Source organism: Ambystoma mexicanum, chromosome 9 (assembly GCF_040938575.1).
Source record: "Ambystoma mexicanum isolate Mex_15411 chromosome 9, UKY_AmexF1_1, whole genome shotgun sequence".
Classification (NCBI taxonomy): Eukaryota; Metazoa; Chordata; class Amphibia; order Caudata; family Ambystomatidae; genus Ambystoma; species Ambystoma mexicanum.
The window spans coordinates 998,903,916-998,976,004 of record NC_090931.1 but is presented as its reverse complement, the minus strand read 5'-3'; positions in this window follow the sequence as shown (position 1 = coordinate 998,976,004).

Sequence of the window (72,089 nt, the reverse complement as noted above, 5' to 3'; positions counted from 1 at the left end):
TTCAAGGAAATGCAATTATGGGAAAGAATGCAAGCCAGAAATAAACTTGATATGATTTCAACAAAAGACAATATGATCACTCTTTCCCCTGTGACTACTCACTCCCCCCAGTATGCAATATGAAGAGGTGGAAATGAGGGCACACAGGTTTCAGGAATATTAATCAACAATGCAATTCCATCCCAGTTCCCCCAGCAAGCTTAGAGAGACACAGGAATGATTTTAAAACAGGCAAAAATACTTTTGAATGTGATTGTCACGAAAAGGGAAATATGCTAAAATGATTTTAATTCACTAAAGGAGTTTCAGGATAAGTGGTAGTTACTTTGGATGGGTTCAGGTCAACCCCAGCAATGATTCATGAATGATTATCAAATTGAAAACGAAATTCAGCAGTTGCAAACAAGAAACAGCTATTCTGACATGTGTTAAAATTGAGCTAAATTGCAATTCGCGGAACTTTTTCCACGTGTGTAAATTGCGATTACGGAAAAACTATAATGAACTGGATCTTAGCTTTAACCCTTTAAGTGCCATGGGTATTTCTCCCCAGTGCCAGATCCTTTTTTGGTGATTTTGGTATGTGGCCATTCAATGGCTTGTAACTTTTTCGTTACATGAGATATCTCGGCCAAATTTGGCTCCTTTTTTTCCCACATGTAGGCGGTCGTAACGCCACCCAGGAATCCCAGGTTGCTGTAGGGGGGTGAGAGAAAATAAGGAAAATGTGCGAAAATGTTGGTTTTTTTCAAAAAATGCCAATAAAATGATGTACAAAGAAGCCTGTGGTTTTTTCCTTGTAAGAGCTAGGAACAAATGGTTTGCTGTGCTGAGTTCCCCAATGTGTTGGCTTTCAGGAACAGGTTGAGTGGAAATGGAAAAAAATTATTTTGATGGGGATATCAACCGTTTTGTGAGAGGTAGGCGATTTTTGCCATTTTTGCCAATTGGACATGCATGGACGGAATGGAAGAAAAGGGCAGGAAAGCCAAATTGGAGGACAGAAAGGCATATATTTCTGAAAAGTAGACAAAATTCCAAGTTTAGGAAGGGGTGATTTGTATAGGTCAGGCAACAACTAGGTACGGGAAACTGCCATCGAATGGGGGAAAAGCGGGAAAATGACTGAAAAAAAAGGTATGTGTTGGACATGGTTGGCTTGGTACGGCAATGGCTTCTATGAATTTTGAGAAAAGCAATGCTCCGCTACATTCCCCCGACTCTTGCAGTTAGGAGAGCATACCATTTTTGTAGTGTTTGTACAAAACAAGCAATACCACAAGCCAAACACTGAGCCATGGTACACAGGAGTTTTACGCTCACGGCCTGACCAGACGCACTTAGCATGTGTAAATTGGGAAAACCAATATGGTGAGGAACGGCAGCCATACATTTTTTGAAAGAGCACAGGCAGACCGTTTCAAGGGTAGGTGACTTGTGCAGGTTACAAAAGTGTATGGTGGCTAAAGCAGCGACTAAATGTAGGTCACATTTGGGAAAAGAAAGGGTTGTGAGACAAAGGGCTCCAGCAAATGGGTCAAAACGTTATGAAAACCACACAAACACAACACATGGCCTACCGTCCCGCGTTCCCACAGGTGTCCCGATGAAAACGGTACCTCACATGTGTGGGTGCACCTACCTGGCCGCCAAGGGGAAAGCCTAAAACACAAGTAACCCCAAGTCTGTTTTCAAACCGGAAATGTCACACTCTCACATCATACAGATATGGGCCTCGGGTGTCCAAGCCACCGAGGAAAACTGGGAACCCCATGCATTTCCGAAAAGAGGACACCCGTGGGAATCCGCAAAGGTATGATATGCCCAAATTGCCCCAGATTTTATTACCCAGACACCCCCGCAAAGTCCGAAATGTGGGAAAAAATACGCAATTTCCACACATTTCGCTCGGCTCACCCAACGAAACACGCCCCCAACAACACATGGCCTACCGTCACGCGTTCCCACAGGTGTCCCGATGAAAACGGTACCTCACATGTGTGGGTGCACCTACCTGGCCGCCAAGGGGAAAGCCTAAAACACAAGTAACCCCAAGTCTGTTTTCACACCGGAAATGTCACACTCTCACATCATACAGATATGGGCCTCGGTTGTCCAAGCCACCAAGGAAAACAGGGAACCCCAAGCATTTCCGGAAAGAGGACACCCGTGGGAATCCGCAGAGGTATGATATGCCCAAATCGCCCCAGAATTTATTACCCAGACACCCCCGCAAAGTCCGGAATGTGGGAAAAAATACGCATTTTCCTCACATTTCGCTCGAATCACCCATCGAAACATGCCCCCAACAACGCATGGCCTACCGTCCCGCGTTCCCACAGGTGTCCCGATGAAAACGGTACCTCACATGTGTGGGTGCACCTACCTGGCCGCCAAGGGGAAAGCCTAAAACACAAGTAACCCCAAGTCTGTTTTCAGAGCGAAAACTCAGACATTCTGCCGACCGGCACAATGTACAGATATGGGCCTCGGGTGTCCAAGCCACCGAGGAAAACAGGGAACCCCATGCATTTCCGAAAAGAGGACACCCGTGGGAATCCGCAGAGGTATGATATGCCCAAATTGCCCCAGAATTTATTACCCAGACACCCCTGCAAAGTCCAAAATGTGGGGAAAAAAACGCTTTTTCCGCACATTTCGCTCGACGCACCCATCGAAACACGCCCCCAACAACACATGGCCTACCGTCACACGTTCCCACAGGTGTCCCGATGAAAATGGTACCTCACATGTGTGGGTGCACCTACCTGGCCGCCAAGGGGAAAGCCTAAAACACAAGTAACCCCAAGTCTGTTTTCACACCGGAAATGTCACACTCTCACATCATACAGATATGGGCCTCGGGTGTCCAAGCCACCAAGGAAAACAGGGAACCCCATGCATTTCCGAAAAGAGGACACCCGTGGGAATCCGCAGAGGTATGATATGCCCAAATCGCCCCAGAATTTATTACCCAGACACCCCCGCAAAGTCCGAAATGTGGGAAAAAATACGCATTTTCCTCACATTTCGCTCGACTCACCCATCGAAACACGCCCCCAACAACACATGGCCTACTGTCCCGCGTTCCCACAGGTGTCCCGATGAAAACGGTACCTCACATGTGTGGGTGCACCTACCTGGCCGCCAAGGGGAAAGCCTAAAACACAAGTAACCCCAAGTCTGTTTTCACACCGGAAATGTCACACTCTCACATCATACAGATATGGGCCTCGGGTGTCCAGCCACCAAGGAAAAGAGGGAACCCCATGCATTTCCGAAAAGAGGACACCCGTGGGAATCCGCAGAGGTATGATATGCCCAAATCGCCCCAGAATTTATTACCCAGACACCCCCGCAAAGCCCGAAATGTGGGAAAAAATACGCATTTTCCTCACATTTCGCTCGACTCACCCATCGAAACACGCCCGCAACAACACATGGCCTACTGTCCCGCGTTCCCACAGGTGTCCCGATGAAAACGGTACCTCACATGTGTGGGTGCACCTACCTGGCCGCCAAGGGGAAAGCCTAAAACACAAGTAACCCCAAGTCTGTTTTCAGAGGGAAATCTCAGACATTCTGCCGACCGGCACAATGTACAGATATGGGCCTCGGGTGTCCAAGCCACCGAGGAAAACAGGGAACCCCATGCATTTCCGGAAAGAGGACACCCATGGGAATCCGCAGAGGTATGATATGCCCAAATCGCCCCAGAATTTATTACCCAGACACCCCCGCAAAGTCCGAAATGTGGGAAAAAATACGCATTTTCCTCACATTTCGCTCGACTCACCCATCGAAACACGCCCCCAACAACACATGGCCTACCGTCCCGCGTTCCCACAGGTGTCCCGATGAAAACGGTACCTCACATGTGTGGGTGCACCTACCTGGCCGCCAAGGGGAAAGCCTAAAACACAAGTAACCCCAAGTCTGTTTTCAGAGGGAAATCTCAGACATTCTGCCGACCGGCACAATGTACAGATATGGGCCTCGGGTGTCCAAGCCACCGAGGAAAACAGGGAACCCCATGCATTTCCGAAAAGAGGACACCCGTGGGAATCCGCAGAGGTATGATATGCCCAAATCGCCCCAGAATTTATTACCCAGACACCCCTGCAAAGTCCGAAATGTGGGGAAAAAAACACTTTTTCCGCACATTTCGCTCGACGCACCCATCGAAACACGCCCCCAACAACACATGGCCTATCGTCACGCGTTCCCACAGGTGTCCCGATGAAAACGGTACCTCACATGTGTGGGTGCACCTACCTGGCCGCAAAGGAGAAAGCCTAAAACACAAGTAACCCCAAGTCTGTTTTCACACCGGAAATGTCACACTCTCATATCATACAGATATGGGCCTCGGGTGTCCAAGCCACCAAGGAAAACAGGGAACCCCATGCATTTCCGGAAAGAGGACACCCATGGGAATCCGCAGAGGTATGACATGCCCAAATCGCCCCAGAATTTATTACCCAGACACCCCCGCAAAGTCCGAAATGTGGGAAAAAATACGCATTTTCCTCACATTTCGCTCGACTCACCCATCGAAACACGCCCCCAACAACACATGGCCTACCGTCCCGCGTTCCCACAGGTGTCCCGATGAAAACGGTACCTCACATGTGTGGGTGCACCTACCTGGCCGCCAAGGGGAAAGCCTAAAACACAAGTAACCCCAAGTCTGTTTTCAGAGGGAAATCTCAGACATTCTGCCGACCGGCACAATGTACAGATATGGGCCTCGGGTGTCCAAGCCACCGAGGAAAACAGGGAACCCCATGCATTTCAAAAAAGAGGACACCTGTGGGAATCCGCAGAGGTATGATATGCCCAAATCGCCCCAGAATTTATTACCCAGACACCCCTGCAAAGTCCGAAATGTGGGGAAAAAAACGCTTTTTCCGCACATTTCGCTCGACGCACCCATCGAAACACGCCCCCAACAACACATGGCCTACCGTCACGCGTTCCCACAGGTGTCCCGATGAAAACGGTACCTCACATGTGTGGGTGCACCTACCTGGCCGCCAAGGGGAAAGCCTAAAACACAAGTAACCCCAAGTCTGTTTTCAGAGGGAAATCTCAGACATTCTGCCGACCGGCACAATGTACAGATATGGGCCTCGGGTGTCCAAGCCACCGAGGAAAACAGGGAACCCCATGCATTTCCGAAAAGAGGACACCCGTGGGAATCCGCAGAGGTATGATATGCCCAAATTGCCCCAGAATTTATTACCCAGACACCCCTGCAAAGTCCGAAATGTGGGGAAAAAAACGCTTTTTCCGCACATTTCGCTCAACGCACCCATCGAAACACGCCCCCAACAACACATGGCCTACCGTCACGCGTTCCCACAGGTGTCCCGATGAAAACGGTACCTCACATGTGTGGGTGCACCTACCTGGCCGCCAAGGGGAAAGCCTAAAACACAAGTAACCCCAAGTCGGTTTTCACACCGGAAATGTCACACTCTCACATCATACAGATATGGGCCTCGGGTGTCCAAGCCACCAAGGAAAACAGGGAACCCCATGCATTTCCGAAAAGAGGACACCCGTGGGAATCCGCAGAGGTATGATATGCCCAAATCGCCCCAGAATTTATTACCCAGACACCCCCGCAAAGTCCGAAATGTGGGAAAAAATATGCATTTTCCTCACATTTCGCTCGACCCACCCATCGAAACACGCCCCCAACAACACATGGCCTACCGTCCCGCGTTCCCACAGGTGTCCCGATGAAAACGGTACCTCACATGCGTGGGTGCACCTACCTGGCCGGCAAGGGGCAAGCCGAAAACGCAAGCAACCCCCAGTCTGTTTGCAGAGGGGAATCTCAGCCATTCTGCCGACCGGCACAACATACAGATATGGGCCTTGGGTGTCCAAGCCACCGAGGAAAACAGGGAGCCCCATGCATTTCCGAAAAGAGGACACCCGTGGGAATCTGCAGAGGTGTGATTTGCGCACATCGCCCCAGGTTTTTTTACCCAGACAACCCTGCAAAGTCCGAAATGTGGGGGAAAAAATGCTTTTTCCGCACATTTCGCTCGACGCACCCATCGAAACACGCCCCCAACAACACATGGCCTACCGTCCCGCGTTCCCACAGGTGTCCCGATGAAAACGGTACCTCACATGCGTGGGTGCACCTACCTGGCCGGCAAGGGGCAACCCGAAAACGCAAGTAACCCCCAGTCTGTTTGCAGAGGGGAATCTCAGCCATTCTGCCGACCGGCACAACATACAGATATGGGCCTCGGGTGTCCAAGCCACCGAGGAAAACAGGGAGCCCCATGCATTTCCGAAAAGAGGACACCCGTGGGAATCTGCAGAGGTGTGATTTGCGCACATCGCCCCAGGTTTTTTTACCCAGACACCCCTGCAAAGTCCGAAATGTGGGGGGAAAAATGCTTTTTCCGCACATTTCGCTCGACGCACCCATCGAAACACGCCCCCAACAACACATGGCTTACCGTCCCGCGTTCCCACAGGTGTCCCGATGAAAACGGTACCTCACATGCGTGGGTGCACCTACCTGGCCGGCAAGGGGCAAGCCGAAAACGCAAGCAACCCCCAGTCTGTTTGCAGAGGGGAATCTCAGCCATTCTGCCGACCGGCACAACATACAGATATGGGCCTCGGGTGTCCAAGCCACCGAGGAAAACAGGGAGCCCCATGCATTTCCGAAAAGAGGACACCCATGGGAATCCGCAGAGGTGTGATTTGCGCACATCGCCCCAGGTTTTTTTACCCAGACACCCCTGCAAAGTCCGAAATGTGGGGGAAAAAACGCTTTTTCTGCACATTTCGCTCGACGCACCCATCGAAACACGCCCCCAACAACACATGGCCTACCGTCCCGCGTTCCCACAGGTGTCCCGATGAAAATGGTACCTCACATGCGTGGGTGCACCTACCTGGCCGGCAAGGGGCAAGCCGAAAACGCAAGCAACCCCCAGTCTGTTTGCAGAGGGGAATCTCAGCCATTCTGCCGACCGGCACAACATACAGATATGGGCCTCGGGTGTCCAAGCCACCGAGGAAAACAGGGAGCCCCATGCATTTCCGAAAAGAGGACACCCGTGGGAATCCGCAGAGGTGTGATTTGCGCACATCGCCCCAGGTTTTTTTACCCAGACACCCCTGCAAAGTCCGAAATGTGGGGGAAAAAACGCTTTTTCCGCACATTTCGCTCGACGCACCCATCGAAACACGCCCCCAACAACACATGGCCTACCGTCCCGCGTTCCCACAGGTGTCCCGATGAAAACGGTACCTCACATGCGTGGGTGCACCTACCTGGCCGGCACGGGGCAAGCCGAAAACGCAAGCAACCCCCAGTCTGTTTGCAGAGGGGAATCTCAGCCATTCTGCCGACCGGCACAACATACAGATATGGGCCTCGGGTGTCCAAGCCACCGAGGAAAACAGGGAGCCCCATGCATTTCCGAAAAGAGGACACCTGTGGGAATCTGCAGAGGTGTGATTTGCGCACATCGCCCCAGGTTTTTTTACCCAGACACCCCTGCAAAGTCCGAAATGTGGGGGGAAAAAACGCTTTTTCCGCACATTTTGCTCGACGCACCCATCGAAACACGCCCCCAACAACACATGGCCTACCGTCCCGCGTTCCCACAGGTGTCCCGATGAAATCGGTACCTCACATGCGTGGGTGCACCTACCTGGCCGGCAAGGGGCAAGCCGAAAACGCAAGCAACCCCCAGTCTGTTTGCAGAGGGGAATCTCAGCCATTCTGCCGACCGGCACAACATACAGATATGGGCCTCGGGTGTCCAAGCCACCGAGGAAAACAGGGAGCCCCATGCATTTCCGAAAAGAGGACACCCGTGGGAATCCGCAGAGGTGTGATTTGCGCACATCGCCCCAGGTTTTTTTACCCAGACACCCCTGCAAAGTCTGAAATGTGGCGGAAAAAAACGCTTTTTCCGCACATTTCGCTCGACGCACCCATCGAAACACGCCCCCAACAACACATGGCCTACCGTCCCGCGTTCCCACAGGTGTCCCGATGAAAACGGTACCTCACATGCGTGGGTGCACCTACCTGGCCGGCAAGGGGCAAGCCGAAAACGGAAGCAACCCCCAGTCTGTTTGCAGAGGGGAATCTCAGCCATTCTGCCGACCGGCACAACATACAGATATGGGCCTCGGGTGTCCAAGCCACCGAGGAAAACAGGGAGCCCCATGCATTTCCGAAAAGAGGACACCCGTGGGAATCCGCAGAGGTGTGATTTGCGCACATCGCCCCAGGTTTTTTTACCCAGACACCCCTGCAAAGTCCGAAATGTGGGGGAAAAAACGCTTTTTCCGCACATTTCGCTCGACGCACCCATCGAAACACGCCCCCAACAACACATGGCCTACCGTCCCGCGTTCCCACAGGTGTCCCGATGAAAACGGTACCTCACATGCGTGGGTGCACCAACCTGGCCGGCAAGGGGCAAGCCGAAAACGCAAGCAACCCCCAGTCTGTTTGCAGAGGGGAATCTCAGCCATTCTGCCGACCGGCACAACATACAGATATGGGCCTCGGGTGTCCAAGCCACCGAGGAAAACAGGGAGCCCCATGCATTTCCGAAAAGAGGACACCCGTGGGAATGCGCAGAGGTGTGATTTGCGCACATCGCCCCAGGTTTTTTTACCCAGACACCCCTGCAAAGTCCGAAATGTGGGGGGAAAAATGCTTTTTCCGCACATTTCGCTCGACGCACCCATCGAAACACGCCCCCAACAACACATGGCCTACCGTCCCGCATTCCCACAGGTGTCCCGATGAAAACGGTACCTCACATGCGTGGGTGCACCTACCTGGCCGGCAAGGGGCAAGCCGAAAACACAAGCAACCCCCAGTCTGTTTGCAGAGGGGAATCTCAGCCATTCTGCCGACCGGCACAACATACAGATATGGGCCTCGGGTGTCCAAGCCACCGAGGAAAACAGGGAGCCCCATGCATATCCAAAAAGAGGACACCCGTGGGAATCCGCAGAGGTGTGATTTGCGCACATCGCCCCAGGTTTTTTTACCCAGACACCCCTGCAAAGTCCGAAATGTGGGGGAAAAAACACTTTTTCCGCACATTTCGCTCGACGCACCCATCGAAACACGCCCCCAACAACACATGGCCTACCTTCCCGTGTCCCCACACGTGTCCCGATGAAAACCGTACCTCACATGTGTGGGTGCACCTACCGGGGGTGCAAAAGGGAAAAGGTAACCGACTGGGAACCCCAAGCCATTCGCCACTGCCCATTTTGTTCATGTGGGCAACCTACAGATTTGGGCCTAGGGTGTCGCAGCCAGCAAGGGGAACAGGGAACCCCATGCATTTCCCAAAAGAGGACACCCGTGGAAATCCACAGAGGTCTGCCTTGCGCAAATTGCCCCAGTTTTTATTAGCCACAATCCCCGACAAAGTGTGATATTTGGTGGGGAAAAAACACAATGTTCACTGTGTCTGGGGTTCTGGGTAATAAATTCTGGCCCGCTTCGCGCAAATCAGACCTCTGTGCTTTCCCACGGGTGTCCTCTTTTGGGAAATGCATGGGGTTCCCCGTTTTCCTTGCTGGCTTGGACACCCTAGGCCCAAATCTGTAGGTTGCCCACATGAACAAATTGTGCTGTGGCGAAAGGCTTGGGGTTACCAGCGGGTTACCCTTTTCCTTTTGCGCCCCCGGTAGGTGCACCCACACATGCAAGGTACCTTTTTCGTCGGGACACCTGTGGGAACACAAGAAGGTATGACATCTGCTGTTGGCGACGTGTTTCGGTGAGTGGACACAGGGAAATGTATCTGAAATTGGCTGGAAATGAAGACAATTCTCAGACATTTCGCTCTGGCCACCCACCGAAACACACCGCCAACAACACGTGGCCTACCTTCCCGTGTCCCCACACGTGTCCCGATGAAAACGGTACCTCACATGTGTGGGTGCACCTACCGGGGGCGCAAAAGGAAAAGGGTAACCGACTGGGAACCCCAAGCCATTCGCCACTGCCCATTTTGTTCATGTGGGCAACCTACAGATTTGGGCCTAGGGTGTCGCAGCCAGCAAGGGAAACAGGGAACCCCATGCATTTCCCAAAAGAGGACACCCGTGGGAATCCACAGAGGTCTGCCTTGCGCAAATTGCCCCAGTTTTTATTAGCCACAATCCCCGACAAAGTGTGATATTTGGTGGGGAAAAAACACAATGTTCACTTTGTCTGGGGTTCTGGGTAATAAATTCTGGCCCGCTCTGCACAAATCAGACCTCTGTGCTTTCCCACGGGTGTCCTCTTTTGGGAAATGCATGGGGTTCCCCGTTTTCCTTGCTGGCTTCGACACCCTAGGCCCAAATCTGTAGGTTGCCCACATGAACAAATTGTGCTGTGGCGAAAGGCTTGGGGTTACCAGCGGGTTACCCTTTTCCTTTTGCGCCCCCGGTAGGTGCACCCACACATGCGAGGTACCTTTTTCGTCGGGACACCTGTGGGAACACAAGAAGGTATGACATCTGCTGTTGGCGACGTGTTTCGGTGAGTGGACACAGGGAAATGTCTCTGAAATTGGCTGGAAATGAAGACAATTCTCAGACATTTCGCTCTGGCCACCCACCGAAACACACCGCCAACAACACGTGGCCTACCTTCCCGTGTCCCCACACGTGTCCCGATGAAAACGGTACCTCACATGTGTGGGTGCACCTACCGGGGGCGCAAAAGGAAAAGGGTAACCGACTAGGAACCCCAAGCCATTCGCCACTGCCCATTTTGTTCATGTGGGCAACCTACAGATTTGGGCCTAGGGTGTCGCAGCCAGCAAGGGAAACAGGAAACCCCATGCATTTCCCAAAAGAGGACACCCGTGGGAATCCACAGAGGTCTGCCTTGCGCAAATTGCCCCAGTTTTTATTAGCCACAATCCCCGACAAAGTGTGATATTTGGTGGGGAAAAAACACAATGTTCACTTTGTCTGGGGTTCTGGGTAATAAATTCTGGCCCGCTTCGCGCAAATCAGACCTCTGTGCTTTCCCACGGGTGTCCTCTTTTGGGAAATGCATGGGGTTCCCCGTTTTCCTTGCTGGCTTGGACACCCTAGGCCCAAATCTGTAGGTTGCCCACATGAACAAATTGTGCTGTGGCGAAAGGCTTGGGGTTACCAGCGGGTTACCCTTTTCCTTTTGCGCCCCCGGTAGGTGCACCCACACATGCGAGGTACCTTTTTCGTCGGGACACCTGTGGGAACACAAGAAGGTATGACATCTGCTGTTGGCGACGTGTTTCGGTGAGTGGACACAGGGAAATGTCTCTGAAATTGGCTGGAAATGAAGACAATTCTCAGACATTTCGCTCTGGCCACCCACCGAAAGACACCGCCAACAACACGTGGCCTACCTTCCCGTGTCCCCACACGTGTCCCGATGAAAACGGTACCTCACATGTGTGGGTGCACCTACCGGGGGCGCAAAAGGAAAAGGGTAACCGACTGGGAACCCCAAGCCATTCGCCACTGCCCATTTTGTTCATGTGGGCAACCTACAGATTTGGGCCTAGGGTGTCGCAGCCAGCAAGGGAAACAGGGAACCCCATGCATTTCCCAAAAGAGGACACCCGTGGGAATCCACAGAGGTCTGCCTTGCGCAAATTGCCCCAGTTTTTATTAGCCACAATCCCCGACAAAGTGTGATATTTGGTGGGGAAAAAACACAATGTTCACTTTGTCTGGGGTTCTGGGTAATAAATTCTGGACCGCTTCGCGCAAATCAGACCTCTGTGCTTTCCCACGGGGGTCCTCTTTTGGGAAATGCATGGGGTTCCCCGTTTTCCTTGCTGGCTTGGACACCCTAGGCCCAAATCTGTAGGTTGCCCACATGAACAAATTGTGCTGTGGCGAAAGGCTTGGGGTTACCAGCGGGTTACCCTTTTCCTTTTGCGCCCCCGGTAGGTGCACCCACACATGCGAGGTACCTTTTTCGTCGGGACACCTGTGGGAACACAAGAAGGTATGACATCTGCTGTTGGCGACGTGTTTCGGTGAGTGGACACAGGGAAATGTCTCTGAAATTGGCTGGAAATGAAGACAATTCTCAGACATTTCGCTCTGGCCACACACCGAAACACACCGCCAACAACACGTGGCCTACCTTCCCGTGTCCCCACACGTGTCCCGATGAAAACGGTACCTCACATGTGTGGGTGCACCTACCGGGGGCGCAAAAGGAAAAGGGTAACCGACTGGGAACCCGAAGCCATTCGCCACTGCCCATTTTGTTCATGCGGGCAACCTACAGATTTGGGCCTAGGGTGTCGCAGCCAGCAAGGGAAACAGGGAACCCCATGCATTTCCCAAAAGAGGACACCCGTGGGAATCCACAGAGGTCTGCCTTGCGCAAATTGCCCCAGTTTTTATTAGCCACAATCCCCGACAAAGTGTGATATTTGGTGGGGAAAAAACACAATGTTCACTTTGTCTGGGGTTCTGGGTAATAAATTCTGGCCCGCTTCGCGCAAATCAGACCTCTGTGCTTTCTCAAGTATTTCACCCCAAGTATCTCCCACATCTTTGTCATTACTTCGCTGGTGAAATGGCTACCTCTATCTGTCTCAATCCTTTGGGGTAGTCCAAAACGCGAAAAGATGTGATTGATCATCAGGGCAGCTGCTGTTTCTGCCTTGCAGTTTGGGGCCGGGAGACATTCCACCCATTTAGTAAATAAGCATGTCATGATCAACAGGTACTTATTCCCCCTAGAGGAGTGAATCACGGGCCCGATAAAGTCGACTTGTAAATCTGACCATGGCAGTGTCATCCCCCTCTTTTGGAGAGGCGCACGGTGTGTGAGGGATGTTGGCTGACATTGTGCACACACAAGACACCCCTTCAAGTATTGGTCGAGGTCCTGCCCCATGTGTGGCCAGTATGCAACCTCTCTTAAGGTCTCAAGTGTTGTATGAAACCCCATATGACCGGCTGTGGCCGCATCATGGGCTTGACTTAACATCAGGCTTCGGAATGAGGTAGGAACCACCCACTGATCATGGCCAGCTAGGGATTTCCTTACCAACAAACCGTCTTGGATTCGGAACATTTTTGGCCATTTCATCAACACTCTGAGGTCCTCTTTCCCAATGTAATCGGTATCCATCAGGGGAAAGTTCTCAGTGTCCTCAATGTGTTGATAAAACTTACCAATTATTGGATCCCCTTTTTGAGCCTTAATCAAATCAGCATCTGGGGTCTCCGTACTCCATTGTGCAGTTGAAAGATCATTGTGAGCGTTTGTCTGGGACCTAGTGATAGAAGTGACCTGGATTTCCCCCAACAGGGACTCGATCTCTATTAGATCCCCATAGATGGCCCCGGTTTTTGTCAGCTGATCAGCTAAGTCATTTCCAGTTTTGTCTGGTCCCTCTACTTTGAATGACCCTTGATCTTTTCCAGTAAATGGTCATCCCATTCGAGGTGACCAGATCATCAATATTTTGAATTAACTTCCCATGTTTCAAGGGTTTGTTGTTAGCACATAGCATGCCTCTGGTTTTCCAGTTAAGCAGGTGCTCCACGAACCGTTCCATACATAATCCGAATCTGTGATTATGACCAGTTCGTGGCGTTGATGTTGGACAGCAGTGAGGATGGCTTGATGCATAGCCATCAACTCTGCCACTTGACTACTTCAGGGACCAATCTTGTACCCAGCGGAGGGTTCTGGGGACTCATTCACCCATGCATTCCCTACGCCGGCCACAAGTTCTTTTTCCCCGTTGTTGTCAACATGGTAAGAGCATCCATCCACATAGACAGTGGGCATTCCCTCACACTTGTCTTCTTCAAAGACTTTGTGTGGGGAATTGAGGTATGCCTCCATGTTGTCCTTGATTTTTAGACTTTCGTCCTCGAGACAGTTTTCTCTGGCACAATCATGCAAGTCAGCCAGACCTTGCGCGAGGGGACTCTTCTTGTTTTGGCCATATCTGACCTCCACAGGAAAGCATTGCATTGACAGAATCCAGGAAGTAATTTGGGAATTACTCACATTTCCGGCCCGGATTCTGTCACTTTGGAGATACTGCAGAGGCTGGTGTGGAGTCTCCACTATGATATGTTCCCCCTGGATAAACGGGCGGTAATTCTTCAATGTCCACACCGTTGCCAGGTGTGCCTTCTCACAACCGTTGAATTTTTCCTCCCCAGAGGATAAAGTTTTACTCGCATAGGAGATTACTTTATTGACCTTGTCATGCTTTTGATATAATACTGCAGTCAAGCATGTATTAGAGAACCCTGTCTCCAAGAAAAACTCCTTGTTTCTGACAGGGTAAGCTAGGCAAGGTGCTTGTGAGATGCTTCTTTTCAGCTGTCTTACTGCCTCGGATTGTTCTGGACCCCATTCCCACTTGACCCCCCCTTCAAAAGATGAATCAGGGGTCTGGTGATCTCTGCGTAGCCCTCAATGAACTTTCTGCTGTAATTAGTCAGTAAAAGAAGGCTCCTTAGTTCCCGCAGAGTTGTGGGGTCTTTCAGTTTCTGAAGTGCTTCCACTTTCTTTTCCTGGGGACAGAGACCCTGAGGAGTAATCTCATTCCCCAAGAAATTAACACGGTTCTACACCACTGTGCTTTCTGAAAGGAAAGTTTTGCTCCGGCGACCCTCAACTGGGTCAGAACATAACGGATCTCTGCTATATGTTCCTCCACAGTTGAGATTTTGATGAGGACATCATCTACATAAGCCAGGTTACCCCTCTCACCCAGGGCGGGCATGGCCTTATGTAGGAAAATGTTGAACTCATTGCCGGAGTTGAGGTATCCGAAGGGAGTCCGGGTCCATGTGTACCGCTGGCCCCCAAAGGTAAAAGCCAGCTTGTATTGGTCCTCCCTACTGATAGGCACAGTCCAGTATCCATTGGTCAGGTCTATTGCAGTGAATACCTTTGACCCCTGGATCTGAGCCAGCCCTTGGTCAATGTAGGGAAGAGGCCATCGGGAAGTATGGACCCGTTTGTTGAGCTCCCTTAGGTCGGCGGAGAGTCTCCACTGGCCGTTTGGCTTCAATATCCCCAGCACCGGATTATCCTGCGGGACTCAAGGTTCTTAATTATTTCAGTAAGGGACTCCATTGATGCGAGAGGCAAGCGATATTGCTTCACAAACACTGAAGTCATGCCAGGGTCCGTGGGAATTGTTGTTGTGTGGATGTCAGTGCGACCACAGTCATATGAGTCCACCGCAAATAGATCTTGAAAATCCAAGAAAACTTGTTTCAGCTTTTGCTTCTGCTCCAGAGTCACACAGGCATCAGCTAGGTTGACTCTCTCTTCAACCATCTGCCTGAAGCCTGGAAAGACTTCTGGTTTCGCTATCTCAGCGGCCTCCTCCAGCTTGGTGGAGAAGTCCATGGTCAGAGTGCTGATTTGGACTGGCTTCAGGTGGGAAAGGCAGCCCTCATGGACCTGGAAAATCACCTCATCCCTCCTGAAGTCACAAGTCACATCTTCCTTACCATAAGGGCAGGAAGTGTACACCAGGAAGTTCCCTCCGTGCTGGGTAAAGATCCTGTCTGGTGTTGTGTTGTCATCACTGTCACTGTCAAAACAGTCCTTGGGGATTGGTCCTAACAGTTCATTCCCTAAATCTATGGAGAAATGTCGGTCATCAACCACCATTCCAATAATGGTGCCTGCGGCTAGAGTGATACACTTTAAGTCGCTGTTATCCACTTCTATTGGAATGGTGTCATGTTCTATATTGACTAATGGTGTTGGGTTTACCCCCAACCCTTGCTGTTGGAGAGAAGGATTTAGATGAATATAAGCATCACGGTTTTTCAATTTCTGTCCTCTTTTAACTTTCACTTCCAGGGAGAATTGTCGGGTCCTTTCTGGGATGGTGACTTCCTCTCCAATCTGAATTTCAACCGCATAAGGCAGCAATTGAGCCGACCTAAATGCTTTCTCTGGATCATCAAAGCCCATGGGATTATCTGCTAATCGGGACCAAGCTTTGAAGTTTATTAGGTCCAAACTAATGGCAAAGCGATTGAGAATATCACTGCCTAAGTAAAAGGCGGCAGTGATGTCTCGCACGACCCAACAATTATGGACTATGCTCTTGTTGCCTATGGAGATTTTGAGCATACACCTGCTTGGCAGGAGATGTTTGGAATTGGGTGTTTCCAGATCCATTTCCCATTTGTCTATCAGTTTGAATGTGGGAATGGCTGGATCTTTTGGGAGTTGGCGGAACCTGGCTTCGCTGATGAAGCTCTTACCGTTGTTCACACACACTCAGGCGAGAACAGAGTCCTTCTCTTCATTTAACTGAACAGGGATGAACAACTGCTCTCCAATGTGCTGAATATCAGCCAGGCTCTGAGCTGATTTCACATATTTCTGGACTATTGGAGTGGGAATGTCTGATTGTGGATTGGTAAAGAATTTCAGAGTGTTTCCTTCCAGTGTGGAATACCACCTTAAACTGGAAGGAAGGTTGATTTTCAGAAATAGAGAGGACCCCCCATCACCAGTCTGTTGTCCTACTGCTATTACTGTCACGTCTAGAATTTGGTTGTTCTGGAAGTGAAATTCTACTTGGTCAGATTCTTGTTCAACCATGTGGCACGTGCCGTTTAGGCTAACATGGTTGACACTCTGTTACAATTTTATGGGTCGGCTAGTCTGGGTCCAGAGGACCTTGTTTACGCAATCTATTAGGGGTGACAGCCTTCTCAGGAGGTAATTCCCTAGTAAACAAGGGGTTCCCTCTGGAGTCACTACTATGACCGGGTGTTTCACCTTGTGTCGCCCAATTTTAATGTCCAAATCCACAGTCCCCTCGACAGGAATTTCCTTCCCGTCAAAGTTCTGAAGTTGTCCAGGAAGAGAGGTGAGAGGAATTTGGTAATTCTCCCCCCTTCCTGAATTTAGTTAATCAAAGGCCTCTTTGGACAGAAGGGTAGCTTGGGATCCAGTGTCCACCAGTGCCAAAATTGTACCCTGCCCCTGTACTTGTACCGGGGCATAGTATCTTCCCTCCTTCTCCGCAAAGGGGCACAGATAATGCACATTTTTGGACAACTGGTAACTGGTGGGCTACTTTTCTGGTTTTGGACATTGAGAGAGAGATTTGGGCAGAATTCTGTGGGGAGTCTTGGGAATCTGAAAGAAAAATTTGGCAACTAGAAATAGGAGAAGTTTTGAGTTCCCCTGGTTCCGTTTCTGGGCCGCCCCCCCATTTTTGGAGGCAATCACTAGAATGGGTTTGAACCAGGGGATTTCGATGTTGTTGGTTCTGGGATGGGATGATGGGCGGCGGTAGCTCATTGCCCGCATCTACCCAGTCTGGATTTGAATCCCTTTGGGACCCATTTTTCTTTGGGAGGAGTTCCCCCATCTCTGAAGGAGAAGATCCTTTTCCCAGGATCCTCTGAGGATCCCTCTCCCTCAAATTGGAAGATCTGTATTTCCTCCACAAAATGGGTCTGTTTGAGTCCTTTGTTTCTCCTACCTCCTCTCTGCTCCTTGGGTGGCAGACTTTCAGGGGTGGGAGATTTTGTTTCCAGTTCCTGGGTTTCCAGGGGCTGTTTACAAGTGGGGAAGGAAGCATTATTTTTATTTTCTATGGGCTTCTGCACCTCATAGATTCAGGTGGCCTGTTCAATGACCCAGTCTAGTAACCTTTTCTCATGAAAATCTCTCACTAGCTGGGTCATGATGTATTTGGGTAAGACATGGAAAAACGTATTTACAAATTCTTTACTGTCCAAGCGCACCCTTTTGGTAGTCTGCGCAAAGGCATGCTTCAACTCCTGCCCAAATTCTTGTGGGGCCTGATCCTCCCCACATTGCAAATTGTAGGCTGCTTGCGAGCCTCTTGGGGATTTCTATGAACAGAAAAGTGCTTTAAAATGGCCGCACTATATGTGAACCATCTTGAATGGTTTTGGTCCTCCAGCCCCGCAAAGAAACTGGAGTATTCTGGGGAGAATGTCCATTTTACGTACTGAATGCAGCTACTGCTGTCTTTCAAATGGAAAGTCTCCATCATTTGCTCAAAGAGCTCCAAGTGTTCCCAAACAGAATACTTGGAGTTCTTATGATAAGGAGTGATGACGCTCCTTATTGCTTTTATCTGTTTTAAGGGGTCCTTAAGCAAGGCCCTTTTTTGCCTTATTGGCCTTCTTGGTTCGGGTAACCCTGGTCCATTCATCCTCTGACTCAGAGGCACTGCTCCCAGAGGTGCCGGTCTGATCTTACAGGTTTTCCCGGATTCTGCGAGCCTGGGAATGGCTGGCAGAATGTGGGGACCTAGTCTCCTGTGTCCTGGGACACTCAGAGGAGTCTTCTGATTCCTCCTTGCTCCCAGGATTTGATGGCTACCCCACCCAAAGACCTAAGTGGGCATAGGTTTTCAGGATGCCCTTAGTGGGCCTACTCTCCTGGGGTTCCCCACTAAATTGCACTGTACTTGGGTGCCCATACCCAGATGCCCACCCATCCATGCCTGGGAGGTACTGGTCCATGAGTCCCATACTTCTGGCTGGATAGTAATCTGCCATCCCCGTGGCCCTGGGCTCATGTGCGCCAGGGGACATGGGGGTGGCAGAGTCCAGGGACTGGGAGAGATGAAGGCCTCTGGTACTAGGGCTCCTGAGGTTATGCCCAGGTGTTTCCCTTTCCCAGCGAACCTCATCTCTATCAGCCCCTTCTCCCTGTTGCCATGCAAGAGCCTGTGCTTTCAGTTCCTCAATCAAGGCCTTACTAGACTATCAGTCTCTCCTGCATGGCTACCTGTTGCTGGAGCCTATCATTGTGCTGACAGAGAGCCTCATTTTCTCTCTGTGCTTCCTGGTTGGTCCTGGAGTACTGGGCCAGTCTTTGCTGCAGGAGGTGTACCTCCTGAGTCCCATCCCTACTGGCCTGCTCCTTTCTTGCCAGAGCATCTTCCACTCTCCTGGTGTGCTCCAACAAGTTTTGATGCTCTTTTTGGAGATCACCCAGTCCCTGGAGGGCCAGGTGATTTTCTTCCAGCTTCCTTTTTAAGTGGCAGACTTCCTGGCCTAAGGTGTCCCTTTCCTGAGTAAGAGCCTGCCACTGCGCAGCCAGGTCGTCCCTCTGCCTTTGAAGGGCACAAGCTCTCTGGCGCTCCTCATCAAACTCTGTCTGAGTATCCAGGTCTTTCAAAATCAATTTGTTGCTCTCTGCCTTCACTCTATCTAGATGGCTTCGAAGGGTGGCTACCTGCTCTGTGCATGCCCTATTGAAATCCAGTTGCTGATCCAGCTTTTTCTGCATCTGCAGTAGGGAGTCCAAACCTTCTTGATACTTCTTCTGCAAGGCCAGAATTCTGGTATCCTGATCTGCCCTTTCCTGTTGCAGGACACCCATGTCCTCTTTTATTTTAATTAGATACTGCCTACTTTCGTTTTCTGACTCCTGGCTCTTCTGCAGCCTCTGCTGAGAAGAGTCCAGATCAGATTGGGCCTTCTCTAATGCCATCAGTTGCCTACCTGCCAGATCTTGCCGCTATCCTGACAATCTTGTCATGCTCATCCTTGGTCTTAGGGGCCATATATAGTTCACTCAGGGCCACGTGTAAGTGACCCTGATCTTTCCAGATATCTAACCTAGTTGCAGTGACCTGTCGTGTGGTTGCCTGCAACCACACCTTTTGGTCCTGCTCAGTCCACTCACCTCTCCCAAATAGCTTATGTAAGAGGTGCTCTCTAATTATCTTGATATCTACCAATGTCGCCATTCTGGAAATTGATTTCCTTCCTGACTTACAGAAGTTTATTATTTTATTTTGCAAAACAGACCGATTCCTGAGAGCGTTCCTTTTTGAGGGGTGCTTTTACAGTGTAACACAACGTAGTAGCCCAACAGGATTTATGTATCCTGTCAGTTAGCACACTGTATTAAGCTGCACAAGTGGTAGTTCTAATGCAGAAATCCCGGACGAGCCCCCAATCTGTAAGTGACTTCAATCCAGCACTCCAACTAAGTCAATGCCTAGTCTGGGATGCCCAATGGAAGCCCTTATTTATATATTTTTTATGTCAAAGTTCTTTAAATCTGGATGATGAACCCTTATATAACGCCCCTCTCTTTGAATCCCTCTGACCTCACTGAGCCAAGAAGTAGGTTTGTTTTTCAAATTAAAAGGTTTATTTGAAGAATTAACAATATATATCTCACACTTTTATGAACAAAATAATATCTGAATAGCACACTTATGAATATGGACGGTAATCAACAAGGGGTAATATTACAAAATTGACAATCTCTTTAATCTTTTAGGAGTATGAATATGAAGGATACTGTAGCAGAGAATACCTTATATGATTCAAGGAAATGCAATGATGGGAAATAATCCAACCCAGAAATGAACTTGATATGATTTCAACAAAAGACAATATGATCACTCTTTCCACTGTGACTACTCACTCCCCCCAGTATGCAATATCAAGAGGTGGAAATGAGGGCACACAGGTTTCAGGAATATTAATCAACAATGCAATTCAATCCCAGTTCCCCCAGCAAGCTTAGAGAGGCACAGGAATGATTTTAAAACAGGCAAAAATACTTTTGGATGTGATTGTCATAAAAGGGGAAATATACTTAAATGATTTTAATTCACTAAAGGAGATTCAGGATAAGTGGTAGTTGCTTTGGATGGGTTCAGGTCAACACTAGCAATGATTCATGAATGATTATCAAATTGAAAACGAAATTCAGCAGTTGCAAACAAGAAACAGCTATTCTGACATGTGTTCAAATTGAGCTAAATTGCAATTTGCAGCACTTTTTCCATGTGCGTAAATCGCGAGTATGGAAAAACTATAATGAATTTCGCTTCTAGGACGTGCGGTTCAAAAGTTACAGAGGTTTTTGTGAAGGTAGATTTTGCAGAAAGAAAGTCAAGATTTCAAAATGACAGATCGCGCTTTACAGATTTGGAATCAACAGGATGGAGACTAGATTCTATAATGCAGTTCTGGACATGTTAAAATGGATGGAAGAGGATTACTTTAAACTAAGAGCTTGGTCATGGACAGTTCTAGACTAGATACTCACTCCTAGGGGTATCAGATAATATTATCGCCATATATATGGTCGCCGTAAATAATATCGGCGGGAAAAAGTCGTGGTGATATTATTTGGGTGACCATATATATGGGGACAGGGGCAGCGGGGGTTGTGGGGGTGTCCCCCGCTCCCCATGAAGAAAAAAAAAAGGTTTGGTGGTTGCGGGGGTGTCCCCTGCATGTTCCATGTAATAATGTCCCCACAAAAAACGGCCATTTTTCATCGATTTTTTTGCATGGCGATATTTTTGCGGGGACATTATTACATGGAACTCTCCTAGGCTTTGGAATGGAATGGAATGGGCCCCTTCAAGATCTGGTCAAAGGTTTGGACTTCACTCACCACCGGACGGTCTCGGGCACTGGTTCTGCTCACAGCACGGCCTCTGGTCTGCTCGGTCTGATGGGTTCTGGATACAGTGCTGCTCTCTGGGTCTGGATCTGGGTTCTAGGACAGGGTTCTTAGCTAGAAGCAAACAGCACAGCCCGGCTGTTGAAGGTGAGAATCAGGTTGCTAGATTCTGAGGCCTGCTGAAAAGAGTTCAGCTTTTGGGATTGGGCCTTTGCTTCAGGGTTCTAGAGCTTGATTCTAGAGTCTGGTCTCTAGATCTATCTGGATTCTGGAGTCTTCCGGAAGGGTGCTTTGCAGGAATCAGTGAATAGTGGAAAAGAGTGTGTTCTCTCTGGGTCTCAGCAGTCCCTATTTATGTATTTCCAAAGAGGGTGGGTAGGCGGATTCTACAATGGCCAACACTCTAAGGATTTGATAGGTTAGAGAATTCCCTGTCCCCTGACTGGAGAAAGGATCAGCGTGTCAGAATGAGTCAGAGTGATGCTGTGTTTATTGCTTAACTGAAATCCCTCCCCTTTGCTTTTATCTAGAAAATCAATTTTTCCCAAAAAACATATTTCCCAGATACACAAGTAGTTCATAATACATATACACATCACAGATTAATTAAGGCATGTCTCTGTTCAAGTCCCATGTTCCTACAAGCTTGGGTTCAGAAATGACCACTTATTCATGCTTTTTGGTGGGTTTCCCAATATTGGTTCTGCACAATTTTACACAAACATACATACCCTCTCTGAGCATATTACTGTACGTTTTTCTGTTTCTAGCATGAACACTGTATCTACAATATGAATAAATTCCTCAGAACATCGCACAGAGTTCAGCTCAGTCTCAAACTGTGAGTGAATTTTTCATTTTAACCGTCTCAAAGTTGTACCTTTTTGTCAGCTTGGTACACTTTGTTATAAGAAATTTTATAAAACATATATTTGCTGGGCCATCTGAATCCACTATGTTTTGTCTCCGCCCCCAGAGCTGGCTGACTCAGAGGGTCACATGTCCTGTCTCTCCCAGAGCAGTTGTTGACCAGTCACACCCAAATCAGCATATTCCTATTCATCCCAAAGCCCCCATTGTCTTGACTGAGAGCAGCAGGCCAGGGTGCAGTGGCTAGTTCCTGTTCACACCAATCTCTTGGCCAAGGGCAGGGGAAGTCTCCTTTGTCCAGGGGAAGGTGTGGAATCTGTTTGATCCCAGTGTGGGAAACTTTTTAACTCTGCAACCAATGTCTACAAATTGTCTTTTCTTACAACATAACCCACATTTTTAATACATACATTAAACAATTGCTTCCTTCAAGCCTTTTCAGAATATAGTTTCAAATTGTCTCCACCCCTTAGGCTTCTGATATAAAGTATTTCTTTGGCATAGTTTGGGGTTCCATGTTTAACTTTACAAACATGGTTTTAAAACGCCGGCTTCTTGGTAGAGGCGAGTAACGGTACTGCACCCATTTTTGACAGCTGTCTTTCCATCAGTATCTTTAAAATAGGGGATTTTGCTCTGAGAACATATGATTCTTGCTGACATTGTATTTGTGTGGATTCTTGCAGTAAATGATGTTGAACACCCAGCAAAGAGGTTGGATCTTATAGGTGCTTTGTGAGCCATGATTTTAGCACATTTTTGACAATCAAGAAAACAGTTTCCCAAATAGCTCTGTGTTTCTTTTGGCAATCAGCATTGCTATTTCCGAGTGGTTTCAGGCTACTTTGTGGGTAGCCCAATGGTGGTTTTTGGCAGTGGCCTCCTGGGCTCACTGAGATAGGCAAAAGTGGATGGCGGCCTGTTTTTCAAGTTTTCACTGCGCATTTTCTGGTGATTTTGAGCAAGCAGCATGCTTTCCAGTGGCCATTCTGATGTTTCTGCTGCCAGCAATGCACAGTGATGTTGCAGGGCTTGGATGAGTGGGTTGATACATCCCACAATGAAGACACCCTTTTGATGATACCTAAAGGGCAGGGTATAATAGTCTTCTTACATTGCTTACGGCCTACTGCAATAAATTGGGTTTTTGCAAGGTTTATTTTTCAACCATCTTTTTTTGCATAAGCGCAGATGGCCTTAGTGCTATGGCAGATACCAATATAGGTGTTATCAAATATAGTCAGGTCGTTGGCATAGCCGAGCAACCCGACTTTATTGGTTCCAATTTTAGGAAAGACATTCCGTTTTCAATAAATATACCCCCTAAATTGGCCATAAACAGATTGAAGAATATGGGGGCCACTGCACACCCCTGTCTGACACCCATCCTAACCTCAATCAGAGAAGACATGAGGCCAAGGTTATTCATCCTAAGCCTTCTGTTGTTATCTTCATACATCATCTTACAGGCATATAAGAGGTGAGCTGGCATACCCATACCTTCCAATTTTCCCCAGAGCTTGGTTCTATCAACCGTATCAAATGCAGATGAAAAATCCACAAATAGAATATACAGTGGTAGATCGTCAGAGCATTTAGCCTGTTCTATAAGGGTGTTAACCAATAAGATGTTATCAATAGTTGCACATCCCTTTCGAAACCCAGTTTGGGCTCTATCCAGAATGTTATTACTTGCTATCCAGACATTGATTTCTTGGGGAATAAGAGTACAGAAAATGTTGCTGGACACATCAGTGAGGGCCAGTAAATGATAGTTCTCAGGTAAGTTACGTTGACCATTTTTAAACACTGGAGTTGTAATATTTTACAAAAGATTATTAATAGTAGGTCTTCCCAAATATCAGCGTTTTCTTTAATGATAATATTACATGGTCCGACTGGGCAGGGAGCTCTAGATGATTTCAGCTTCTTAATAATAGCTATGATATCATCACGGTTAATTACAAGTTTCTTGATTGTTTTTTTTCAAAGCTTACAACTTCACCTTTAAAATTCTCAGTAAGAAATTTGACCCAGACTTCACTATCAATGCAGCAGACCAGTTCATGTTTACCCTTGTTGGTTACAGACCTATAGTTTGCCCAACATTTTTTTGTCTCATCTTCAATAAGAATACCCACCATATTTTGCCAATTTACATTCTTATTAGAAGCTCTTTAGATGCATAACCAATTCCTATAGGTATTTTTGATCTTGCGCTTCTCCAGATAAATACTTTCGGGGGAAAATATACTTTCTTCCAAGGTTCTACGAGCTCTATGCATTTTTTTCTTTTCCAAACAAAATTACCTTGTCAAATGGAGAGACATGATGTAGGTCAGACTTAAAGGAGGGACTTTTTACCCATTGGCATCATACCATGCATACAATTAGAGACCCAACCAATGATTTCTTCCACTGGACGTTTGGCAATGGAGTCAATGTGAAAACCTCTACACCAAGCACTTGCTTTTGCCAAATTCCAATCTGTCCAGCCCAAGCAATTTCCCTTACCGACCACAACCACTTTTGTCATGTAATATCCCCTCATTTGTTTTTAGAGCTATGGTACAGGTAAGCATGGAGTGATCACTAAAGGAGTTAGGTTATATATGGAAATGAGCCAAGAGGCCAAAGAGCTTATCAATAAGGTACACATAATCTAAGGTAGAAGAGTATACCCCATTGGTCCATGTAGTACCTACATTTGATTTCTTATTACCAAAACCATTGGCCTCCTGAATTCAACATCATCAAAAAAGGTTTTCCATCTCTCCTTTTTAACTTGACCTTTACAGCTCGAGTCGTCCTTAGTCATATTATGCTGATAGGCACCCAAGTTATTCACATTAAGGTCACCCCCTGCAATAACACTGACATCCCCATAGGCGGCATATTTACCGGCAACACATTCAAAAATATTCAATTGAATGTCCACAGTACATTCGTCACTGGGGGGGGGCATATATGTTGGCCAATAAGATTGTAAAGTCCCCCTCAAGCCGTATTTACACCATGAGCACGTTGGGTTACTAATCCTTTGAATACATTCAGAAGAACAGATATTATGTCTAACCAAAATGACTAATCCCCCAAATGGCCTGCTTCTATCCCCTTTCTTATTTCAGCACTTTCCAGTAAACTATAAGAGCCTGCTGGCCCAAAAAGATGGCTATGGCTACGGGTATTCCAGGAGATTCTCAGTTCTCCGCAATTGGGATTGGTTATAGGTGGTAGGAATTAACACAGCCGCTCCCAATGAGACTTAACAATCGCATCCTTACCAAATGGGATTTTAGATGTAACATTCAGTGGAGACTCCTCATTATCTTTCCACACCCATTTATTGCTTTTGTTAAACACATTGCCCACCATCAATATCATACCCATTCTCTTTTATTTCAGATTTACAATCTCTGATAAGTGAAACCACTGCCTCAGAGAAACAGTGTACATTGGTTATTGCATGGGGGCATTGCTCTATGAACTTGAAATCACTACTTTTCACAATACTCAATGATAATTGAGAATGCAGTATCTCAAGAAGCTTACTTCTATTTATTGGCTTTTTCACTGGTTCAAAGCAGCAGAGATCGTAAATGATTTCCTGGGCAGAGACCAGTTTTTATCTCTTACATTTGTGCCCCCTTCCCTAGTGACTGTCTGGTTAGTGATAGAGTAGGAGGGCATTCGAATCGTAGCTTTGCGGGGTTTATGGGTGGGAGTTTTGACAGATATTATGCTGCTTTCAAACGTGGTATTCATCTTCTCTGTGGAGCTCATACTGGAATCCTCCTCTGATACTAATGAAGCCTTAACAGGCACATTGGCCCTACCTTTTTGCAACGATGAGGCAAGTAGCCAGGTTGTGAGGTTGCCAGTTTTAACAGCATGCCTTTTTGCTCTTCTGGCCACTCTCTTTCTTGCCTGCTTGGAAGACCGTTGCTTGGAGGGGACTTCATGTGGAGCCTTTACAGTCGACCATAGCGTCCAGAGGCAGGTTAACTCTCAAATCAGAGGTCAATTTCTGCTTCCTTCGCATTTCTTTTTTATTCAGATTGACCTGTTCATTTCCCTCCCCTTCTTCACCAACCAAAATCCCAACCAGTGTAGATTCAAGGTTAATAGGGGTACTCCTCCCTGCCCAGTAGAGATAGGCACATTAGACGTAGGTATCTGTGGCAAAGCCAAAGGGTCCACAGTATTTCTCTTAGACATTGCTTTTAGCATCTCTGAATTCTTCTCCACTAAGCATGCAATGTTATGAGACAATTTGAACATGATTTTCAGTGCAAAGCTGTGGCCATATTATGTGCTTCCATATCTTTAAATGTGTTACTACAAGTACAATTCTCATTTACATGGTTGTCCAAAAGAGTTAGTTGATCTTTACTTTCAGAGCAGGAGCCACTCACACAGTCCACCAAACAAGTAAGACAAGGGGAGCACGATAATCTGTCAGAGGCTGGTAGGATGACATTTTCGGACATATCGATGGGCGCACTGGACTCCCTGCTCGATGCAGCATTTCCCACTGTTACACCATCGGATAGACGAGCATGCTCCAAATTAGAAATTTGCTCTTCAAGGCTATAGCACAGATTGAGAAACAAATTGTTGTTATCAAATTCTGCCGGTATAGAGGCGGCCTCATTAGGTGCCCCAGCAGGAGCCACTGGTTCCTCATGTATTTCAACCACAACAGGTTGCCCAGGAAAAAGTCTGTAATCTTGTTTTCTTTTGCAGTCAAAGTCTGAGTGCTTGCTTCACCTGTAAGCATATTGCCATTAGCAGATCCATTCTTTCTATTTGCTTTCAGTTTGCTACATAGTTTTGTAGTTTCATGATTGTAGCGACTGAAGCAAATGTAGAGCACAAAATAGATACAGACAAATCTCCCTCGTGACTCAAAGAGAAACTCTGCAGTCACCACTAGAGAGATAATTTCAACCCACTAGGCTCAAAGATGCCAGATCCACAGTCACCCGATGGGTAATGAAGCAGAAGGAACAGCCAGAGGACCACAGTAAACCAACACAGATATACCCCTGATGGCTCAAAGAAACAAGTTCCACAGTCACCAGACAGGAGTAGACAATGTATATACTGTGTCAGATATATGACAATGCAGTTCGCTTCCAAAATCATACTTCGAGTAAAAGGAAGAACATATGCTCATCACCTCGGAGTTCTGAAGCAATTACCTTGTATTCCTTTAAAGGATGTTAATAATACTGCCTCTGACTTGAAAGTAATTGTAGGAGGTTTTGTCTTATTGGGGCAAATTCGGGATTTGGCGGTATTTTCTTACCGTGATAATTTGATGGTAAACTGGCAGTAAACTGGCCTTACATTTAGAGATAGTTTAGTATTACCCTATTCAGGTGATATTATAGTGTTAGCTTGCGTTGGTGGTAATTTTAGTGGTATCTTACTTTGTGGTATTTTCAGAATTACCTTATTTTTGTGGTATAGTGGTGATCATGGCTTTTTGTACTAGAGACCCATCATAAAACAATCTACCCTCTCTATTAGAATATCTCTTGGTTACCTGTAGAGAACCCCCTAGACCTATCACACCCTTAGAGAACCCAGTGAGTTTATTCAGAACGCCACCTATTGTGTGTGGCTGGTATTTGTGGCTTATTTACATCCAGTAATCTATGTGTCTCATCTGACACTGCCTTCTTTTCAGCATGCAAAGAAGGACTCACTCACAACACCTACACACACTTTCCTACCTTGCAGATATGTATTCACTTTTCCTTGCTTGCTATTTTATCTACAGTGGTAAATTAGCAAATGCTTTACCGCTCTGGTATAAACATCAAACCCTTGTGTTTCCCCTGTGTATAAATGATTCACAGATATATGAAATGAACCAAAATCCCAGCCCTTGTTTTTTGTACACTCTGTATTATATAACAATTATAAACAGAAATACATCTTACCACATGATATCACAGCATCTAGCCTACAAAATATAAGAGAGAACAGAAAACAAAAGACACATTGCAAAAATGAATTTGGTGTTCAACACTTTTAAACATGGAGAAATATAAACATGCAACATAATATTTTTTGTCTAACTCCCTGCACTGCCAACAAATGATGTCATCTCCCATTCATTCTCTTTCCTCACTTGGCACTAGCTCATCCAGGCCAGTGAAATTTGAAACTCTCGTTGTCAGGGCCTTATGTGTACGATCTCACCGTTCCGCAGACCCAGTGCTAAGGACTCCTTCGCATCAAAGCCAGTAAATTAACCTCTTTATGTGGGGAGCTCCCAGCTGTTTAAGTTTGTAGCTAGCGCTCACACCCACATGGAGTCCAGCAGCATTTATTATGTAGCACCGTCTGTCTCTCTGTCCCAGCACGATCTGAACTCTTCCTCCTGGTTATTCCTTAAGAAAACTCCTCCTGCCTATCATCCCTAGGTCAGCCCTCTATTGACGTGACCCATCCACCCTCAATCTCTACCAATCAGAAGAAAAGAATGTGTCCTGTACCAGCCCTTGTTTTTCAAGACAATGAAGATTTCAGCTCTGCAGAGCAACTGTTTCTGTTTTCCTTCCTTCCAGTGGCATATTTCTGCTCTCCACGGAAAAAAAACGCTCACATGGACTGAGTGTGCATCTCTTCATGGAAAATAAAGTGAATTTTAAACCGTGCATGTAAAAACATAGAATGCATTTCATTGTGCACAAAAACTGCATTAATAACGTTAGAGGGGTTGAAATAAATGTATTAGTAAAGCAGTTAGTATAAGGTTAATTAATTATGTATTTCTAATGCAGTTCGCACACATCAAAACATCAAATTTTTAAAAATGTGCACCTCTTCATTTTAAAATGACAGCACACTGTGCTAAAACATTTTACTAAATGCTCTGAAAAATGTGTCTGCTGGCTGTTACTGAAAACTATTTTGCACCTATTGTGCACCTATTTTGAAATGGCTGCATTTTTATATGTGTTACTAAAAACTATTTTGCACCTATTGTGCACCTATTTTGAAATGGCTGCATTTAGATATTGAAAGGGGCCCCTAGGGGTCCCTAACGTCTATGGAAACAAGGCGAGTCACCACACACAATAGATACGTCAGACACAAGGTTGTATTCCAAAAGCTAGGGTTTACTGCAAAGCAAAAGTCTCAGTTGGCCAACTCGGTCTCATGCCCCGCGACATGTATCTCTAGACCTCGAGGGACGCAAGAGAGTGAATTACGTACATCAGTTACATATATACAAAATGCATATCAAACAATCAGCTATGACATGTTTAACACCCCCCTTTTATTGGGTTTCTTTGAACTTGGTGTGATGATGGCCATCTCTGACAACTATGACACCTTCAAACATCTATTCTAGTAACAATTTGCAATTTGTGAGTGCGGAGGCATCTTTCAGTTGTTGAATAGAACACAGCGCTTCTGTTCTTGGAAGCGAGCTACATACGGGGGGGAAGAGTTGCATTCCGGACCTTTCTATCTATTAGGTGCTATTCGTGTCCTGGGAGCCGACACGCTCTAGCGGGGCCGTAAGAAAAGCATAATTCAAGCCTTTAGCTGTATTATTCTAACATATTCTACCATATAACGAGACTGGCTGGCAGCTGTGAAATTATTAAATGCCCTGCAGCTCTGCTTCAAGGCTACATTCGGGAGGGAGCCGGGCATTCTTCCTGGCGCTGCCTACGTAGGGTTTCAACAAACTCTTGTTATCCTCACGGCCCTGCGGCCTTGTCCTTTTTACGTGCAGACAACAATGTTTTACAGTCGAGCAGTGTAAGCAGAAAATATACTGCGAAGCAATAGGAACAGAAAGCAATGAGCAATGGTTAGAAAACAAAATGGCGATTCTTGTTACATCAAAATGGCCGTTCATTGGAAAACTCGAAAACCTATATTCTGTCATATCGTGCATGAGACGGTTGGCCCACGGCCACCAAAATACGTTTGTGGTCACAAAGTAGAGGTATCCATTTTTCTAGACTGACAAACCCTCCTTTGGCCGTATGCCAAACGTCTCATCTATTTATTGAAACTTCCTCTAGTGATGATGAGTCTGAAGTACTTATGTCTGAATCTTGCATGCTATCGTAAACATCATCATCTTCATCAATATCTATTGCCATCAACTCTTTTACTGTTTTCATTTCATTTGGGTCTTGGTCAGCTCGACCATGAGGTTGTTTTTTCTTTGTTATCATATGCATACATCCTTCCGTACATCCCTCAGTTACCTCAGCGCAAACTATTGGTAGGCAATGTATGCAACAACAGCATGTTAGGAATATTCCAAACACCACTACCAATGAAATCAACTTCCATCCCCAAGAACCTAGTATTCCCCAAAACCAAGACCCTATTCCCCAGCTTCATTCTCCAGTAGGGAGTTCGGAACTTAGGACATGCATTTTCTTTATCGCTTCAAAGATCGTAGGGGAATAGTCATCGACATAAACGCAACACACTGATCCTACTATTTTGCAAATTCCCCCACGATCAACCAGGATCACATCGAGAGCCATTCTATTTTGCAGCGTCATTAACCTGATTCCTCTTTCTTCCAACGTCATGTTAAATAGTATATCTGTTGTTGTGTTTACGGTATTTTTTAGTATTCTGGACAGCTGTCTTATATTAAAGGAGTTCACTATCTGCCCTAAGAAGGGAATGAATGATTTTGCTACATCAGTTGCTATCAAAACACCCTCGTCAGTCCTTTTGACTCTAGTTCTGGATAGTCTGGCCATGTCTGCTGTTGCTAAGAGGAATACTCCTGGGAACAGTGGACCTAGGTAACATGTACCTCCCCAGTTTCTGGGCAACCAAGGATATGCTTTCTCTCCACATATAAAATAAACTGGATCACCTACATATACTGGTTCTATTTCCCATTTTAATACCACTGTATTCATGCATCCAGTATATGTTCCGACTGAAAAAGAGCCTTTCTTTTTTAGACAAAAAGGGACAGTTCTTGGGCTATAATTTACCGTGTAAGATGGGGGATTGCATCTTTGTCCCCTTCTGTTCTTACACGAAACGTCATTACAGATGTTTTTTCTGGTGGGGACAATCTATCTCGTCTATTTTGTCTTGTTATCTTTCGTGTACTTTTCCTCGTGGGCTCTGGTGCTATTACTTGTGCTTTATGGAAAACGGAACAACCCACAGGCTTCATTATTATCTCCTCAAACTCATTCATGTTGGTTCTGTCTAATTGACCCGTACTACTCTCATTCCATTTACCATAGAACATTGCACCTAAAGATGCACTACACGCAGAACTTAATGGTAATGGCTGTACATACCACCCTATTCCTTTCCCAGCTGTGAAAACAAAGAAATTGATATGAGGCTGGGAAGCCCAAAAGAAACACACCAACAAAGGTTACAAAGGACATACAAGTGCTTTATTTAAAAGCTACAACAGTTACCAAAAGTCAATTGACAAACGGATAGCTATTCGGCTCTCAGAGTAACGTAACGAACTTCAACGAAGGTTCGATGCATTAGTAGAGAGACCGTACATTGGAATACTTGGGCTTTTATATCCTTTATCCAGCCCTTGGCCAACCCCCTCGCGGGTTAACCATTCTTGGGACCAGGCCTAGGGTTCCTTGCCAGGTCAATCCCATAATGTATGCATTTTGATTAGTTCCTTTGATACAGTTGTTCATTTACACATAGGTCAGGGATAGGACAAGGTCTCAGTTCGCGACCCTGACAAGTGGCCTACAGGCATATTAATTATTCGTGTGTGTGGAGGTCACAACGGCCAGAATCTCACTCAGAATGTTATTCGGCCTCCATTTTGACGTTCAGGGTGACTTCCACTTTACAAGAGAACCTAAAATGGCGGCTAAATCCAAGATGGCGACTTACACAATTTTTCGTTAAGATCAAGACCTTGCCGCGGAGTCTATTTACATGATATTTTAGACAACTTGGCGTAGGCCAATACACATTCAAATACTGCGATAGGAGGCATAATATCATTTCAATTCCAACACAGCATGCTGTGGTAAATGGGCACATACCCAGCAATTTGTTTTCTTCAGAATTGCATGTGTCATGTTCATGATTAATAATAAATGTATTATTCCCAAAACCTTCCCTGTGTCTTTCTTCCACTAGGGGCAGGGTATAAGTAATCACCTGAACCGGGCTTTCAGTAGTGGATGTATTAACTATTGGTAAAAACATTTCTAATGGGTGTATCGCTTCCACATACCATAATATTAGGGCTGTCGCTATTGGTGCTACCACGCTCATAAAGCACATTATTATTGTCAGTGCCAGCATACAATTTGTTTTACCATGCGTTTTTCTTAAGCTTACAGTCTTTATAATTGACTCATTCTCAGCAGTGGTGGTGCAGGAGGAAGCTGGAACCGGTCCCGGCATGTTTCTCGTCGTCCTTCTTCTTCCTTATCACAGTTTGTTGTGGATATCTCTCTTCATCGTGCTTGCTCTGATGTCAATACGTTCAATGGAATTGTCACAGTTCAGTTCTGCCAGTCCTTAATAGCCTGGAATTGTTTATTCGTTTTTTTAGGCAAGATCACTTGTCCTTTCTCATACTGCTCAGAGGACCTTTGATCAGTTATCTTATTGCCTTAGTACCGTGTGCGCCCAGCTTGTCCGCTCTGGTTCCTGACACATGTACTTTTATGATCGCACCGAGGAGCCGCGAGTCTTGAATTGTCCGACTTGCACAATTCTCACGCTTCTCTCCTCTACACCTCTAGTTCCTTCTCCGTCCATGAGCTGAACCAGAGGTTGACATAAACACCAAAAAGAAATGTGGATCACTTTGGCTTTCGAGGCCGCAAGTTGTATCACCTTCCTCCTGGTATCGTGTGATCCGTGAACAGTGCCGGTGCACTTCCAGATTCAGGCTCAAAGTCAGCCTGTGGCGCTACTGCAGGTGCTGGTGTGTGCCACGCCAATGATGCAGATCCATTCTTTGGCGTGCTGGCAAGTGCTGGTGGGCGCCAAAGGGGTACACGATTTGTTTCTGCTGGTATTTGCAAGGCAGATTTCGTGTCAGCCAGCAGTGATGTCGATTCTGCTGGGCAACGTTGGGGCACTCTTTGCCCTTCCCCCTCTTTGGCAATCGTCTCAGGCTTTGTTTCGAGTTTCACTTCTCGTTTTGGCAGATTTGGTGTCTGCTTACTGGCAATAGTTTCTTCCGTTTGTGGGACCGCTGTCTCTTTCCGGTCATCTGGGTCAGGCAAGTCTTTCAGTGAAGTTGGAATCTTCTTGGCATGGGTGGCATGGATCCACGACTTCCTTCCATCCACCCGTATTGCCGTCTGCGTCGCCAAGAGTACTTGATAGGGCCCGCGCCACCTGGGTGCTAACGATGACTTTCTTTCAAAATATTTTAGCAGCACCCAGTCTCCTGGCTCCAGCGCGTACCCCGGACCGGTGTATCTCACTGGTAATGCCTCCTGCACCTGCTGATGAATCAAACGCAATTTCTGCATTAAAAGGCCACAATAAGTACTAAGCACAGGATGTTCTACCTCACTAAGTCGTTTTGGCTGTGGTTCGCACCATACATTTGCCGGCCTCCCCATTACGATCTCCTACGGGGAGAGCCCAGTTTTAGCCTGTACAGAGGTACGCATGCATAATAGTGCTATTGGTAATGCATCCACCCAACTCAACTTGCTTCCTGCACAAATCTTGCTAATCTTTGGTTTAAGAATCCCGTTGTGCCTCTCCACAAGACCGGCAGAACTCGGATGCCTTGAAATATGGAATCTCTTATCAATCTGAAATGTGGTCCATTATCGGACCATAGGACACGGGGCAAGCCAAATCTGGAAAAGTATTCTTTAAGCATTACTTTTGCCGTGCTCATTGCTGTGCAGTCCTTCAAGGGATATGCCTCCACCCACTTACTAAATGCACAGATCACCACTAAGACGTATTTTAAGTTTTGGCATCTCTCCATCTCTATGAAATCAAAATGGATCACCTCAAATGGCATAGAGGGCGGGCCAAAACTGCCTATTGGAGTCACTGTTCCCTTTCCTACATTGTGTTGCAAACACGTGATACAGTTCTGCACCAACCTTTCTGCATTCTTTTTTATGTTTACATTCTGCCATACTGTTATCCTCACGGCCCTGTGGCCTTGTCCTTTTTACGTGCAGACAACAATGTTTTACAGTCGAGCAGTGTAAGCAGAAAATATACTGCAAAGCAATAGGAACAGAAAGCAATGAGCAATGGTTAGAAAACAAAATGGCGATTCTTGTTACATCAGAATGGCCGTTCATTGGAAAACTCGAAAACCTATATTCTGTCATATTGTGCATGAGACGGTTGGCCCACGACCACCAAAATAAGTTTGCGGTCACAAAGTAGAGGTATCCATTTTTCTAGACTGACAATATGGCATACTGCATACTATCAATAAAATCCCCAAATACATCCTTACATACCCTCCTTTTTCTGACAATTCTGGCTAATAAACCCATAATTGGAGGAAACTCTCTTTTTCCATTGTTGTTAGATGAATCACGGTTGAAATAATAGCATCTTAATAAAATGAATATTTAAATATTTCGTAACAAACCATTGCTTAATCATAACAAAAGTGAAGCAGATCCCAAATGGGGCCCATCAGTCCTCACACACATGTGCATGTGCATGTATATCGGAACATTGTACACGTATATTTCCAACCAAATTGTCCACGTATGTTTGAATGTCTTTTTCAATCATAGTCTTTATATATGTGTGAAATAAACATATATAAAGATAAACATATATATTCCACAGAAATCATCTCTTTTAGTATCCCAGTCTAATTGTCTTCACCTCCATATTTTTGTCTGGAGGCTTTCCTGGGGCTCCATCCCGTGGACTCCAGGAATCCATCATCTTTCCTGTCCTCCGGTCCTGCGACCTCCAATCCCTGCCAATATGATAGTTACATGTATCTAAATCAAATAGAAAAGGAACAGATTAAGTACATAGCACAATACCAATTTTACCCTTTCTACTACCTGGCCAAAATGAAAAAGGTGGCCCAAACATTTGGATCCTTTACTTTCGAATACCTGCAATTAAGCATATTTTCATTGTGCTAGAATAGATTGATCTGACTCAGCATATTTCATAAACACTCACAGGCCGAATCATGGAATAATTAGCGCGGCGCAAGTGGCCAAAAACGTGCGATTCGCAGTGGAATAGCGAAAATCGCAGTGCAAGTGCGAAAATCGCACGAAAAGCAGCGCACATCGATTCATGGAAGGCCGTGCGCGAGAAAACCATTGGATGTGCGCCAAAAAAGTGCGCGGCGCACGTTGGCGCACAGGCCATCTAACGGCGTGCGCCAGGTCACAGCGAAAATCGCACAGGCCACAGCGAAAATCGCACATAGCGCGGCGCACACAACAAAAGTAGGTGGAACACGGGGCGTAACACTCGGAATGGGGAACAACTTGCCAAAATGTGGGCGTCACGGGGGAAGTACAGGGTGCAAGTGCGCGGAACGCCCACACGCTCGCCTACAACACGTATTCATGGAATCGAATAGGGCAAAAAAGCGCACGGTCAAACCAGCGCACAGGCACAAACACGACCGCCACAAGAAAGCAGGTGGTAGCGTCTCTGTGCCTGTAATAAATGTGCGCCAAAAGGTGCGCCAACAAATAGCACCTATATACAGCCATGATGAATGTCCTATAATGTGGCCCTCCAGGACAAATGACGTGCAAAGGGGTACCCACAAACATGGACACCCGCTGACTGAAAAATAACGTGTGCATGTATTCCGGGGTGCGCGGGAACTTTCACACGCGATTTGGCTGGGTACGTGGATCTCAGGGGTGCGCGGGAAGTCTCACATGCGATTTGGCAGGGTACGTGGATTTCAGGGGTGCGCGGGAAGTTCCACACGCGATTTGGCCGGGTACGTGCGCGGGAATTTCCACACGTGACTTGGCTGGGTACGTGGATCTCAGGGGTGCGCGGGAAGTCTCACACGCGATTTGGCAGGGTACGTGGATTTCAGGGGTGCACGGGAAGTTCCACACGCGATTTGGCCGGGTACGTGCGCGGGAATTTCCACACGCGATTTGGCTGGGTACGTGGATCTCAGGGGTGCGCGGGAAGTCTCACACGCGATTTGGCAGGGTACGTGGATTTCAAGGGTGAGCGGGAAGTTCCACACGCGATTCGGCCGGGTACGTGCGCAGGAATTTCCACACGCGACTTGGCTGGGTACGTGGATCTCAGGGGTGCGCGGGAAGTCCCACATGCTATTTGGCAGGGTACGTGGATTTCAGGGGTGCGCGGGAAGTTCCACACGCGATTTGGCCGGGTACAGGGGGACATGAGTGGGGGCCTGGTGGAGGGTGCCCCTGGATGCTGGGGGGTGGGGGTGATAGGGGCCATGAGTGGGGGCCTGGTGGAGGGTGCCCCTGCACCCCCACCCCCCAGCATCCAGGGGCACCCTCCACCAGGCCCCCACTCATGGCCCCTATCACCCCCACCCCCCAGCATCCAGGGGCACCCTCCACCAGGCCCCCACTCATGTCCCCCTGCACCCCCACCCCCCAGCATCCAGGGGCACCCTCCACCAGGCCCCCACTCATGGCCCCTATCACCCCCACCCCCCAGCATCCAGGGGCACCCTCCACCAGGCCCCCACTCATGTCTCCCACCACCCCCACCCCCCAGCAGTGTGGGGCACCCTCCACCAGGCCCCCACCCATGTCTCCCACCACCCCCATCCCCCAGCCACCATGGGCATCCCCCACCAGGCCCCCACTCATGTCTCCCACCACCCCCACCCCCCCAGCAGTGTGGGGCACCCTCCACCAGGCCCCCACTCATGTCCAACTCATGTCTCCCACCACCCCCACCCCCCAGCAGTGCAGGGGCACCCTCCACCAGGCCCCCACTCATGTCCCCCTGCACCCCCACCCCCCAGCATCCAGGGGCACCCTCCACCAGGCCCCCACTCATGGCCCCTATCACCCCCACCCCCCAGCCACCATGGGCATCCCCCACCAGGCCCCCACTCATGTCTCCCACCACCCCCACCCCCCAGCAGTGCAGGGGCACCCTCCACCAGGCCCCCACTCATGTCCAACTCATGTCTCCCACCCCCCCACCCCCCAGCATCCAGGGGCACCCTCCACCAGGCCCCCACTCATGTCTCCCACCACCCCCACCCCCCAGCAGTGTGGGGCACCCTCCACCAGGCCCCCACCCATGTCTCCCACCACCCCCACCCCCCAGCCACCATGGGCAGCCCCCACCAGGCCCCCACTCATGTCCCCCTGCACCCCCACCCCCCAGCATCCAGGGGCACCCTCCACCAGGCCCCCACTCATGGCCCCTATCACCCCCACCCCCCAGCATCCAGGGGCACCCTCCAACAGGCCCCCACTCATGGCCCCTATCACCCCCACCCCCCAGCAGTGCAGGGGCAGCACCACCAGGCCCCCACCCATGTCTCCCACCACCCCCACCCCCAGCCACCATGGGCATCCCCCACCAGGCCCCCACTTATGTCTCCCACCACCCTCACCCCCAGCAGTGCAGGGGCACCCTCCACCAGGCCCCCACTCATGTCCAACTCATGTCTCCCACCACCCCCACCCCCCAGCAGTGCAGGGGCACCCTCCACCAGGCCCCCACCCATGTCTCCCACCACCCCCACCCCCCAGCCACCATGGGCATCCCCCACCAGGCCCCCACTTATGTCTCCCACCACCCCCACCCCCCAGCAGTGTGGGGCACCCTCCACCAGGCCCCCACCCATGTCTCCCACCACCCCCATCCCCCAGCCACCATGGGCATCCCCCACCAGGCCCCCACTCATGTCTCCCACCACCCCCACCCTCCCAGCAGTGTGGGGCACCCTCCACCAGGCCCCCACTCATGTCCAACTCATGTCTCCCACCACCCCCACCCCCCAGCAGTGCAGGGGCACCCTCCACCAGGCCCCCACTCATGTCCCCCTGCACCCCCACCCCCCAGCATCCAGGGGCACCCTCCACCAGGCCCCCACTCATGGCCCCTATCACCCCCACCCCCCAGCCACCATGGGCATCCCCCACCAGGCCCCCACTCATGTCTCCCACCACCCCCACCCCCCAGCAGTGCAGGGGCACCCTCCACCAGGCCCCCACTCATGTCCAACTCATGTCTCCCACCCCCCCACCCCCCAGCATCCAGGGGCACCCTCCACCAGGCCCCCACTCATGTCTCCCACCACCCCCACCCCCCAGCAGTGTGGGGCACCCTCCACCAGGCCCCCACCCATGTCTCCCACCACCCCCACCCCCCAGCCACCATGGGCAGCCCCCACCAGGCCCCCACTCATGTCCCCCTGCACCCCCACCCCCCAGCATCCAGGGGCACCCTCCACCAGGCCCCCACTCATGGCCCCTATCACCCCCCCCAGCATCCAGGGGCACCCTCCAACAGGCCCCCACTCATGGCCCCTATCACCCCCACCCCCCAGCAGTGCAGGGGCAGCACCACCAGGCCCCCACCCATGTCTCCCACCACCCCCACCCCCCAGCCACCATGGGCATCCCCCACCAGGCCCCCACTTATGTCTCCCACCACCCTCACCCCCAGCAGTGCAGGGGCACCCTCCACCAGGCCCCCACTCATGTCCAACTCATGTCTCCCACCACCCCCACCCCCCAGCAGTGCAGGGGCACCCTCCACCAGGCCCCCACCCATGTCTCCCACCACCCCCACCCCCCAGCCACCATGGGCATCCCCCACCAGGCCCCCACTTATGTCTCCCACCACCCCCACCCCCAGCAGTGCAGGGGCACCCTCCACCAGGCCCCCACTCATGTCCAACTCATGTCTCCCACCACCCCCACCCCCCAGCAGTGCAGGGGCACCCTCCACCAGGCCCCCACTCATGTCCCCCTGCACCCCCACCCCCCAGCATCCAGGGGCACCCTCCACCAGGCCCCCACTCATGGCCCCTATCACCCCCCCCAGCCACCATGGGCATCCCCCACCAGGCCCCCACTCATGTCTCCCACCACCCCCACCCCCCAGCAGTGCAGGGGCACCCTCCACCAGGCCCCCACTCATGTCCAACTCATGTCTCCCACCACCCCCACCCCCCAGCAGTGCAGGGGCACCCTCCACCAGGCCCCCGCTCATGTCCCCCTGCACCCCCACCCCCCAGCATCCAGGGGCACCCTCCACCAGGCCCCCAATCATGGCCCCTATCACCCCCACCCCCCAGCATCCAGGGGCACCCTCCACCAGGCCCCCACTCATGGCCCCTATCACCCCCACCCCCCAGCATCCAGGGGCACCCTCCACCAGGCCCCCACTCATGTCTCCCACCACCCCCACCCCCCAGCAGTGTGGGGCACCCTCCACCAGGCCCCCACCCATGTCTCCCACCACCCCCACCCCCCAGCCACCATGGGCATCCCCCACCAGGCCCCCACTCATGTCTCCCACCACCCCCACCCCCCCCAGCAGTGTGGGGCACCCTCCACCAGGCCCCCACTCATGTCCCCCTGCACCCAGGTCCTCACAATCCCCAATCATGTGCGTTATGGTCAGCCTCCACAGCCAAAAGGCCCTACCAAGTAACCCATTCACCCACATGGAAATGGAAATTACATGTTACACCCCCAATGTTCATAAAGCAAATGAACCCATGTCCGTCACACACAATGGTTGCAATTGAATGGGAAAACACCCAACATGACATGCATGAAACCAATGAGATGATACCACACAGTGAAGTATGAAAACAAAATTGTATTAAAAAAAATTGAATGCAAATGAAATGAAACAAACTACAATGGCAATGAAAAAAGATAAGCTGCATGTCCGTCCAAAAAAATCAAAACTACAAATCCAATTCCAAAAAAATGTTGTCCAAAGTCACATTAAAAATCAAATCAATCCGAGAGAGAAAAATAAATGCAAAGACCATTGCTCCATGGTGAATAAATAATAAAAAAATAAATAAAACAATCCAATGAAGAACTATGTACAAAACATCCAAGGGTCCATGAGCCCAACTGAGTAGTGTCCGTCGACTCCAAATCATAAGAAGAAACAAAGGAAACCTAAAACTAAAGAACTATATACAAAGGCGGCGGGCAAGTCCAGCGGCTCACTCCGTGGTGTTCCGGGCTAGGGCATCATCAAACTCCTCGTCTATGTCCCGGAGGCGGTCCTGTTCCATGGCCCCGAGGGTCCGCAGGGACGATGCCATCTGCTCCTCCAACCCCCTGCGGATTGCCTCGAGGCACTCGGCCCGCCTCAGGGCCCTCCGCATGGAGTTCTCCGCCCTGATCATCGTGAGCCGCGCCTCTTCCGCCCGCCGCCGCTCCGCACCTATCTGCTGGCCCAACCGCCGCCACACGGAAGACACTTCCTGTCCTGGGTCCTCCTGCCCTCCGGCCGATGCCTGCCCCTCCGATGTTGATGGCCCCGAGCCATGATGCCTCCCACGTTGACTCTGCTGCTGCCTCCGACGCAACTGCCTCTGCCAGCACGACGGCATCCAGGCTGATGGAATCCACCAACGCCGTTGTGCACGTGCCCTGCCTGATGATGCCGGCACATCCACCATCTGCTGGGGTACAGTTGCTGTGGTGCCCACCCCTGCTGGACCTCCGACTCCCGACTGTGGCAGGGATGGGATCCCCACCGAGCTGGCTGCATTGGTCAGGGCAGGTCCACAGGGGGCCCTGGTGGCATCTGGGTCGGAAGACGGCAAGGAGAACGACCGGCGTATAGCCTCCACAGAGGAGGAGAGGGCCGCCAGATTGGCCGACACATGCAGGAAACCCCCGAACATGGAAGATCCCAATTGGGCCACGTCGGCACGGTGCTCTTCGTGATGACGTGCGTGCTCCTCCCGGGAAGCACGCACGTCATCACGAATTGCACCCGCGCGCATCGCGACCCCAATCAGGACCTTCTCCATACGGCCACGAGTCCCCTTGTCCACAGGTGGAGGGAGTCAGGTGACATGGACATCCCCTCTACCTGCGGACGGGCCTGGGACGGGGCATCCCTGCTGGTGCATGGTGGTGCACTCACAGGGTCAGGGACAGCGACATGCACAGGCCCCTCCACGGTGACCTGTGCTGCCTCCTGCCCCTGCCCCTGGACTGCACCACTTGCACCAGCAGGGATGCCCCCACCAGGCCCCATGTGTGCCTCAGTGGCGGCCTCCTCCTCCTCTGTGGAAACCACCAACCTGGATGGCTCCTCACCGTCTTCCGCCGTAGCAGGCCCCTGTGGGGGCTCACCCAACCCTTCCGCTGCAGCCGTGGGGGCATCCCCGCCGCCTTGCTCCACAGCGCCGTCTCCGCCCTCTTCTTCACTAGCCGCTGCGTAGAGGGAGACATAGAACACAAGCATCAGGGTACTGTTCAATGGTCCCCTAGACAGGAAGCAATAGCAGATGAGTACCACTGTCAAAGTACACTTCCATCATGTCCCTCCACAACACATGGGTCAGTGCAGGCAAAACACACACAGTAACAGGCATGGTGCATGCCATGGACATTTCCATACATGTCCAATGGACACTTGAAACATACAATGATATGGAACTCACATGCATCATGGGTCATGCCTATCACATGCACACACTTCACCTCAGTCACATCCATCTGGCCTCATACACCCCAAACACAGCGGATACAAGGATAACTAGGCTGCATCAGTGAATCTGTGCATTGTCACACACATGTGTCATGCATCCATGGCATTCACAAGTCACAGACACGCAGGTCAGGCACACAGACATGGCTACCATATATGTACCTGGCATCAGCACCCATCCCTCACCCCCACCCATGTCCAGGAACAGAGACTGGCATGCTCTCATGTGTAAAATCTGCATAGGGCTCCCCATGTCGCATTTAAACACATGCAACAACCATGTGGTTCATACATCACTGGTCGCACATGCATTACCATGATGTCCCTGCACACATACATGCATACATGGCCTATGTCACACATACAGGCAAGTATCAGACAACCAGCACACCGCAACATGCCCTGTCTCACACAGCAATGCTTGGCCACTTACCGCTCAACTCCAGACGGGTCTCCCTCTCAAGGATCTGGGCGTGGAGCGCTGGGCGTACGCGTTCCAGGACCCTCATCTGGATGGAACTCATGCGGCCCCGGCCCCCCTCCACGAGGCGCCGGGCCTTCACGAGGGTCCTGGACCTCAAGTCCTCCCAGCGCTTCTTGATCTTCTGGACGTCGCGGGTTGCCACCCCCTCCGCGTTGATGGCAACCACACAGTCGGCCCAGATCCTCTCCCGTCCTTCCTTGCTGGCGCGGGACGATCCAAAGAGGGCATCATACTGCCCCAGGACATGCTCCACTAGGACACCAACTTCGGTGGCAGTGAAGCTGGTGCCCCTCTGGCCTGGGGTTGCCACTGGTGCCAGATGTGGAAGTGCCCGACATGGCAACCCCAGAGGCAGGAGTGGGTGGGCAACTGGGTCCTGGGGCTGGGCTGTGGAGCGATGTTATCCCAGTCGGGAGTCTTCTGTTCCAGCAGGGGTGGACACAGCAACTGGACCCCTGCAGATGGCTGATGTGCAGGCACCAAATGGCAGGGCACGGTGGCAGCAGGCAGGCAGGCAGCAGCAGCAGATGGCATGTGGGAGGCTGCTCGGAGCACTGGGGGGCAGTAATTCGGCCTTCTGGGCAGGAGCGTGGTCTTCCGTGTGTTTTCGCGTGGCCAGCTTGATACGGAGTGATTTGGCATGTGAAAATCATGCACGTCAGCGTGAAATTCGAGGAAAGGCCCTTAGCGCGTAAGCGCGTCAGCACGCATACGCAATTCTATTGGACCAAAGGCCCTCAGCGCGTAAGCGCGTCTGTGATGTGACCCGCACGGGTGTTTCCCTCATAGCACGTGATGACGGAGCACACGTGGAAAGACTGCACGTCAGAGTGTCATCGCGTGTAATTGGACAAAAGTGCACGTACACGCGATTGGCCTATGTACGTGTATTTCAGGGGTGCGCGGGCACTTACACACGCGAGTACATCAGCGCACGTGTATTCCGGGGTGCGCGGGAATTTCCACACGCTATTGGCCTGGGTACTGGATTTCTGGGGTGCGCGGGAAGTTTCACACGCGAGTACATCAGCGCACGTGTATTCCGGGGTGCGCGGGAATTTCCACACGCTATTGGCCTGGGTACTGGATTTCAGGGGTGCGCGGGAAGTTTCACACGCTCGCCTACAACACGCGCAAAGAAACACGTACGCCAGTAGGGAGCAGGCATACGTCGACCCGCGACGCATAAATTTGCGCGCAAAAAAATAACAAGCTCAGACGCCAGGATGAATATACCGTTCCTAGCAGCAGTGGCCGTGGGCTACCAAAGGAAGAGGAGGAGGATAAGGCCAGAATATTCACACCCAGAACCAGCCTTTTCGGGATGCCTGATGACCAGGTGTATGGGAGGTACAGGTTTCCATCACACATAATACTGGACCTGGTGAGTGAGTGGGAGGATGACCTCACATCACCCACCCTGTGCTCCCAAGCACTCAGCCCCCTGGAGAAGGTCCTCAATGTACTGCACTTCTTAGCCACTGGATCATTTCAGCGGACAAGTGCCATAGTGGGTGGGGTGTCACAGTCCACGCAGTCACGCTGCCTACACCAGGTCTTGAACATCATCACTGCACGCCCATCAGTCCGCAGGCACATATACCTGCCCAGAACACCTGCAGAAAGGCATGCTGCCGCCCTGGATTTTTACGGTGTGGCACGATTCCCCAAAGTGCTAGGTGCCATTGACTGCACCCATGTGGCTCTACGTCCCCCCAGGGCATCTGAGCACATCTATAGGAACCGCAAGCACTGGCATTCCATCAACGTGCAGGTAGTATGTAATGCCAAGGGAATCATCACCTCAGTATATGCCAACTATCCCGGGTCCACCCACGACAGCTTCATTTACCGAATGTCCACCCTAAGCCGGGACCTAGAAGCTGGGCGGCATGGCGATACATGGCTGCTTGGTGAGTATGAATGCCACTGCACATGCATGCATGTCAGATACTGAGCAAGGTCACAACCCCACCAATGATACCAATCACCACCTCCACAGGGGACAGTGCCTACACTCTCAGCCCCCACATGATGACGCCAATTCGGAACCCCACCATGCCACCCGAGGTAAGATATAACACAGCCCACATTGCTACCCGGGGCATAGTGGAGCGCACATTCGGAGTGCTTAAGTCACGCTTTCGCTCCCTTGACCGTTCTGGCGGGCAGCTGTTATACGCTCCCCCAGTAGTGTGCAGGATCATAGTGGCAGCATGTGTCCTGCACAACGTTGCAACACGCCGGGTCCTGGCCGTGGACATGGTGGTGCCCCCACATCCCCAACCACATGCACGCCTGCTGCGCATGGGAGGGGAAAGGGAACGGGGGGAGGCAGCCCGTACACAGCTAGTGGCTAATTACTTCACATAGAAATCACACCCCTGTGGAGTGCACACTGCCCTGGCACATACCATCTGACAATCAATGATGACTCAACCTGACACTGATCCTGAATGTCTGGAGAATCAACCGTCAAAACCATATCAGCCTGAGATTGTTCACCTGGAAGTGTTACAATGTGTGCATCCCTACCTACACAGACACCACCAATGCAGTTTTGTGAAAAAACACATTCATGCAGCTAAAATGAATACCCACTTGCAAAATGCAACATGAGGACAGTGCCATGTCACCCAACCCATCCCCAGCACCGCCACACGACACACCGTGCCATGTCATGCTATGTGCAGGTAAACAAAGTAATCCCCACAACATGACACAAGTGTCACAATGTACAGTGTCCCTAATTGAAACTCGCGACACCTGAAATCCTCACAGTAATGCAGGACCAACAACACACTTGAGCAGGTATTTAGCAATAACACTTATCAGCTACTGACCCTCAAAACTACCATTAACATGACATTACGAATGTAAGGAATTAGTAGTCTCACCACCTGGAAATGCCTGCACTCCCACCACTTCCAACTGTACAGTGTTGCCGCCATGTAGAGTTGTAGGTGCACTGCTGCCAACATGGACCCCATCTCCAAAGTAGAGGGCCTTGTGTAGACATGAGGAAAGGACCTGCAAATTAGGAGGTAGACACGGATGATGAGTTACATATCAATGCAACATGCAGTGTACAACACAACAGCAATATGCACTAGGAATGTATACACAGTATTGACTAGACTACCCACACATGTAGTGGGAGTCCAATGTCACCATGTACGTCAATGTCACTTGGGCACACCCTTTGCAAGCCCATGGAAACGGGAAGCAGGAGGGGTGTGTGTGACAAAAACCCAAGCATCTGAACCAAATACATGACAAGCCTGCATGTGCCCAGCCACAATGCAGCGTATGCCCACGGGAGCCACACAAGGCAACACATTGTCCCAAAAAAAAAAGAAACAAAAATCAAAAATGGCCATTAATGGGCCCGGGGGGGTTGGGGAGGCCACCCAGGAGGTCTGAGGACAGGGTGCACACTAAAACCCACCTGTGTGGATCTTGCAAAAAAAATCACCTCCATGGGCTCATGGCCCACACGGCTACCCTATTGTGGGAGTATCACTGCTGTCGCTATTATCACCCTGTGCAGCTGCATCCGGAGGTGGTGGCACTATGGGAGGCAGCCCACGCAAGGCCCTAGTCTGTTCTTCCATGGCTGCAAGCATGCGGGTGTGGTAGGTCTCGTTCTGGAGGATGAGTGTGCGGAGGTCCCCATGCAACAACTCACGGGATGCCCGGACCTCCGCCCTAGTTGCCTGCATCTCAGCTGAGAGCGTACGGGTGAGAAGCTCAAGCTGCTGTTCTGTCCTTCGGTTTGTTGAAACCTCAAGCTCAACAAGAGTCGTCCTGAGGTGAAGCAGTTCCAGCCTCAGGGCTTCCCTGTGGCCCTGGGACTCTATAGAGATGGCTTCCTGCAGAGTCGCCAGTGCCGCCTGCCTGTCCCTGTTGGATGCCAACATGTCCTCCCTGTGTGACTGGCAGATGGAGTCGGTTGCCTGCTGTAGTCGCTCCATCAGCCTTTCGGGGGGGACAATGGAAGTGGCCACCCTATCCATGGCCTGAGCCATCATCTCTGATGATGCTGCCTGTTGGGTTGCCATACCGTAAATGGATTGCTCCCATGCGGTATTGCCAGGTGGCGTACGGCCACCACGTCGGCGGGCACCACACCTGTCTGGGGCAAGGCGAACTGCGCCTTGCTGTGCCGGCACTGCCTGAGGCTGCAGGACTGCATTCCCCCTCTGATCTGCTGGCCCAGGAACAGGATCAGATGTCGCAGTTTGTGACCCTACATCCGTAACCACCAAAGGCGTAGCTGCCAACACTGACATCCCCATTGAGGGTTCTGACCCTGGTGCAGGTGGGTGGGACAGAACAGAATCCCTCCCAGGAACACTCACCTGCGATGGCACGTAGGTCTCATCATCCGAATCAACACCTGAGTACAGCTCGGGGGAGGTGCAGCCAGAGACACCCCTTGAGAGCACGACCTGCAGCAGTTGTGGGTTCTCACCCACCACCACACCACGTCCCTCACTGGTGGTCGGTCGGCCCTCGGACCCCTCCTGGGTCTGCACCATCTCCACAACCCCAGCAGTATCAGGTGCGTCTTCCCCTGCAAAGACATAAAAGCAAATAAATGGAAACAGGCATTAGCACCATGGCACACAATGAGGGCTGAGAAGCAACAGAACCAGTACTTGATTGACACATGTCCCACATGACTAAAACCCTCCCATGCATGCACCCTCACTGCGTATGAAGGGCAGGCAAATGGCACACACTGATGGCACCAAGATGGAAGATGAACACATTTTCTGCATGCTGCCTGGCAGTGGCATCACACATTGGCCTGTGATTGCCAGGTGAAATACACATGCCATCACACAGATGGCATGTACCATTGCTATTGAGTGAAGATGGAGAGGAGGGCAGCACTTATTCATTCAGTCCAGTTCCCTCATGTAATAGCTTTTCTAATTCAAACAGGTCTGATTTTTCACCTGGAGCTGCCAGTCCAAAATGGTCCGATTGCACAGGGACATGTCTAAACAAATGATATCCAGGTAACAAAGTCACTCCACTTTACCATAGCCATGTCAGACATGTGACTAGAGGACTGAGAAATGCCTAGTAAAAGTGGTGGAATGCAAACAATCTGCCTGAATGAACAGAGAAAAATAAGCAACAATGTTGTGGCAAGGTGACACTTCAAGGGCAACTGGCGTGCTGTTGGGCTAGATGTCTACTGTTGGCAGAAGGGATACTGCTATGGCCAAATGCTGCTGCGCAGAATGTATTGCATGAAGCACATGGGTGACCCAAAGGACTCAGGCGCACACACCCTCACCTGGCACACAAACAGAAGCCCTCACACACACACCATGCACATGGATGACACACACATGCATGTGCACTGACCGGACAATGCCTCATAATCAGGCAGATCTCCCACGCCTTGGATCTGTTCCTCCGTGACGTAGGTCCCAGCGACTGACTCATGTGGAGTGAGTTCCATGTCTTCTACTGGAGACCCACCTCCAGTCACTAGAGTTGCGGCATGACTTGAGGCCAGCTTATTCTTTGCCCTGCGCTTTAGGTCATTCCAGCGCTTATAGCAATCATTGGCTGTGCGCCTCACGATTCCAAGGGCACTTACGATGTCCGCAACGGTCTGCCAGTGTGCCTGGTGTTGTGCAGGTGTGGTCTTGGATCCTGCAACAATGACCATCTCGTTATCATGTGCGGACACATACTCGACAAGTGCATTCAGTTCGGCATCCGTGAAGCTGGGCTTCCTCGACGGGCCGGACTGTGTAGCCGTGTCTGGGGCATCAGCCTGTGCCGGACGAGCACTCTTCCTCTTCCGCTTGGAAGGTGGTGGTGATCCTGAGTGTCCTACGCCGCTCTGGACACTAGGGGCAGGGGCCCTGGTGGACTCTGTATCAGGAGTGTGGGATTGCACACTCAGCATGGGAGTTGGTGCAGGCATTGGCTCAAGTGTAATGGTGTCAGGGGGAATGTCAGCAGGATGGACTAGGACCGACACTGTCCTGGCTGGGTGTGTGAGAGCTGGGGTGGATGGAGCTGCAGCTGCCCCTGCAGCCTCTCCACCCTGCCTACTTGGGGCAGCAGATGACCTTGCTGCCCCTGATCCACGTGGCCTGATGACATCAACTGCACCAGCGCAACGTGCATCAACGTGCACCTGGAAGTCAGCCATGGAGTGCCACAATGGTCCAACAAGGGCTGAGCATGGATGGTGTCAGCCACATCAGCCTCAACCAGGGGGGGCGGAGGGGATTATGGGTGCCCTTGACTGGTCCTCCACACATGGGGGGACAGGGTCACCCTGCAAGTAACGACCACGTCCCCTACCGGATCCACCACGGCCACCACTTGTGGCTCGTCCACCTTTGCCACCCTTACGGATTCCTCGCCTCCCAACCATGGCACTAATGTTAATGTGCGTATGGGAGTGGCTGTAAACTATCGTCCCGGGCAATTGAGTGTCAAAGGGGTTGGGTACCAGATGGTAATTGTACCCTAGTGCTCTAGCAAGGCTGAATGTGACCCCTGGGGAAAGATGACGGGTCACGCAACGCACAGGAAGCCCAAAAAAGGGAGATGACGTGCACGCAACCCCTCCTAGACCACGTGTGCGGAAAAAAAAACCTGCACTACGCTGTGGCACCCAGTAACACAAGAATGAACGTATGCGTGTCACACGCAGCCTAGAATGACCTCTGAAGGGGTAGGCTACACACGGGGCAAGCACAGATGTTAGATACGTGCGTGACTCACCGTCTGCCAGCAAAAAGAGCGTGAAAAAGAAGCGCGTTTGCGCGTTGGCAACACCCCCGCCAAAAGAAGAATTGTACGCTGTCTGAGGAGACAGGACAACAGTAGAAGGGAACGCTGTTTGAGGCAACAGGCCCAGGAAAACCAGAAAAAGAGAAAAAAGAAAAAGCTGTCAGAGGTAACAGGGAGTACGAACTTGAAACGCCGTGAAGTAAATCGCATGTGAAACGACAAGAAGTACAGATTTCACCCACTCGCTCTCCACGAAAAGCACGTACAAGGAAATGGTGTTCTACACGTACCTTTTATGCAGGCCCACACGTCCAGCGTCACTTCCGCGTGTACGCTCTAGGGCCATTTCCACCAATTACATGCTTTGTCACGTCCGCGTGTAGGGCCATTTCCACCAATTACACCCTTTGACACTCGGACGTGTCTTTCATTTTTTTAACACGCAACATTTCAAACGTGTGCCATATTCAACGTGCACGTGACTTCATAGACGCGCATACGCTGGTGGCCTTTGGGCCAATGAATGTACAGACGTGTGCTGACGCGCTTACGCGCTAAGGGCCTTTCCTCGAATTACACGCAGACATGCTGGATTTTCACATGCAAAATCACTCCGTATCAAGCTGGCCAGGCGTTCACACACGGAAGACCACGCTCCTGCCCAGAAGGCCGAATTACTGCCCCCCAGAGCCCTGAGCACGCTCCCACCTGCCATCTGCTGCTGCCTGACTGCCTGCTGCCCATGTGCCCTGCCATTTGCTGCCTGCACATCAGCCAGGGGTGCTGTTGCTACGACCACCCCTGCTGGAACCGAAGACTCCCGACTGCTTTTCCATCGCCCCACAGCCCAGCCCCAGGACCCAGTTGCCCACCCACTCCTGCCTCTGGGGTTGCCATGTCGGGCACTGCAACATCTGGCACCACTGGCAAACCCCGGCCAAGGAGGCAGAGGGGCACCAGCTTCACTGCCACCGAAGTTGGTGTCCTGGTGGAGCATGTCCTGGGGCAGTGTGATGCCCTCTTCGGAAGGTTGCGCGCCGACAAGGAAGGATGGACTCGGATCTGGATGGACATCGTGACTGCCATCAACGCGGAGGAGGTGGCAGTCCGCGACTACGAACGTGTCAGGAAGCGCTGGGAGGACTTCAGGTCCAGGACCCTCAACAAGGCCCGGCGCCTCCTGAAGGCAGCGGATGCTAAGGGGTGCCGGGGCCACTTGTCGGAAGATCAGATGAGGGTCCTGGAATGCATATCCCCAGCGCTCCACGTCCAGGTCTTTGAGAGGCAGACCCGTCTGGAGTTGAGCGGTAAGTGTACATGCATACTGATTGTAAGCTGTGCGTGTGGTGTGCCAGGAGTGTGCAGGTTGAACATGTATTTTTATGTGGGCAAGTAGGGGGGGTGTACAGGGCCGTGAGGGTGACACATGCGAGGGGTCTCATGTGTGACACATGGATGGTGCTTGTGTGTGTGGGCTTGCATGGCACAGGATGTGGAGGAATGATTGTCAGGTGTGACATGGATGTCGATCGGAACACTGCGACAGTTGGCGGAGGTGTACACATGCATGCAAGTTTGGTGGTGTCTGTGCATGTGTAGTGTACTCCCTATGTTGCATGTGATGTGTGGATGACCTTTGGCTGCTCATGCTGTTGTATGTGAATGGATGGTGCTGGCTGTTGCAATATGCCTGTGGTATGGCTCATGTGTGCAAGTTGAAATGACATGTGTGTTGGGGATTGTGATGCCATGTCTGAGGTTTACCAATGCCACTCATGTATGACTGTCATGTGTGTATGAGTCCATTGGACAGTGCCCTGATGCCTGTGTTTTCTTTCTCCCTGTCTGCAGCGTCAACTGATGAAGAGGGCGGAGAAGGTGCTGTGGAGCACAGCAGCAGGGGTCGCACCAACAGCCGGAGACGCAAGGCCCGGATCCCCTCCCAGGTTCTGATCTCGTTGGGGAGTGAGGAGTCCGGTGCCGTGTCCCAGGCCGCAGCTGCCGAGGGGAGGTCCAAGAGGTGGAGGTTGGAGTTGGACTCCTCGGCAGCAGAAGGGGCAGCTGGGACCCCACAGGGCCCAACGGAGGAAGATGGTACGGAGTCATCCAGGTTGGTGGGGGGTTTGGAGGAGGAGGAGGCCATGCAAGCGACAGAGGCGAGGTCTGGAGGTGGGGATTCCACTGGTGCTAGTGGTGCAGTGCAGGATCTGGGACAGGAGGCAGCACAGGCCGCCGCGGAGGTGCCTGTGTGCAATCCTGTCCCTGCTCCTGTCACTGCATCATCTTGCACCAGCGGGGATGCCTACCTCCAGACCCGTTCTCAGGGAGGGGATTGGCTTACAACACCTGGCCTTCCTCTCCCTGCGGATGTGGCTATCCTGCACCAGGTTGAGCCTGTCCAGGGTAGGGTGGCGTTGCGTCAACGGGCCATGCGAGCTGACCTGCATTCTTTTCATGATGAGTCTGCACGTCTTCTTGCATGGCTCGTTGACTGCGTTGACCCACTGGGACAGCTCACCAGGGCTGGATTCCTCCGTTTCCTGGACCTCGTTCCGACCCCCTCCTCCCCGGAACCCCCTAAGCCCCAGTCGTCCTCCATGCCATCTTCCCACCCATGTGTCACCTGGGTGCCCTGTGGAGCTGCCTCCGACCGTGCGGCCAGGCTGGTGGACAACAGATCCCTGCCACAGTCGGGAGTCGGATGTCCAGCAGGGGTGGCCACATCAACGACTGCACCCCAGCTGGAGGAGGATGTGCAGGCACCATCGGACAGGGCACATGGACAGCAGCAGCTGCAGCAGCAGGAGGCTGTAGGTGGGAGCCACGATAGCTCGGGGCCTTCAACATCGGAGGGGCAGGCATCGGCCGGAGGGCAGGAGGACCCTGGACAGGAAGTGTCTTCCGTGTGGCAGCGGTTGGGCCACGCCATAGATGCGGAGCGGCGGCGGGCGGAAGAGGCGCGGCTCACGATGGTCAGGGCGGAGAACTCCATGCGGAGGGCCCTGAGGCGGCCGAGTGCCTCGAGGCAATCCGCAGGGAGTTGGAGATGAACATGTCGGCGTCGCTGCGGACCCTCGGGGCCATGGAACAGGACCGCCTCCGGGACATAGATGAGGAGTTCGATGATGCCCTGGCCCGGAACACCACTAAGTGAGCCGCTGGACTGGCCCGCCGCCATTGTATATAGTTATTTAGTGATAGGTTTCCTTTATATTTTATTTTTATTTGGAGTCGACGGACACTGCTCCACCTTTTGTATATAGTTCCATTTTAGATAGGTTTTTTGGTGGGTTTCATTTCTTCTGTTGGGATGATGGACCCTGAATACTTTGTACATAGTTGGACTTTGGATTTGGACATTTTTTTTACTATGAATATTTTTTCCCATGGAGCAATGTTTTTCTATTTCTTTTTTCCCTTCATTTCCTTTTTATGGACTTGAACTTTGGAAGAAATTTTTTTGCATTATCATTTATTGATTTTAATTTGAAAAGGGACAGCCAGCTTAATTTTGTTTTTTTTTTACTTGTGTATTTTGTTTAATTTTGATTGCCATTACTGTTGTTATTAATACATTATTTGGATTTTTTCATTCTTCAATGTGTGGTTTCATCTCATTGTTTTCATGCATGTCATGATATGGGTTTTCAGGTTCACTTGCAACCATTGTGTGTGTGTGAGACACGTGTTGATTTACATTGTTTCCATTGGAGTAGTATCATGGGCGCATGTAATACTTGGTTGTGTCTTTGGGCTGTGGTGGCTGGCCATGAGGCCCATGCTTGAGGATTGTCAGGGCCTGGGGCAGGGGGACATGAGTGGGGGCCTGGTGGAGGCTGCCCATGGTGGCTGGGGGGTGGGGGTGGGTGTGAGACATGAGTGGGGGCCTGGTGGGGGCTGCCCTTGGTGGCTGGGGGGTGGGGGTGGTGGGAGACATGGGTGGGGGCCTGGTGGAGGGTGCCCCACACTGCTGGGGGGGTGGGGGTGGTGGGAGACATGAGTGGGGGCCTGGTGGAGGCTGCCCATGGTGGCTGGGGGGGTGGGGAGGTGGTAGACATGTGTGGGAGCCTGGTGGGGGCTGCCCATGGTGGCTGGGGGGTGGGGGTGGTGGGAGACATGGGTGGGGGCCTGGTGGAGGGTGCCCCACACTGCTGGGGGGGTGGGGGCGGTGGGAGACATGAGTGGGGGCCTGGTGGAGGCTGCCCATGGTGGCTGGGGGGTGGGGGGGTGGTAGACATGGGTGGGAGCCTGGTGGGGGCTGCCCATGGTGGCTGGGGGGTGGGGGTGGTGGGAGACATGGGTGGGGGCCTGGTGGAGGGTGCCCCACACTGCTGGGGGGGTGGGGGTTGTGGGAGACATGAGTGGGGGCCTGGTGGGGGCTGCCCATGGTGGCTGGGGGGTGGGAGACATGGGTGGGGGCCTGGTGGAGGGTGCCCCACACTGCTGGGGGGTGGGGGTGGTGGGAGACATGAGTGGGGGCCTGGTGGAGGGTGCCCCACACTGCTGGGGGGGTGGGGGTGGTGGGAGACATGAGTGGGGGCCTGGTGGAGGCTGCCCATGGTGGCTGGGGGGTGGGGGGGGTGGTAGACATGGGTGGGAGCCTGGTGGGGGCTGCCCATGGTGGCTGGGGGGTGGGGGTGGTGGGAGACATGGGTGGGGGCCTGGTGGAGGGTGCCCCACACTGCTGGGGGGGTGGGGGTGGTGGGAGACATGAGTGGGGGCCTGGTGGAGGCTGCCCATTGTGGCTGGGGGGTGGGGGTTTGGTAGACATGGGTGGGAGCCTGGTGGGGGCTGCCCATGGTGGCTGGGGGATGGGGGTGGTGGGAGACATGGGTGGGGGCCTGGTGGAGGGTGCCCCACACTGCTGGGGGGGGTGGTGGGAGACATGAGTGGGGGCCTGGTGGGGGCTGCCCATGGTGGCTGGGGGGTGGTGGGAGACATGGGTGGGGGCCTGGTGGAGGGTGCCCCACACTGCTGGGGGGGTGGGGGTGGTGGGAGACATGAGTGGGGGCTTGGTGGAGGCTGCCCATGGTGGCTGGGGGTGGGGGTGGGTGGGAGACATGAGTGGGGGCCTGGTGGGGGGTGCCCATGGTGGCTGGGCAGTGGGGGTTTTGGGAGACATGGGTGGGGGCCTGGTGGAGGGTGCCCCACACTGCTGGGGGGTGGGGGTGGTGGGAGACATGAGTGGGGGCCTGGTGGAGGCTGCCCATGGTGGCTGGGGGGTGGGGGTGGGGGTGGGTGGCAGACATGAGTGGGGGCCTGGTGGGGGCTGCCCATGGTGGCTGGGGGGTGGGGGTGGTGGGAGACATGGGTGGGGGCCTGGTGGAGGGTGCCCCACACTGCTGGGGGGTGGGGGTGGGTGGGAGACATGAGTGGGGGGCTGGTGGGGGCTGCCCATGGTGGCTGGGGGGTGGGGGTGGGTGGGAGACATGAGTGGGGGCCTGGTGGGGGCTGCCCATGGTGGCTGGGGGGTGGGGGTGGTGGGAGACATGGGTGGGGGCCTGGTGGAGGGTGCCCCCACACTGCTGGGGGGGTGGGGGTGATGGGAGACATGAGTGGGGGCCTGGTGGAGGCTGCCCATGGTGGCGGGGGGTGGGGGGGTGGCAGACATGGGTGGGAGCCTGGTGGGGGCTGCCCATGGTGGCTGGGGGGTGGGGGGGGTGGGAGACATGGGTGGGGGCCTGGTGGAGGGTGCCCCACACTGCTGGGGGGGTCGGGGTGGTGGGAGACATGAGTGGGGGCCTGGTGGGGGCTGCCCATGGTGGCTGGGGGGTGGGGGTGGTGGGAGACATGGGTGGGGGCCTGCCATGGTGGCTGGGGGGTGGGGGTGGGTGGGAGGCATGAGTGGGGGCCTGGTGGGGGCTGCCCATGGTGGCTGGGGGGTGGGGGTGGTGGGAGACATGGGTGGGGGCCTGGTGGAGGGTGCCCCACACTGCTGGGGGGGTGGGGGTGGTGGGAGACATGAGTGGGGGCCTGGTGGGGGCTGCCCATGGTGGCTGGGGGGTGGGGGTGGGTGGGAGACATGAGTGGGGGCCTGGTGGGGGCTGCCCATGGTGGCTGGGGGGTGGGGGTGGGTGGGAGACATGAGTGGGGGCCTGGTGGGGGCTGCCCATGGTGGCTGGGGGGTGGGGGTGGTGGGAGACATGGGTGGGGGCCTGGTGGAGGGTGCCCCCACACTGCTGGGGGGGGTGGGGGTGGTGGGAGACATGAGTGGGGGCCTTGTGGAGGCTGCCCATGGTGGCTGGGGGTGGGGGGGTGGTAGACATGGGTGGGAGCCTGGTGGGGGCTGCTCATGGTGGCTGGGGGGTGGGGGTGGTGGGAGACATGGGTGGGGGCCTGGTGGAGGGTGCCCCACACTTCTGGGGGGGTGGGGGTGGTGGGAGACATGAGTGGGGGCCTGGTGGGGGATGCCCATGGTGGCTGGGGGGTGGGGGTGGGTGGGAAACATGAGTGGGGGCCTGGTGGGGGCTGCCCATGGTGGCTGGGGGGTGGGGGTGGTGGGAGACATGGGTGGGGGCCTGGTGGAGGGTGCCCCACACTGCTGGGGGGTGGGGGTGGTGGGAGACATGAGTGGGAGCCTGGTGGGGGCTGCCCATGGTGGCTGGGGGGTGGGGGTGGGTGGGAGACATGAGTGGGGGCCTGGTGGGGGCTGCCCATGGTGGCTGGGGGGTGGGGGTGGGTGGGAGACATGAGTGGGGGCCTTGTGGGGGCTGCCCATGGTGGCTGGGGGGTGGGGGTGGTGGGAGACATGGGTGGGGGCCTGGTGGAGGGTGCCCCACACTGCTGGGGGGGTGGGGGTGGTGGGAGACATGAGTGGGGGCCTGGTGGAGGAGGCCCATGGTGCCTGGGGAGTGGGGGGGGTGGTAGACATGGGTGGGAGCCTGGTGGGGGATGCCCATGGTGGCTGGGGGGTGGGGGTGGTGGGAGACATGGGTGGGGGCCTGGTGGAGGGTGCCCCACACTGCTGGGGGGATGGGGGGTGGGAGACATGAGCAGGTGTGCAGGGTAGTCCCCTGTTTTGTGGGCTGCCTGCAGGGGCCGTGGAGGGTGTACAGGGTACACCTGTGAGGACCCACCCAGCCTAATTGCGTGTGATTATTCCCGCGCACCCCTGTAATACACGTACCCAGCCAAATCGCGTGTGATAATTCCCGCGCACCCCTGTAATACACGTACCCAGCCAAATCGCGTGTGATTATTCCCGCGCACCTCTGTAATACACGTACCCTGGCTAATCGCGTGTAAAACTTCACGCGTACCCCTGTCATACACGTACCCAGCCAAATCGCGTGTGAAAATTCCCGCGTACCCCTGTAATACACATACCCTGGCTAATCGCGTGTTTAACTTCACGCGTACCCCTGTCATACACGTACCCTGGCTAATCGCATGTAAAACTTCCCGCGTACCCCTGATATGAACGTTACCCGCTTTGCGTTCCTTGTTTGGCAGCCCTATCAACTGGTCCAGGGTTAGCGCAGCCCTTTGCGATGATTTAGCGATTTTGATGGCTTTTCCTTGCGCGAGGGCGTTCTTGGGGGCGTTACTGGCGCTGCTGCAGGGTCGCTGCGATACTCTGCGCCACGGCTGGTTTGGGAGCCTAAAATCCATGAATACGCTGAGCGCGGAAATCGGTTTTGGCGCACGCGCCTGGCGCAGATAATCGCACGCGGACACTCTGCGCCAGCCGCTTGCGACACTTTTCTGCGAAATTCTATGAATTACCCTGTATGTCTATAGAGGCATCATTGCAGTAGTTATAACATACAATTAACAATTGGTTGTATTTTTCAACACAAATTGGGTGTGCAGGGGACGGAAGAGTTCCACAAAAGTGTAGACATCTGCTGTGTTCCAATGTTAGAAACACTGCCAGGTTTTTCCCAACAATGCAATTAAACAATGGTTCTCTGAAGATGTTTAAATCCAGAAGCAATCACTGTCAGGAGCCACAGGAGCAGGCACAGCCCAGGAAGGAGACATTGTTCTGTCCTGTGCAGCCCAGCCAGATGCAGTCCAGCAATGAAATCAGGACACTGTGCTGCACTGTGCAGGCCAGCCAGCAGCCCAGCAAGGATACCATGACCTTCAGGACATTGGTGCTGCCCTGGGCAGGTGTGTAATTCGGCCCTCATGTCGGTGCTGCCACCAGGAACACAAGCAACGGTACCCAATGCACCAAAAGGGGAGAGACCTGTCTGGGACTACACTTCCCAGGCAGGCATCATGGCAATCACCACCCAACGGCACACATGGCTTGCGCTTGTACTTTTGACCAGAGCGGTCGCACCCAACCTGGGCTGTGAGGAAACTTTATCAGAGAGCTGTGCAAGGCCATGCCACCCGTTTGAATCTGGTCAGGCCAGCTCCGCTATAGATAAGTTCTTTGGGAAGCCACAGGAGGGCAGAGTCCTGGGCTTGGAATCACTAGGGGGCCGGACCCAACCCATGAAAGTGCTGTGGCTAATGCACACAGCTCATCAAAGAATGATGAAGCACAAGTGCAGAGAGGAAGTGTGAGAAAGCTATGAACCAATAGCTGACAGGTAATATTATTTTGCCGACGTGTCTGGTACCGAAGGACAAGGCTCTCTGAAGAACCCCATAAGGACTATACAGGGACTAAGGCTGTAGAACAAAAGCTAAGTGGCTCCTGAAACTTTTTCACCAGACTAACTATTGCCACCCTTGATTGATTCTAATGTGCACAGGTGTCATAACCAATGCATGAAGCCAGGGAATACTAGACGGGTACTATTACCGAAGGATAGTGTGTGATGTTGTGTATGCGTGAGAGCATAAGTGTGTTGGACCAGCAAAGGAGCACAATGGAGCCGAATAACATCTTTCCCTTCTTTCCCCCTGACCTATCTAATTTCTTTCCCCTTACCCTTTTATCCTCTTATACCCTCTTAACCCCTTATCCCCTTCACCCCGTCATGAAAGGGAGCAATGGCAAAATGGTTTACCCCAATGGTCAGCACCATGAAAAAGTACAACAAGAAAATCGAACTGGAATGGAGGCAAGAATAGAACCAAACAAAGAGAGCACAATTCCAATGACGGATCCAATCTTAAAAAAAGAAATTCAAAATGTCACCAAAAAAATCACTATGGCAGCAGAATCACCAAAGCCGCCAACACCCAAAAAGAACTGTTCAACATCATAAATGAAATGAGGAACCCAATGGGGTGCAACATCACCCCGGTACCCTCCCAGAAACTATGAAACGACCTAGCGGACCACTTCAAAAATATAAATCAGGGACATCCATCAAATTATACAAAGCAGACGGATCAACGCAAACACACAACCAATCCTGCCAAACAAGGAACCACAGTATAAACTCCAAAGCTTCCCACAATACCAGTAGAGACATTTGTCAAGCTGGTAAGACATAGCAATAAAGCGGGATCCCCCATTGACCCTTACCCACCAGACATTTACAAATCCATCCACACACAGGGCGCAACCACTGGAACTCTACAGAAACCTTTTTAACCTGTCACTCACAACAGGGAAAGTACCGCCGTCATTCAAATCTGCACACATCAAACCACTAATCAAGGACACAGGAGGAGATGTGGAACACCTCTTCAACTACAGACCGATTTAAAACATTCCCTACCCAGCAAAATTACTAGAAACCAACGAGGGGAACCAAAACAGCACTCATATCTATCTGGGATGACCTAAAGACAAATGCAGACTCCGGTAGAAACTCTGCCCTAATTCTACTCAACCTCTCCGAAGCTTTTGACACAACTTCTCTACAGCTTTCGACACAGTCAACCATGACATCCTCATCAAATGACTAAAAGAAATAGGAATAACAGACTTAGCCCTACTCTGGATAAAATAATTCCTAGCAAATAGAATGGAAACTGTCTGGCTAAAACCTTTCAAATGCGCTCCACGGGACATCGACTGTGGAGTACCCAAGGATCATCCCTATCCCCACTGTTCTTCAACATCTAGCTGGCTCCGCTAATCAAGATCATCAAAAATCACAACCTTTCGTGCTACAACTATGCAGACGACGCACAAATCATCTATAAAATTGAAGAAACACAAGAAGAGAACACAACGCTGGGAGAATGTCTTAAAGAATCCTACATCTGGATGAACACAAACAGCCTAAACCTCAAGACAGAAATCATGATTGTATCCAAAAACCTGGAAAAAAACACTTATTTCCCATGGCCAACAGAACAAGGAACAGAACCCAGCCCATCGAAAATAGTCAAAAACCTGGGAATCCTAATGGACAACGCACTAACATTGGAACCACAAGTAAATGCAATAATCAAAAAATGTTTTTTCCTCCTACACTTGGTAAAAATAATCTTTCTATTCCTGTCCTTCACCCATAAAACACAGACAATCATCGCCCTCATCATGTCAAGAATTGACTACGCCAACAGCCTCTACCTCAGAATGCCAGAACACCTGCTGAAGAAACTGCAATGTATCTAAAATGCAGCAGCCAGACTCCTCCTCAAACTATTACGAAGAGACCACATCACCCCAGCGCTAAACATTTTACACTGGCTTCCATTCAAACAACAAATCACGTTCAAAAGAATGTGCATAACGCACAGAGCTATCCAAGTAGCAGAATTCATACAAAAGAACATAACGATTTACCAACCGACCAGAACACTCAGATCATGCAATGTCATCCGCCTTGAACCATAATCTTGTGCTAGGGGGATCCTGCTTCTCTCACCTGGCAGCAAAAACCTGGAACACCCTGCCGAAAGACATCAGAAATACAAATGACCACCTAAAATTCAGGAAACTACTCAAAACCTGCCTCTACGCCACAGAACCAGAATGTGCCCGGCACCTCCAAGCCAGGCCCCCTCGCTAGGCTAAACCCAAGGGACAGGGACCGTTGCTAGAGACGAAGGAGCAGTAAACACTAACACCTGACCTGACAGGAGAGGGAGCGCTCAGAACTCATAGGGAGGGGACCTCCCCCTAGGAACAAAGCGAGACGATGCTTGACAGAACACCTTTAAGACCCCAAAAACAAAAAAAATGATAACCTTAGCAATTTCAACCCTGGGTCGGGGAGGCCCTCACCTCCTGTCCCTCCCATGAAGCACTAGAGCTGGGCAGCCTCAGATATAGGCTGCTGCCTCATGCAGAAACAGGCAAATGAACTGCAGGGGAATGCTCCAACAGATAGCAAGACCTTCGAAAGAACACAAGACTGATGCCCGAAAGAACGAGATAACCCCCCCTAACTGAACCGTTGAAAGTTCAACTCTTGGCACACGCCTTCTCAAACGCTAAACAAACACAGATACTCGCCTGCACTGCAAACCACAAGCACTTCACTGCACTGCAACAACAAAACAAACCACACATAGTACTGTACCGCACAACAGCACATGGGAGCCCATGGATCCAGAAACCGCACCTATGCTCAGCAAATGGTGCTAACCGAACTGAAGCTGCCAGAAAAAACATCTCAGATGACGTTCTACCTTTATACTGCTACACCATACAAACTGATCCTACCCTCTTAACTTTCAAATCAAATAGAGCGTCAAGGGACCAATCCGGCGGTGATAAAGTGCAGTATAAATATCCTTAAGATAACTTAACATTTAGCCTGATTGTGCCAGACAACCTGATTGTACCAGATAGCCTAACTGTACCAGGTAGCAGCATTATGAATTTAGCCTGACTGTGCCAAATAGCCTGACTGTGCCAGGTAGCAGAACTTTGGATTTAGCCTGATTGTGCCAGATAGCAGGTTTTCACATTTAGCCTGAATGTGCCAGATAGCTGCATTTGGCATTTAGGCTGACTACGCCAGATAGCAGAATTTCACACTTACCCTGATTGTGCCAGATTTCCTGATTGTGGCAGATAGCAGCATTTTTGCATTTAGCCTGATTGTGCCAGATAGACTAATTGTGCCAGATATGTCCCATCAAGATAACTATTAGTGAACAACATCTCACAACTAGATAGACTATATTCTGTGCTAGCTAGTCCAGATAAAATTGCATGTATGAGGCAACGTCACATTTAGACAGAATTGTGAAGATTACCATTACGTGATATCTAGACAGAACTGTAATACTAGCTTGCATCAGTACTAGCTTGCAACATATCTAGACCAAACTGTGAAGATTAGCTTGTGTCATATCTAGACATAACTGTAATACTAGCTTGTGTCATATCCAGACAGAATTCTGAAGATTAGCCTGCGTCATATATAGAAAGGGATGTCATACAAGCTTGCGTCATATCTAGACAAAACTGTGAATGTCTGCTTGCATCACAGCTAGACAGAATTGTGAATGTCAGCTTGCACCACACCTAAACAGGATTGTAAATATTAGCTTGCGTCGCATCTAAACAGATTTGTGAATGTCAGCTTGCACCACATCTAGACAGAATTGTGAAGATTAGCCTCCGTCAAATCTAGAGAGAATTGTAAATTAGCTTGCGTCACATCTAAAAAGAATTATGAAGACTGGCATTACGTCACATCTAGACATAATTGTGAAGATTAGCATTGCGTCACATCTAGACAGAATTGTGAAGATTAGCATTGCATCACATCTAAACAGAATTCTGAAGATTAGCATTTTGTCACATCTAAACAAAATTGTGAAAATTAGCACTGCATCACAATTAGACAGAACTGCGAAGATTAGCATTGCGTCAAATCTAGACAGATTTGCAAATATTAGCTTGCGTCACATCTAGACAGAATTGTGAAGATTAGCATTGCGTCACATTTAGACAGAATTGTAATACTAGCCTGCATCATATCTAGACATAGTTGGGAAGATTAGCTCAAGTCACAACCAGATAGAATTGTGAAGACTGGCATTGCTTCACATCTAGACAGAATTGTAATACTAGCTTGCATCACATCTAGACAGAATTTTGAATATTAGCTTTGCGTCACATCTAGACAGAATTGTAAAGATTAGCATTGTGTCACATCTAGATAGAATTGTAACACTAGATTGCATATCTAGACAGAATTGTGAAGATTAGCATTGTGTCACATCTAGACAGAATTGTAATACTAGCTTGTGTCACATCCAGATAGAACTGTAAAGATTAGCTTGCATCACATCTAGACAGAATTATGAATATCCGCTTGCATCACATCTAGATAGATCTGTAAAGATTGCATTGCACCACATATAGACAGGATTGTGAAGATTACCATGCGTCGCCTCTAAATAGCTATGCCACTAACAAAACACACTAAACAATCTCACTCCTCTGCATACACCTCTCGCACTCTCTACACATACACAACCACATCTCTAAAGGACTACAAACCACGCGCACTTCACTACATCGCAACAACAAAACATAACATACATAGCCACGCATGGCAGCTACCAACTGAAAAGCACACCTTGCTCTTTTTCCCACTCAACCTTACTAACCCATCCCACCCTCTTTCCTTTTCAGATCCACCAGAGTGCCAGGGGACCACTATGGTGGTGATAGTGCATGGTATAAATATCCTTTAACATAACATAATGTACCCTAAAACCCCCATTCCTATCCAATCAAATTGCCCCAGCTCTCTTTTGCTGAGAAGGTTGCAGCGCTTCTTGTATACACAAACACAGGCACCAAGACCTCTGGGGAGGCAGGTGTTTGTGCCACCATGCGCAAGACGGCTACGGCAGCTTCTGGATCCTTGCATTCACAATATTTGCCAGGAAAGAGGCCTCCTACATGACAGTAAATTATTAAGGCTGAATAATCGAAAAGCCTCCAATCTTCCCAGGTACCAAGGGTGACAGAGGAGACCCACAGAGTGAGTAGTGATCTTGAGCCCCCAAGATAGGAACCCCCTTTTAGTGGGGGCATGGTAGTGGCTGGGGACAGTAATAGCTGTTCCCAACATCCTTCCCAAAGGGTGGGTAACGTGTTGTACCAAAGTTCCTGAGTTTCACCCAGGTCCCAAGCTTCGATAATGTCCCAAAAATCAGCTAGGAACCAGGGTAGTTTCATTGGGGCTGATTTGTCTGGTAGGAAGCTCCTTCTCGCACAAATAAGGGTGGTCGCAGCAGAGAAGAAACAGTGGGATTTGGCATCCCAACAGAAGCAGAACTGTGCAAGCTAGAGCTTGGGGAGAAGAGAGAGACCCACAGACAATCCTCTGAGGCGAAGGTTGTGTTTCAAGCAATGGCACCCAAGGCAACCCAGCAGTAACATCCCCATGGACTTAGTCCAGCCATATGAGGTCGGGAGGACCTCTTTGACTATTGTGAAGCACTGGTGTTAACCTTCCAGATCCAGAATGTGGAAAGAGGATTGTGGGGTACAGCCCTGATGAGCTACTACTTAAATTAGGGCACTGATGTCATCATTCAGTTGGCCACTGAGGAGAGGCCCATTTATTCAGAAATGAAAGCACCTGTCCGCAGGAGGTTTTGCAAGACCAGAAAGCAATACGTGAGGAGTTTTACAGAACCCACAAAAAAGGGCAATCATACCTTTGAGGTTTTTACACATTTGTCTCCGATGCAACGGAGTGGCCAGATGACTGGAAACAAAGTTGATACATTTAAGGAATCGTATAATTTAGTTACATGCAAGCATATTCTTAAAGGTTTTGAGGCAGATTTACACCAGCATCTACTTGATAAGAATATTACAGAACCTGGGGGCCTTGCAAAGGATGGTGACAGGTATGTGAGTACTAACATCCAGAGAAATGCTCAGGCGAGCATACCCAAAGCAGAAGAAAAGGCATTTTACTACAATAAGCACAAGGAGGGTAAGGACAAATGTTCTGTACCTTCTTCCAAGAACAGCCCCCAAACATCTGATGGGTAATCCCAGCCAAGTTATTTATCAGCTTTTATAGAAAAATAGAGTGATGGTACCTGCAACACCGTGGATGGTATCAACACTCTATACACCAAAAGGATATCTTCTGTGTTGGGACTTGACCCATCGGAAAGGAAGATCCCACTTGTAAGTAGAGTCCCAAAAAGGCTAAAGTCAGTGCCAGTTTCATGAAAGAAGCCATTATCAGTGTGAGCATCCTACTGGATGAATTCCTACTAGACCAGGAAGTGGCCAATATGAGTGTCGAGGAAGAGGAAGCTGACAGAAAGTTGACATGATTTTGGTCGAAGACTTTTATTTATGGTTTTAAAAACCTAATTGTCCCTATTTTTAAGAGGGGTTTCCCTGACTCAAAACTAATACTAAAGGGTCTGTTAGAATGTTCGTCAAATTAATCTCCACCATCCTGTGTCACAACTTACTTCTATCTCTCACACTGCAAATAAAAGATGAACTACCAGAAAGTTCCTTCTTCAGGAGAATGGCTCCCTTCTACTGCTTCTTGAACAGTGTCCAAAAGAATGTCCTCTCACAACAGAAATGCCAGGGGAAAGACTGCATTCCCCTGACTTGCAGGGTTCACTCAGTCTTTATGCAATTTCACGCCCAGGATAATGGCTCCCTTCTCCTGGTGTAGATCTGTACAGTTTCCTATAAAACCAGGGGGAGTGACTCCCTTCCCCTGGTGTCTCCAACACAACTCTCTGCCGAGGACCAAAAGAATGCCTCCCTTTTCCTGGTATTGCTTGTAACAGTTCACAATAAGGCCAGGGGGAATTACTCGCTTCCCCATGCGTCTTTAACCCAACTCCTGGGTCTGTACTAGGAGAATGACTCCCTTCTCTTGGTGTTACTGGTTTCAGTTCACAACAAGGCCAGGGGGAATGACTCCCTTCCCCTGGCATCTTTATCACAACTCCTGGTTTGGTACCAGGAGAATTACTCCATTCTCCTGGTATTGCTTGGCAACGTTCTTTCTCGCTGTTTTCAACCTGCGATAGCCTTTGCCGCTCTGGTTTATTCTTAGTAAAGTCCCAAATCTTTTTGGGGTCCCAGACCCTTCTCTGGTGGTCAGTTGTCAGTGGTTTCCTCTTCGCCACTGTGATGAGGAACATTTCCCCTTATGCTCTTAACATCTGCTTTCAGTTCCCAGATCCTTCTCTGTCTCTTATTAGGATCCCAACCCTTCTTGCGTTCGTGGTAGGGTCCCTGACCCTTCCCTGGTGGTCAGTGGTCCTATCTCTGCCACTGATGCTTCTTGGGCTCTGATTAGGGTCCCCAACACTGCTTGTATTCGTGGTAGGGTCCCAACCCTTCCCTGGTGGTCAGTGGGTTTCTGTCTGCCACTGACACCAGGAAGGGGATGTTGGAGGCATGACTGACACTGACTAGGCCCAATAGGTGGTACACTCCCACTGTGCTGAGTGAGGGAAAGCTGTTTGAGTGTTTCTCCCACCTGGGGCCTCCCTCTGGAACAGCCTCCCTGCCTCTCTGAAACTTGAGGAGAACCAGCTCCAGTTCCAGAAGCACCTCAAGACCTTCCTCTTTGCTTCTGCTTCCTCTCCTCCTCTCCCCTGATGAACTCCTGGCTGAAACTGCACTGGTCACCTGGCTACCCTCTGTTCTCGGGCCCAGGTCCCCTCTCGGCCAGTTGCACACCTGCACTGCCCCCCTGGCAACCCTTGCACTCTGGGGCTGTTTCTATATCCCTACAGCCCCCTACCTGCACTTGACACCTGATGCCTGCACTTCCCTTTGCACCTGCACCAGCTGCCGGCACTTCTTATTTATTGCTCTTATTTATTGTTTTTATTTATTTACTGTTTATCTATGTACTGCACTTCCCCTCCCCCCCTGCACTTGCGCGATCTCAATGTCACCTGGCCCAGTAAGATCGTTGTCTCCGTCTTCCCTCTGTTCCCCTTCCTTGCCTCGTCGCGCCTTGAAAAATCTGTGTATAGGCGCATTATGAATGCCATATCATATATCCTAGCCTAAGGTGGCACACACAAGTTACAATGCAGACACATAGTCATTCTTATTACCTTTAAAAGGTACACCAAGAGGTGAGAACCTTTTGCAGATCCCAGGTCTGGGGACGTCAGCTCTAGCAAATCACAGTTTAGTATTCTAGGTGTGGGTAGCAACAGGCAAGAACCAATGGTAAGACCCTCATACTGCAACATTGTTATAGATAGTGACTTGGGGATGTACCAGGCCAGCCACCTGACATGGGAGAGGCAGTAGAATAAGATATATAGGCAACCGTATAGGTTATTAGGCTCCTGATGGCCAATCCCAGACGTCGATAGGTTTTTGGAGAAAGGCCCAGGTAGTGACGGAGCAGTGACATAATTCTACTTCAAAAGTGGCCTGCAAGCCAGGAGAAGTTGAGATGCCCATGGATTTATTCTGCCCCTCTGCTGATCCCAGTTGGTTTTGTGTGTAATAAACCGCAGTTGGAACTTGCCATTGAGTGAGTCCTCCGTTTGTCCTGTGGAAGGTGTTGTGCACAAACTCCTTGTGGAACCTCTGGCAGACCTGGGAGTTTGTCCCAACAAGTTGGTAGCAGAGGTATGGTTGGCTGTGCCAGTCCGCACCAGGTCATCTCCTTCGCCGCCGAACCTGAGAGACTGCGGGACTCTCGCATATTTCGAGAAGATGGAAAAATGAGTGTCCATTTACAGGTCGTCAGGAGCCCCTTTTGAATTATCCTGGCCGAAGTCAGCTGGTTGTCCAGGCAGACCCAGACGGGCAGACGAGCGCCTTGAAGGGGAGCCACCAGCCGAGCAGAGCTAGCAGACCGCAGAGTGTAAGTATTGACCCAGTCTAACAGCAACTGTGACTGTGAGGGAGGGTATTGAGTGTTGTGGATTATTGATTAGTATTGTCGAGTATTGTTGAAGTACTATCTAGTATTGTGAATAGGGACAGGAGTGGAGGTAGAAGTCCTTTTTCTATGCTTAAGGCACATTCTGTCTTAGAGGTAAAAGGTTCTGGTGAATAACCTAGACCATTGACTCGAGGGCTTGGATGACAAAAGATATGTAAATTGTGGTATTCCTGTGGGTTGAGCATTTTATCTCGGGTTATAGATGACGGTATCCCTGTGAGGGTTAGCAAGGGAGCAGGCCTAGAATGCAGAAGTTGAATCGACTGGTTAAGTCTCCTGGAGTGAGTCGTTTTGCACGCTAAGCGACACAGTGGGTGCAGTTCGATCACAAGAGAATAGTGGTATACTCTGCCTGGAGTGCAGGAAGACAGCTGTTGGGGTTTTGTGTGGGTTGGGAGTAACAGGTTATTATATTGTGCATGCAATATTTGATTTTCCTGTGCTGTGCTGGTAGCTTGGTGACGTCACACTTTGGTTTGTATATAGGACACGGAGAGCTTAAGACGATGAGGAGCTTGTATTGGAAGTTTGGGATTGGCAAACGAGGTGAAGCAGCGGCGGTGCGCGGAATGTGCATGTGCAGGATTGTGGGTGTGCCTGAGGAGGCAGAGGTTGAGGCAGAGGTTGTGAAGGAGAGGCGGTGCGCGTAGCACATCTGATAAGTTGTAGGGCCAGAGTGACTCGTAGAAACTGGAAAGTATTATCTTTGCATTGCACTTTTCTCCCTAAACAGTAGACTATCGAAACCCTCGACTGGAGGTCAGGTAAAAGGTATTGAGATGTATCAAGGCAAGTGTGCTGGGGAATACACCCCTTCAGCACCTGTGCAAGACACTCCAACCTTTAAGGAAAAGATCTGTAAATATGGCATAGAATGGTCCAAAAGTGCTGAGGGTAAATTAACCAAGCCATGGCCACCTTGTGGAAGTTTCTCCAAAGACGTGCATCAATCACTATTGACACACATACCGGGTACCCACAAGGGGAAGAGATTGACGAAACGCATGGCCATATTTGAATTGTGCCGCATGTTCCAGGAAGGCGAGGGGGTCACTGCGAGGCGTCAGTGGATGCTAAGCCATCAGGAGGTGAAGGACCAAAGTACCCATCCCTCTGCACCTCCCCCTACCCTTCCAAGTGTAACATCAGATGATACAGACGAACAGAAAATGTATCCAATGAGGGAACTAAGAGCGGCAGAGGGGTATTCTATTTCTGACATATAACCCACAACCATATACAAAGGAGGAGAAACCGAAAGGCACAGGGCAGCCAGCTATTGATCCAGAGGCGAGCAGTGAGACGCAGCAGAGCACGAAGGAGAAGCTCGAGGGCATAAGCACGAACAAATGGATAGCAGAGCAGGTACTTTTGAAGCTTCAAGGGAAAACAGATGGAGAGGCAGAAGGGGCGACTGAAGCAATAGAAAGCCTGAAAAGGAACAGCGACATGACAGATTGGGCAGAACCAATGGACGAGGATAGGACGGAGAATACAGGGAGGTGAGATTAGAGCGCAAGGACAGGGAAAGAAGGAGGGAGGAGAAACTGGAGTGGGAAGACGGAACGAAGAAGGGAGGAAGAAAAGGAACACTTGGAAAGGGAACGGAAAGAAAGGACAGAGAGGGATCTCAAGGAACGGAAGAGGGCAGAGAGAGAGATGAGGGAGAAAAGGAAAGGGAGCTGGAAAAGGCAGAGGGACGAAGAGAGATAGCAGAGCAAGAAAAACAGAAGTTAGCTGAGAGGGAACGGCGGAAGTTGCAGTTAGACAGACTGGCAAGGGAACGAGCATGGAGGGAGGAGGACAAGCGAGCAATAAGGGCGGTGAAGACGCAGATAGTACAGGATGGGGAGAGGGATAGCTTTAAGGAGGACATACGGACAGAACCAGAAAGCACAAACTCTCGAGGCAAGAGTGCAAATGAGGGAGGTGGAGCAGGCCTAGGGGCCTGGGCAGGAGGAAGCAGGGGTGATTTGAGAGACATCGATCTCAGCATGAAGCCCAACACAGACATCGAGGAGACTGAGTTTCGCAGATGATTTCTGTAACATGCACACAGGGTCTGAAAACGAGGACAAATACAGTGGGGATGATAGGGGGCAGCAGTGCCAATCACATTCCATGGGAATGGGGACAGACACAAGTGTATCATGGGAGCTCAGACACATACTCAGGGAGAAGGGGGAGGTAGTTCAGATGAGCAGGGACAACATGCAGACGACTTTTGCACCTCACACAGCACTTATATTAACAGACTAAGGGATCTCCCAGGATGAAGGAGAGAGGAAACAGCCATAGCTTGTGCAAGGGGATGACTAACAAGAGCTTATGATGACAACAGGAGAGCACCCATATTGGAACCACTAGATGGATGCGCAGGCATTGAGAGTAAGAGGGCCTCGACAGATTAGATTGACCAGAAGGTCGCCTTTACTGGAGAGATGAGGGGTGAGACCTCAGTACATGCCATGGAAGCACACAGATAAGGAGAATGTGAAGTGCGCGTTGCCATTGCTGAGTACGGGGGCTGGGAAGTGGATTTATAAAATGAAGATGACCGCTGGCTATAGATTAGCAGTGGGTGATGTAAAGGGACTGTTAGTATCGATGTTAGGAGACACAGCTGATGGTGTATGGAAGAGGGCAGGGTTCCCAGGGGTGATGACACAGAACACAGCACAGGGCGGGGCGTCATTTGCAAACTGCAGGGCAGCAGTATGGCAAGCATTAAGGACACAATACCCAGACACATCAGACGTTGGGGCGATTATATCACGTAAAATGTGGATAGATGAAGATTGTGTGCAGTACATTCAGGAAATTCAAGAGATTTGGTGCCTCAAAACTAGAGAGCCTTGGGATAAAACAGTAGAAATATTTTACCACATATTAGTGCAGGGACTATCAGAGCCAGTTCAGAAGAGTTTGAAGAAACTGGTAGGATTGAAGCGAAAGGTTGGCCAGAGCTACAACTCACGATAGTACATCATTGTAGACTATGGCAGGAAAAGGTCAAGCAAAAAGCAGAAGACAGGAAGGCAGATGAGGCGAAACTAGTGCAGAGAAAGCTATGAAAGTATGCGATGGAAGGGGTGGTTTTAACCAGCCCACACCCCACAGCAGCAGTTGCAGCATCAACAGCCACAATAATTTGTACCGCCCCTGGGAGGATGGTACATGGGGCGGGGCGGCCCACAGCAGGGGTTCTGAGGAAGGGGAGACCTACAAAGGGGGCGTGGCTTCAGGCCACTGATGCATCATTATCAAGGGGGGGTTATCAGGAGGGTTTCGGGGATATGGACAACAGGTACAGCAGAACCCAGGGGACTTTTCAGGGGATTCCAGGGCAAGGAAGGAAGCCACCACAGTGCTGGTCCTGCGGGCAGCTAGGGCACATCTCAACGGTATGCCGGTTAAGAGGGATGCAACAGAGTTGGGGAGAGCAGGGCCAGCAGCCATATCAAGGGGGCCAAGACGATTATTGTGCACAGGCCCAGCAACCACAGGGGCAGACACAGGGCATATATCAACAAATGCTGCAGGCACAAGCACAAACACCACCAGCACAGATACAGGTACCACAGAAGCCAGCAGCAAAACAACAGTATTTACAAGCACCACAGATTAGAGGGAGCACACAACAACTAGCAGAGATACAGAATGACAACGCACCAGCACACATGGACCCAGTAGCGACAGTACCTGTTCGACGGCTGGGGAGAGTTACCATGGTAGGGAACAACCCCTTTACAGGAAATGGGTTGTTTATGTACCCTCAATAGGACAGCCCACAGATGAACTTGATGTGTCCCATCCTGTCGATCATAACCAACCCTGTGGAGGAACGTTGCATTGGGTTGGTGATAGGCGACAAAGCTTTTTCCTTTCTTCTTGACACCGGGGCGACTAGGTCATGCATTAGGAAAGGAACATTTACTTTGTCAGGTGATGCCATGAACACTCAAGGATTCTCTGGGGCTTGGGAAGTGGTTCCTTTTTACTGAGAACATCTCACTATCTATAGGAGATCACGATCTATCACTATCTTTACTCTACTCTCGACAGACGCCTTTACACATACTGGAATGAGACATTATGAGAAGACTAAACATGGCCATTTCATTCACAGACAAAGGCATAGTGTGCTCAACACCAGGCATACACATGCTAAATGTAAGGCAGAATGCCTAAGCATATTGTGGACACACATACAGAGGGGGTGCCAGTGGACCCAGAAATGTTCCAGTATGGAACTGACATTGCCATTGCATGGCTTCCAGGCATTGCAGGGAAAGTGTGTCTGGTTCCAAAACGAGTACCTGTACAGGTCAGAAACACCTTTGGACGAGTCAGAAGGAACAATAGTGCCCCTAGAAATAGAGGCAGTGGTGGCAAGAGAGGATTGGATTGCAGTGCACAGGATGGATGACACAGGGAGGGCATGTAGATCAATATTTGCAGTTGCAGAGGGGTGCAGGCTGACCACAGTGACAGATGATGAACTATTCAAGGAAGAGAGACAGGAACTGGAGATGGTGTTCGAGATGTGTGTAACCTACTGGTTACAGATACACTTCAGAGAGGTGCCACAGAGAATGGTGATGGCGCTGGAGGTGCCACCCTCATTCTGGGAGGAGGACATGGCCAAGGGACCCAGCAGTTTATGGACCACAAGTCCTTATGACATGATATGTATAAAGAGCATTGGGGGAGTAATGATTAAATTGAAACCAGGAGCGATTTCGCCAAGAGTAAAACAGTACCCCCTAACAAAGGAAGCAGATGAAGGCATTTATAAGACAATCACAGCTCTGATTGAGAGAGGCATTCTGGTACCATCAGAATCCCCATGTAACACAGCAATGTACCCCGTGCGCAAGGCAAATGGGGGGGGCCATGGCATTTTATTCATGATTTAAGACCTCTTAACCATATTGTAGAAGCAGAATATCCTCTAGTTGCAAACCCAGCAAACATTTTGTGCAGCATTTTGGCGGAAGCTGCCTGTTTCACGGTCATTGATTTGAAGACCGCATTCTTCTCAGTGCCACTACACCCAGACTCACGAGACTTGACCAGCTTCATGTATAAAAATCAGAAGTGG